This window comes from Dreissena polymorpha, chromosome 1, assembly GCF_020536995.1.
Source record: "Dreissena polymorpha isolate Duluth1 chromosome 1, UMN_Dpol_1.0, whole genome shotgun sequence".
NCBI lineage: Eukaryota > Metazoa > Mollusca > Bivalvia > Myida > Dreissenidae > Dreissena > Dreissena polymorpha.
Genome location: NC_068355.1, coordinates 21,243,221 through 21,300,382, shown reverse-complemented (window position 1 = coordinate 21,300,382; position 57,162 = coordinate 21,243,221). Strand labels below are relative to the sequence as shown.

The 57,162-nt window shown below is 36.1% G+C and overlaps 2 protein-coding genes across 4 annotated transcripts; one reads left to right on the top strand and one right to left on the bottom strand.

The window, feature by feature from the left end:
- Window positions 1-12,283: 12,283 nt before the first annotated feature.
- LOC127873885 (fibrinogen C domain-containing protein 1-A-like) lies at window positions 12,284-23,908 on the top strand. 2 transcript variants are annotated; one of them, XM_052417992.1, is made up of 7 exons: window positions 12,284-12,361; window positions 14,339-14,869; window positions 15,625-15,690; window positions 16,175-16,248; window positions 21,057-21,222; window positions 22,776-22,917; window positions 23,673-23,908. In XM_052417992.1, the coding sequence occupies exons 2-7, from the start codon at window positions 14,809-14,811 to the stop codon at window positions 23,854-23,856; spliced, it is 693 nt and encodes a 230-aa protein (XP_052273952.1). In that variant the 5' UTR covers window positions 12,284-12,361; window positions 14,339-14,808; the 3' UTR covers window positions 23,857-23,908. The 2 variants fall into 2 exon arrangements, 1 of the variants encoding a protein (XP_052273952.1); XR_008046426.1 differs by lacking the exons at window positions 12,284-12,361; window positions 14,339-14,869 and adding an exon at window positions 20,289-20,453 and having other exon boundaries at window positions 15,421-15,690; window positions 22,808-22,917; window positions 23,188-23,908.
- Window positions 23,909-24,302: 394 nt separating this feature from the next.
- Window positions 24,303-37,529, bottom strand: LOC127873848 (integrin beta-like protein C). 2 transcript variants are annotated; one of them, XM_052417902.1, is made up of 15 exons: window positions 37,304-37,529; window positions 36,878-36,996; window positions 36,504-36,653; window positions 35,984-36,157; window positions 35,193-35,298; window positions 34,257-34,528; window positions 32,697-32,855; window positions 32,185-32,225; window positions 31,825-31,919; window positions 31,283-31,469; window positions 29,418-29,495; window positions 28,856-28,876; window positions 26,357-26,425; window positions 25,873-26,015; window positions 24,303-24,783 (listed from the first exon to the last, which is right to left on the bottom strand). In XM_052417902.1, exons 1-15 carry the CDS (start codon window positions 37,418-37,420, stop codon window positions 24,730-24,732), a joined length of 1,785 nt encoding a protein of 594 aa, XP_052273862.1. In that variant the 5' UTR covers window positions 37,421-37,529; the 3' UTR covers window positions 24,303-24,729. The 2 variants fall into 2 exon arrangements, with proteins under 2 accessions (XP_052273862.1, XP_052273871.1); XM_052417911.1 differs by having other exon boundaries at window positions 34,257-34,525.
- Window positions 37,530-57,162: the final 19,633 nt, after the last annotated feature.

Genomic DNA, 57,162 nt, shown 5'->3' with positions numbered 1-57,162 from the left:
GACAACAATTAACATAACAGGAATTAATTTTTTTTTTGTTAAGTTTTTTTATTGATCTGTTGGCGGGTGTGGATATTTGTAGCATTGATTTGTATTAGTTTATTGTATAAATGGCGTCGCTCTGGAGAGCGGCGACTAGTATGTAATGCATATTTTTTCGCTAATGGGAGGAGAAGTTATTTTACGGATCAATGTATATGTTTTTGTTTTATGAATATCTTGCATAGTGGTGTTTTGTGTGTAAATTAGTGCAAATAAGTACTGTATTTGTGCCTATTACATTTTTTTACAACATTTATTGCCAATAATGCAAAGCTAATTGTTAAAATTAAAAACTGATCCACAACTGATCACAGGTGAAAGATCACAGGGACTGGGCAAATAAGCGAAACTTTCTGGTTTTGTATAAAAACAAAACATAATCGAAATATATTTATTTTGTGGTTTTTCTAAATTGCTTATTTAGTGAAGAATCAATGTAGTACGATATTTGACGACCTATCGCGTAAGCAAGTTTATTGGAAGGCGTAGTGGAACGAAAACGTACAATGTACTAAGACGTATAATAACGTTCGCTATACACAATTTTACCAAATAGCAGTACATAAATGATGTCAGCCGGAAAAGCTCAGTTGGGAGAGCGTTAGACTGAAGTTTTTTTACGCAACAATCATCTAAAGGCATCGGTTCAATCCCGGGTTCCGGTACGAACGGAACAGTTCGGCAGCTGACAATTTTTTTCAGTCAGATTAATAAATATAATAAAGCTTTATTTTATGTAGACATTTTATAATCCATTTTACTACAATTGGACATTTTTAATAAAATTTATGGATGACGCGTGGTGACAACGTTAATTAAAATTTCTTACATCACTTAAATATCTTATAAAAATACACGTGTTTTTATATAAACAAATAAATGCAAACAACACATCTATTATCCATGTATTTTTATGGTTGTCTATCATAGGCCCTGAGTACTATCCTACAACATATAGAGCGCGAAGCGCGACACGTATTATTGATTGTAACAAGTTGCGATAAAGGAAGCAGCCGCTTATCAAGGAGGAGCTGTGTCCCAGCAACCCGTTTCCATAGAGTCAAGCACTCCTCGGAGTTGTTTTTTTAAGAACCAAATATAGAGCGCGAAGCGCGACACGTATTACTGGTGGTATGGGCCCTTTAGCATTATCCTACCATTACGTCCATAGTTATCTTCCTTAGAAGTTGAGAAATTTTGAAATCGTTGTTCGAAGTCCAAAATTTTCATCCGATTGTTCCCAAACTTGATCAGGTTTTTTTATCAATGAGGACCAAATCCACTCTATATGAGCAATATCGGACCATAAGTCCAGAATGATGTCTCTTTGAATTTAAAAATAAAATTGAAAAAACTGCTTGGCTAGGTTATTATGTCAACATTTTTCATCAGATTCTTTCCAAACTTACAGTGTCTTCATATCAATGAGCATTTTTACCTCATTTAAAATGAGAAACATCGGGACAATTAGTCCAGATTTTTTTCTATTAAATTTGACAAAATAAACACTTTCCACTTGTTTAAAAGATTTCACAACTTTCGTCTGAATCGTTCCAAACTTTTTAAGTGTTTTCATATCAGTATTACTCTAACCCTCTTGAAAATGATGAATATCAAAGCAATAAATCTATTATGATCTTTTACTGAATTTCAAAGGATTGTGAGTGCAGCTTCTTTATGCAATTTACAGTTTTCATTCAATTATTTTTCAAACTTTTACAGTGTTTTCATTTCAATGAGTACTCAACCCCTATCGTAAATGAGCAACGTAAGAATAAGTTCAGAATCATCTCCCCTTGAAGATGAGAAAAATCTGAAATTACGCTTACAAGATGAAGCAGATATTTTAAAACCTACACAGTTCTGTACCATTAATGAAAACTGCACACGGATGCCAGTAAAAAAGGAAACCAATGTAAATAAAATGAACTATGAAATATTTGGGGGTAACAACACAAAATCATAGATAATGGTTATTTGGGGGTTATAACACAACATCATAAAAAATGGTTATTTGGGGCTTATAACACAAAATTATAGATAATGGTTATACCAGTATCTTTTTCAATTTTGTTTAAAATAATCGGCCAATATATTAATATTTACAGTAGAAAAAAAATCGTTCCATGTAACTTCATTGAGTGCCTTTTACACTGAAATTCCCGACGCCCTTAGATGCTTTGCATCAATGCTTATCTTGTCATTACTGCAACGTAAATACTGTTCAGCGGCACAGTACATATTATACACATGTTTATATTGATGGAAATATTATTCTGTTGGTACTCATGCATTGCAGATACTAATTTCAATTCAGTATAAATTATGGACTTTAAAATATAACTTATTACAGCATAAGAACAAATCAAAATATTAGTTTTGTTGATTAACTACAAGGAACGAATGTTTTTTAATGTTCACCAAAAGGAAGTCGAAGTTTGTTTGCAATCGAAAACGCAAATTTTTTAGCCTTTTAAATAGCTTAGACTTATTACCAGCATATGTTTTGTTGAATTAGTCTGTCTTCTCTAGTGACATTGGTGAAAACTCGCTGAAAGCTGAAGGTCTCTGACATGCATTTATAATTATCAGCTCGATCGATGCAAATAGTATAAGGACAAGGCCAAAATTGATAGTTTGAAATCCAATGTAGTATAGTGAAGCACTTCGAAATTCCTTGGAGATCTAAGAAACCTTGCCTCGCGTCTTGCGAAGACGAACAAGTTTGGTGCCAAATTTCTCCATGAATCTCATTAAATTCGAAAATTTATCTGACGTAAAATTATATGAAATGCATATCTCATATTGTAATATATGTACCAGGGAACGCATTTAAAATCGATATAATCAATGGTAGTTTAATATTATGCATTTAAACTGTGTTCAAAAGACAAATGTTTATATGAAAGAAAAATCGTTTTTTATTGTGTGTTTAAAACGGAATTTTGTTTAAAGAAATGTTATTTCATTATGTTTAAATGCGATTTTGAATCTCTATTAAGACTGATTATCAGAAGCACGATTACATGACCTACTTTCGATTTCACTTTTCACTCGTAAAAGAAGTGCTACCCACAATTCCTTTCGCGTTAGTACACAGGTCAGTCATTCTATACGATGGTGACGCCACTACGTTATTGTCAGTAAGACCGGTGTGTACACAATGCAGGTCAGTAAGACCGGTGTGTACACAATGATATCAACCGCCATTTACCTTACGTCATAATTCAAACTGTGTGACGTAAGCAATGTACCAGGGTTAACAACTAGTGCTTTAAGCTATTTTAGGGGTGGCGAAATCTCAAAAAACTATACTTGTCCACGGACAACCATTTAGGAAATTTAAATTGTCCGTTGCTGAACTACACTTGCCCGTTAATGTTTATATAAATTATAAACGCATTTATTGATTAATGTTAAATAATGTGGAATATATCAAAATTAGTATGATTTGCTTGTTTTGTTTATAATTGTATTTCAATGGTACATTCATTATATCAGTATATTAAAAACAATATAAAGACTTTCTCAAACTTTAAATCTTGCGAAGCTAGTGTTATACATTGTAATCTTAACAAATCAAACTAGTCCAATATGTGGACCTCATCAGACTGAGGCTCCGCTACTGTTAGCAATTTGATTATATAAACTGGCAACCATTGAAAATCTGTTAGCCAAGTTTCTTGAAAAGTTCTGGTGCGTTTACTTAGATCATATTTTTTTATCATCATCCATATTAGTTGTTTGGGAGGTGGGCTGCTCAAAGCTTCCGGTTTCTGCTCCGTTGTTGAAGATTAAAAAAAAAAGTTTCATCTTTACCATTAAAGTCGTCTTAAATAACAAGGTAGACCGTGTTTTGATTATCTTAGATAAATACTTTTTATTTCCTGTATGATTGTAAAAATAAAGAAACCAGTCTGTACACTGTCTAACAGTCGGGCCGAATGTTGAAAATGCGGCATGCTCCCGGTCTTTTTTAGAATAAGGGAGATCACTGCGCAGGAAAGTGCACGTATTTTAGCTTGATTGCTCCGCAAATAGCACTGACAATGTAATCGCGTGTCAACATCCGGTTTTGTAAAACTTAAATACTGCTTTAATACAATGTCTTTTTGTATACCTGGACGCGACTTTTAAAAATCTTGTTGTCCACGGACAACTTAATTGACAAAAATCAGTTGCCCAGACAAGCATATGTACGACTCGAGCAACTCGGACATTTGATTTCGCCACCCCTGTCTGCTTTATTGCATAGAACAAATTATCGATTTTATAACGGAGGTTAATACTGATGGAAGTTAAAACAATTGAGTTAAACAAAGTTTTTTCTCATAAATCGAAATATTTGAGAAGACAAATCTGTCTTTTTATTCAAGAAGACAATCATGTCATTAATAAAACATTAGATAGCAACCGGGATATATGTAAAAACCCATGTTATATCCGGTCACGGCAGTTAATTGACATTGTATCCATATTAAATCTGGTCTAAAAAAGCTGAAATATTATTTTATTTGTAAGAACAATCAAGTTCAAATCTATCTCATAAGTTAAATTGCATCGTGATACTTCAACATACAGTTTTTATTTCGTGTATAAGCCCACTAGTTCGTTCGTGATATTGCTTAGTATTCAGATAACGGAAGTTAAGAGCATTATGGCGACAATCAAACTTGATATCTAAAAAAATAAAATGGTGTGAATAAATCAATTTTAAGTGTTGAAAGTCAAGAAATACTATCCACTGTTATGTTAATTGTTTTATTTTATGATTGATGACAATTCTATTTGTCATAAACTATTCATTCGCGATGTTACTCATCAAAGCAACACACAAATTGCCGAAATATTTGAACACAATATTCAATTAAAAACTTTTTTTCAATTCAAAAGTCCATTAAAAATGATCTGAAATAACGAGAAATAGTACAAACTTTGCACCACATACTAAATAAATACATTTTCTGCATTATTGTTTAAAAAAAATACCAAGACACACGAAGACACTTGGATATATAAATGGTGCATACAATTCTGGAATGGCTGAAATAACTTCTAAGACCAAGTCAGCAACACATTGTGTTTGTGATGTTTAATGCTTTAAGTTTCATGATCGCATTTTAAATCCTATTTATATTATTGGAGCACGTTGTTTACTAAGCTCCCCTTAAATAGCAACATTCTGTTAATTGGTTTTAATAATTGAAATAATCTTTGTTCCTTAGCCGGAAACATTGTCCCGTGACCAAATCCCAGAATTTGGGCCTCTCTGTGGAACCCTTGGTTAACTTTAGTCTTTGGCACAGCTAAATAGTCTAGCACAGCAAGAGCAACAAATCATGCGCAGGGCACTACTAAACAGAGTTCGTGTAATAAAGACTGGCAACACTTAATTGCATAGCCAAACAAACATGCGATTTTTTATGCTCATAAACAGTTATCGAGGTTCGGTTTCACCTTTTCTCGTTAGTACATACTATAGTATTGAAAAAATGCTCCACAGCTTCCAGTCTGCTCATCTTACTCTGGAAGATTTAACCCATTTATGCCTTGTGGACTCTCCCATCCTTCTAAATTGGATCAATTTATTTCCAAAATTAGGGATGTCTAGTTTATTTATTTCTATATTTATAATATTTTTTTTCATAAATTCCTGTAGGCAAACAGCGCAGACCCTGATGAGACGCCTTATCATGCGGCATCTCATCAGGGTCTGCGCTGTTTGCTAAGGCATTTTTTCTAGACGCTATGCATAAATGGGTTAATATAATTCAGCTGTGTTAAACAATTTGATGTTTGAGCTTGGTAAAGAGACCTTAATAGATTATGATGAAAATTTGATTAATGATGACAGAAATAGACTTATTGTCATGTTTCACATGAAATCTGGTATTGTTGTGCAGGAAGCGATATGTTCAGCATATCAAACGAATACACTACAATGCATGTACAATTCAACATGTAGTTATTCATTATTTTTGTCTGATTGCAGCATGGGGCTTGATTTCCAACGGCTTGATGCCGTTTTTCATTATAGCAGAGCAAATGTATTTAGGGATTATATTCACGACACTCGTGGAGCACAGGGCCGGATTAACTTCTAGGCTAACAAGGCTGAAGCCTTGGGCCCCCGATTTTCAAGGGGCCCCGACGGCAGGTCAGTTTCCCAATGTATGACCTTTCTTATTACGACATTTTACGACTTTATCGGGATTGCAGTAGATGTTTTTTGTGTGCTTTTACCAGTTTCCCGATGTATATAGAATTGGTACCGTTTAGTTCGCTTGGATTTACTATGCTATCAATATTCATTCTTTGTTGTATATCCATTCAGAACCATTAGTTTCTCTTTTTATTATACGACTTGCCCGTATGGTCATGACAATATCTGGACACGTTTGACGACATTAAAGAGAAGGCCAAATCGTTTGTTGCAATCAACGTATATAAGGATGCGAATTAACGTAAGAAAAGGCGGCGACTATATTGTGACGAGAGTGCGACACCGAATGCGAATTCGGAGCTAAGTGCACGCGACAAATTTCGAATTCACACATTGTACAGCATAGCTGATTGTCTCACTGTTGAACTTCACAAGCAGTTGAGCGCATACCGGATATTCTGGTCTTTACGAACTGTTTGGTTTCATGACAGAGTTTGAGCCTCTCACCTTGGATGATCTACGGAAATGTACAACACATCTAGTGGAGTTTTATTCAGATGACATTAAGGCGTCTTTTGTTGACGAGTTTGTTCAGTTCAAAGCCATCTTAGAAGCAGCCCAAGACAGAACCATCACCCACATGAGTGCACTGCTGAAGTTAGATGGAGGTCAACTACAGAAAACTTTTCCAAACGTTGCCATCGCTGTAGGAATATACTTCACAATTCCAGCTAATAACTGTCAAGGTAAGATGTCATTTTTTAACATTATCACGCGTGAAATACTATATATGGAACACCATGAGTAAGGAAAGGTTGACAGCATCGGGCTACTGTCTATTTAATGTCAAGTACTCCAAGACCTAAAAATAGTTATAAAGTGGTTAATTTGTTTTGATATATATATCAAACTGTGTAAAAGTGCAAGTTTTCTGATATTTGTAGTATCAAGTTTGACTTTCAATATACAGAAGGGGACGAGAGGAAGGGGTCCCCCATATTTTGTGCAGCCTTGGGCCCCAACACAGCTTAATCCGGCCCTGGTGGAGCAGAGAAAAATCCTGATCAGATATGTTTTGCAGTTTTGATTTAATACAAAGAGGATATTTAGTGGATTTGGTGAAATATCGATATTAATTCACGAGTGATCATATACATATATATTGTCTATGCTAACGAATGTATTAAAAACGATATTTTGCCAATTACAACAAATTTTATTTGTATTTGTTATTTACAAATAATTTTGTATTTTTGCTGGAAAATGACGTCATTTACGTCATGAAAACGACGTCCTTTCACATAATTATCGATAATTTTCACTGTTATTTTTCCCTGTTTGAACCAGTGAATTATACGTTTAAATTTACTGATATTTCTCTAAAAACAGACTGAAAGCATCAAATAAACAAATGAGTACAGGTTAAAACTAAATTGACACCAGCTGTGAATGAATATGTTAATTTTTCATTTTGTATGCGATAACCGAAAATGTACCTAAAGTCACACACTTATAAAAATATCAAGCAAAAGAAAACCTTTATACCCACCAAACAGCTACTTGTAGTATTATAAATTTCTTTGCACACGATGTTACACGGTGTGACGTATTTAATTGATGAGTGCACTTGGCATTTTTAACATCAAATATTATGTATATGATTGGGTGATTCATTCTTCTCTCCAGGAAGCCCCTCAGAATATTAAATGCTCACTTGCGGAAAATATACAAATGAGTTTTGTTAACATTACAATACACATTTTTCAAATAATTTCAATATTATATGTGTCAATATAAAGAGGGATGCTTACATCTTTTGTTTTTTATAATAAAGTTGCGAGTCACCGTCGAAAATACCCTGCATGATGTGCAGAACATGTGCATTGAGTGATCGTTTTGTTCAAAAGTAAACGCAGTTGAACATACTACCATTTTTTGTTTTTGTTTGAAACATTTGTTGCATATCCGTTGAGAATACAAACTGGCAGATGCTGTCAAAATAACATTCCACGAAATGAACGTAATTGTCTATGTTGTAATGATTTTGATTCAAAAGATGAAGGTCATTTTATATGAAGATCTTGCTGTTACACTGATTTAAGAAAAAAACATATATAAGACGTATATTTTATATCAAACCATCTGTATATAAATTCCACAAGTAACTAGTTTCATGTGACAAATCCATAATTTAGTATGTGCGTAAATTTATCAAAGAATTTTTTGGTAAAAGACATACAATTCTTAAAAATACTGTTCAATAAACGTCAGTACCGCTTTGATAAAGCCTCCGTGTTCTTACCATTGATTGTATTTATTTGTATTTGTATTCTTTAATGACTATTATTTGTTATTTAATGATATGTTGTTATGTCTAGTTACATGACATAGATTAATGTGTGTATTTAAGCATAAAGACGGTGTGCATTTGTGTACGTCTGTCTGTCAAAGGCTGTTCTGTAGTAGATAATTGTCTGATCAGTCATGTAAACTTGCAGCATTTCACTGATTTTAAAATTGTACATGTGTCTGATATCCTAAACAGTGTTGGTATTAACAATGTTGTGTCAAGTAATACCCCAGACCACTCTGTAAAAGCATGGAATATGAGTGTCGTGGTCGAAACGTGTTCTGCAGCTCATAGCAATTCAGATTCTGCGCCAAGTTTTGACAAATTTAATGTTAGTAGTGTGCCCGAATCTTTTTTGGCGGATGATGAAACAATCGTATTGTTTATTTTTAGTTTTATTAATTAGTTTTGTTATTGATATACTTAAACAAGGTCTGAGAACACAGTCCGTGCTCGATACTGCATAAAGTGGTTGGTGTACATGTTATATTATTAGATCAGACATGTATGATAAGTTGCCTTATAGAACTGTAAATCTTTTTTTTCTAAAAGATGTAAAACAGGCAAACAACGGTGGAATGACCAACTGACCGAACTGTTCAAAAGTATGTATGCCCGTGAACGAGAGTGGCTGAAATGTTCGAATACTAGTAGATATGACAAATATGATTTTAAACAAAGATATGTGTCTGCTAGAAAAAGATTTGATAAAGAAGTTCAGCGATGTAAGCGTCTTTACTGGTACAAGGTCGAGAATGATTTTTATCAGATTTAGAAAATGATCAAGAAATGTTCTGGAAACGTATTGGAAAAACAGGTATCGGGTTGGATCGTAAGAAATCAATACCAATGCAGGTTGTTTTAGAAGATGGTACAGTGTCTAACTATGTTAAGATTGTTCTTGCTAAATGGCAGCGTGATTTTTGTACACTGCTGAATTCAGATAATTGTGAAATAAATGTAGCAAATGACAGTACAGTAGATGAGAGTTCAGACTCAGATAAAGATATACTTGAGATAGTTAACGCTCTGCGAGATGCTAAGCAAGGGGAAGCATCAGGTATTGACTTAATCCAATCAGAATTGTTAAAAAATGACTCATCACGTCTTTTTCTTCAGAATTTATTTAATGTATGTTTTCAATCTGGAAAAGTGCCAACGCTTTGGTCTAACAGCATTATTAACCCAATACCTAAATCGGGATGTAACGATCCAAGAGAACCAATGCCATATAGAGGCATTACGTTAGCAGCTATCATGTACAAGATGTATAGTGGAATTTTAAATGAGCGAATTTTTAAATGGATAGACTCCAATGGCCTTACTGCTGAAGAGCAAAATGGATTCTGCAAAAAGCGCAGTACTATAGATCATTTGTCAAGTCTAACTAATATCATCGAAACACGTAAAAGTAATAAACAATCTACATTTAGCGCTTTCATAGATTTTCGCAAAGCGTTCGACTCCATTGACATCTGCTTTGGCGTAAATTAGGTGGTATTGGTTTATGCCTACTGACTGGTTTAGTGTAAATTCTGGTTTACGACAAGGTTGTTCTTTGTCAACGGTTATGTTTAACATATTTATAAATGCCTTAGCTGTATCTCTTAAAATCTTAAACAAATGTGTTGATATAGGCAATTGAAAAATATGTATACTTTTGTACGCTGACGATATGGTCCTGTTAGCGGAAAATGAAGGTGATTTAAATCTATGTTATCATTGTTAAACGATTTGTGTATTTCAAACGGCATGTCAGTAAATGCTAGTAAAAGAAATGTTGTGCACTTTCGTACAAAAAACTACACAGTGATCAGAGTACATATTTATATGTGGTCAGATGAAAATATAGTATGCAAATAAATATATGTATCTTGGAATTATGTAAACAAACCATTTAGACTAAAGTATTACTGCTAAATATGTTGCTCCAAGTGCTGGACTTGCCCTTGGACTTCTCATTGCTAGGTGTAAAAATTGTGGTGGTTTACCATATGATGTTTACACAAAAATGTACCATGCATGTGTTGTCCCTGTTAATTCTAATGGGGCTTCAGTTTGGGGTATTAAACAGTTCTCTTTCATAAATGATATCCATCAAATAGCAATAATATTTTTCTTGGGCACCGGAAAGTACACTCCAAATGCAGTGGTTCAAGGTGAAATGGGCTGGAAGCCGCTTATAATTGACCAATGGAATGCTGTTCGTAATCACTGGAACCGTTGTTTGAATTACAGTAGCAGTAGAATAAATAAGTAGATTTTTACATAGGCTCTGAATAAAGGTAAAAGTAGTAAAAAATTGGCCTTTTAGAGTGAAAGAATAGTTATGTGATTTTGGTCTGCAGTAATGTATCCAATTGCCTTTTGATTGTAAACATTTATTATCTGATGTAAGAACTGTACTTTTGAACAGACATGTTGATCATTGACATAATGCTATTCAGAGAGTAAATGGTGTACATAGTAATGGACGTAATAAATTACGAACATACACGCTCTTTAAAGATCATTATCAGGTTGAAAAGTATTGTAGACTTACTCCTCCATTTCCGCATAGATCGGCTTTAGCCAAGTTTAGGTGCGGTGTTGCCCCATTAAGACTGGAAAATGGGCGCTATGAAAATCTACCGGAAAATGAAAGAGTATGTCCATTATGTTTAAGTGCTGTGGAGTCAATATATCATGTGCTCTTAGAATGCCCTACATATTTGTATGAAAGAAACTAATTAATAGTAAAGGCTAATATTGTAAATTGTAGCTTTCATTCACTAAACAATACTGATAAACACAAGTTCTTGTTTGCACATCCAGATATGATTAGAACTAAAGTAAAAACCTGTTGTAACATATTACAAGTCAGAAACAATACCTTGTACAATAGATGATTTTAACAACTGTTAAGATCTTCAGTTATATTTTAACTCGACTTTTTATGTCCCCAGCCACTATAGTGGGGGACATATTGTTTTTGCCCTGTCTGTTGGTTGGTTTGTGTGTTTGGTTGCTCCAACTTTAACATTTTGCCGTAACTTTTGCAATGTTGAAGATAGCAACTTTATATTTGGCATGCATGTGTATCTCATGGAGCTGCATATTTTGAGTGGTAAAAGGTCAAGGTCATCCTTCAAGGTCAAAGGTCAAATATATAGCTTTAAAGCGGCGCAGAAGGGGACATCGTGTTTTTGACAAACACATATCTTTTTTCTTATATTTTTAAGACCTTATGCTAAATGTTCAGTTGGAGAATGTATGCTAATCCCACCACTTTTTCACTTTTAAAATGTGTAACCACCAATAGAGAGTCCTCATGCATGCCGTGTCGTCTTGGTAAATGTTTTAAAATTTCAAAACTCTTTTTAGTTTTTAGAGTAGCAGCATTCTCAACATTTCTTAAGCAAATTTCATTCTGTGAATAAGACGTGTACAGTAAAGTGCAGGTAAACAACTGTTTTTAAAACTATTACTGTATATATATATATAAATGTACATTTAAGTCCCGTATAAGTCTGTTGCAGAATGGTCATATATAATGTAATGTATCTATTGTTAAATCTTAAAATACATTTTTACAATACATTGAATACACTGGGACTTTAACAATGCAATAAACTTGCTTGCTGGAACATTTGAATGAAATTGAAGAAAGGTAACTCTTTAGGGCTTAAAATGGTTGGCAATATTCGAGTTACTTCCCTTCAATTTTATTATTGGCTAGCAATATTACTGTATACATTATGAACACTGACTTTAAGTTTTTATTACATTGGAGATTTATATTATCACCACCATTCATCTTAATCAAGGTATTACCATGGTGATTGGAGGATCTTTTAAGATGTTTAATTGTTTGCGCAATAATGCATTTTGTAATGACGGATTATTATATTGAAACAAGTGTATGGCATTCTTGATAGGATCGGTGGTGGTAATGTAGTTTTTACATGTATAATCATTATAGTCATGTAAAGTACATTGATAAGCGTTGAATAAGTCTCTAATAATTCATTTTATGAATTACCAATGTTTTATCTATAGCTTTATGTTTTATATATGCATTATGAAAATTGTAAACATTGGATGAGACTATAATACACTATCAACTGTATTGTTTTTGAATTACAACTTTTAATTTTAATTGCCTTCTTGCATTTATATGTGCAGTAATAATTTGAAGTATCTCAAAATCGAACATACCTAACACGAGGACATAATTTGATTATTTTTCATTCAAAATGATGTGTTTACTAATTAATATTATAACCACACGCTAACCACCTGTGATCAGGATTTTACGTCATTTTAAATGAAACCTCCTCATTTAAATCGTGACAGAAGTCGAAATCCTCATAATCTGCGTTTATATCTGGATGTGTTATTACGGTCTTTGCGTAAATTAAAATTTGTAGAATTGAAAGTCCAAGATGTTTTTTAAATTTATTACGATGCATTTACACATACATGTATACATGTATATGATCATAAAACAAAGTGATACCACGTAACAGCAATAATGTTCAACGATGCATTTAATAACTTTAAGTTATACAGCGTATTTTATACGTAAATCTAGAGTTGATGCATTTGTGCAATTTTAATGGATGTTGTTACTCATGTAAAGGGGTTTTAAGTTAAAAAAATTAAGCTGTTGATGAACTTTGTGCACCTTCATTTGGCATGTTACACTTCTGACCTTTCAATCAAGAAATATCACGGACATGCCACTTTTACTTGGTTCTAGCAATATCCTATGTAGAACAGAACCAGGGACTAGTACCTGCCTAAGCACGCACTCCTTATACCACAAACCACAATGATATTCATACGCATTACTCAAGGCCATTTTCCATATAACACAACTAAAAATAAGTTCGTATAACACTAGGAAATTTCTTCGCATAACACAAGAAAATTTCTCCCGCATAGTACTTAGATTTGAATAACTCGTATTTAATGTTGTTTGACATAAGATTACTTGACAATTATATGCAGATATAAACCAAAGGGAAAATAGGCGTATATAATTAATAAGTAACTAATTAAACTAAGCATTACTCTAGTTCGCATACTTTATCAATGGTATCATCATTATCGGTCAAGGAAATTTAGAACAAACGTCATTAAAGACTGATTAGGCTAAACCAAAGTCAAGAAATAATTAAACTTCACAATCGTATTCGCCATGGCATTTCCAAAAAAAGTGCTTATTTCTGTCATTATTTCTGTCTGTGGTGCACAATGGACTTTGCCAAACGGCTGCATGTTCGGCATGTTCGGCATGTTCGGACAAACATGTATTGGAATCACTAGGGGATCACGGTGATAGACTGTTTTTACTCGAACAAGTTGTGAAAAACCTGACTCAGGAGATAAGTAACCTGAAATCAGACTTCCGCCATTTGAGCACAGAAAATGATGATTTGAAGAAAACTATGCTTGTAAATAGATTGTTAACATAACCTATTCTCTTTATTTGCGAGCACCTTTTCTCTGTAGAAGGAGGTTTTCGCAGTTAACATATTTTTGACAGGTTGTAGTATTAATGTGTTGAACATGTTTTATGTGTTTATCTCAATATACGAAGGTACTATGCGTTTTTAAAAGAAGAAGTGTAGGTTGTATCCATAGATTGACACACAAAAATATGGATATACAGTATGCGTTCTATTCATGCCATACCAAGGCAAAAGCGAATGCGTAAACGTTAATCATGTTATTGTTCATCGTTATTTTATGTTTGCATTACAGCGTTTTTGTTCTGTCGGACGCTTTTGTTTTCGTAGAATGTGACAATAAAATGTGAAGCACACTGCGGTACATCAAACCATCCTACAACGAAACCAACATCTAACCATCCTACAAAAACACCAACAATGCCTCATACAACGTCAGGAAACAACCAACCTACCTCCGCAATGGTAACCACCCATGGAGGTATCAATGTCACATTAAAGCAAGCGCAGACATCTGCGAATGTGTCAACAGTACCGCCGGTGGTAACATCCGGGAGCCCAACGAATGCCACAGCAACGGCTATGGTATCATCTCCGAACATAACAACGGTAGCTGGGTCCCATCGGCAACGTCCTATGGTCCGGCGAATGCAACAGTAGTAAATACGTGGACATCTGCTATCAAGACGACGGTAGGCACATATGCAAACGCGACGTCAGTCGGCACTTCTGCAGCATCCTCAAACCCAGCCTTGGGTGTAATAACGACCAATCCGAACGTGACGACAAATAGTCCACCAATGACCAATGTCGCAACAACGAGTCCGACAGCGACATATTCTACTACTACATCTGAACCTGGTACATTATGCAATATTTAGTAATAACAGTAAAATATAACTCCAGACATTAATGTAACCAGTTGGTAGTCTTTAATTAGTTGAAACACTCTTCCATTCATTTTTACAATGTTTTGCACATATGTTTCCTTGGCCAACAATGTTAACGACATTCCTCTTGTGTAAATCTCTTGAGCACTATAATTGAATTTAACAAACGGAACAAAAATGTGCATCTAATAGCCTCATGTTCAGGCATAACATACACTAAATTAACCCATGTATGCCTAGTGGACTATCTCATCCTTCTAAGTTGAATCAATTTATTACCAAAATTAGGACTGTCTACTATATTTAGTTCTATATTTAGAATATTTCTTAAAGAAATTCCTTTAAGCAAATAGCGCAGACCCTGGCGAGACGCCGCATCATGTGGCGTCTCATCTAGGTCTACGCTGTTTGCCAAGGCCTTTTTTTCTGGACGCTAGGCATAAATGGGTTAAAATACAGTATACAAGTAAGCAACACAATTCAATTTAGTCCATAGTGTCCGAGTTACCTATTATCACACTAAGATAAGGATGCGTCGGCCCGTGTTACATATAATATTTCAAGCTAGCCTTATGTTTTTATCTTTATCGTTTTTGCTTTATTACACGTCGCAAGTCGGACACGTCGCTTACTACTTTCATTTCTGTTTAGGTGTTTGTATTGCTTAACGCTTATGAAGTGTGCTTAGTACGTATACATAATGCTATGTGCCCATCCTTGTTCCAGAATTCGGCGATTGTGAACATGCATTGGGACATGACGAAGGTGCTAAAGTTGTAAACATCAAACTTGGTACGTACGTATATAAGCATAATATCTTATAATATGTTCATACCGGTGAACAGTGTGGTAAAGTTTACTTTTGACATAATGATCTTTTAGATTATGTTGCACGCAAGTTACCTCTGTAAACATGAGGGACAATCATGTCATTTAGAAATCGTTTGTCCTAAATGCACTTCTTCTTAAGAATAATATTTCAGAATGCGTGTTTGCTGTTAAGTTTATATTATTAATTTTATCTCGATTGCATAGAAAGCCTATGGCTTCATTAACCCATTAATGTCTAGCGCCTAGAAAAAAAGACCTTGGCAAACAGCATAGACCCAGATGAGACGCCGCATGATGCGGCAATGAGACGCCGCATGATGCGGCGTCTCATCAGCGTCAACGCTGTTTGCTTAAAGTAATTTCTGTTAGAAATATTCTAAATATAGAAATTAATATACTAGACATCCCTTATTTTGGAAATAAATTGATCCAATATTCACCCCAGGAAACCCAATACCTTGCGGGTCGTGTAATACCATAGGGGACAGTGCTGTGCATTTTGGCATGAACTTACATAGGGTAAGTAAATTAGAAAAATGAATTGTTTAAAAGTCCAATTTGAAACAACTGTGTATTAACATTGATAACAAAGGTAGTGGCCTACATGTAAAAAAAATCCTGACAAATTTTTTTAAAAAATGAGCGAAATGTGGCTCCCTGAAGTAGAAGATCGGGCAAAACGGGCCATGTTCAGGCATTTAGGGGAGAAAAACTGCTTTAATTTGCAAGCCACTACAATAATTAACGGATTTATACAAACTTGCACATGTCTGCCATATCCTCTCAGCAGGGTTTCTCCAGAAAACTATTTATTGTGGAGAAATTTGCGTTTTTAATGACCATGTTGGGAAAACATTGATACCATCTGGGGAAGACCAGGAAACCATATGTGGGCAGTGACTTTATAATTCTTTTTCAGCCATTATGTTGCAATTTCTTTGCTTTATAGAGGCCTACAGTAAGTGTATGTCGGCAAATATGCATTCAATTGTAATTGTAATGCCTTATATATTATCAATAGTGCCTTTTCAACATTCTCTAGTTTTATTTCTTTTTACCAATACTATTTTGGAAAATATAAAGAAAGACTTGACTGCTTTGTCGCATACATTAATTGGTTAGGTACATAAAAAAATGATGTCTTAAAAAGTGTATATGGGGTTTGTTTGTATACTATTTATATGGCGTGTTCTGAGACTTTTGGTGCTAATTCGGCAAGTGTCATAATGATGAAAAACTCATTTGAAATGAAGTTCTAAACTTGCGCTTAATTTTTGTTTACATTGCCTTAAGTTTTATGTGATTTTACTGTTAAGCGTATTTAAGTTACATAAAAATCGCCACAGACTGGTCTTGGAAAGAATCGTCTATCAAACAAATAGTTGATTTTGACCTTTTAAAGCGGGTATATACGATCTTGTCAAATATTTATTAATTAATATAAAAGGTGTAAAAAACTTATTATACATATATTTCAATATAAACTAACATAAAAGTTAAGAAGAACATGTGTCGAAAAATGCTAAATAAGCCAGATATTTAATTCTGAAATCGAAAAAGGCTGTACAGCCGAATTCGCCAGCATGTATATCATGCATGTACGATGTGAATCTAAATTTAGTTTAACGGTTCATTTGAAATTCCTGCAGCGATATCGATTCATACGACACACGAACACTTACTAAAAAGACGAATGCATCGGTTATTGTAGGAAAATAATTACGAATTATCTTCGTCACAATCGGCTCGGGGCGCTAATTTGTATTTGCTGCATTTTATGAAATTCGTCTTAAATGTATCATTTTTCTTGCATATTGTGTGTTATTATAACATATTTGTATCAATATTTTACAATTCAGCACATATTAAAATCGTATATACCCGCTTTAATTTCAATGAGCTGACTTGCTACTCCCCTTTTAACGAATTCGGTCATTGCTTGTTTATAGCCGCAAACAAGACTTCAACACATGATGTTGATACCGATTTTATACATTTAACCACACAAAGTACAGTTGATTAAAAGAATAACACTTACCTTGTTCACAGGCAAGTTTAATCCTGGAATTATTGAAAGATATTTGCTGGAAGACTTTACAGATAAGTTATTAAATGATTAAACTTTTAGTCATTTGTTTTTGTTATTTTAAGTGTTTCAATTTTAACGTAATTCCCTATGTGTTCGATAACTGGTTCTTCCACCATATTGTCAATAATAAACGCAAGATAGATAGATAGATAGATGGATGGATGGATGGATGGATGGATGGATGGATGGATGGATGGATGGATGGATGGATGGATGGATGGATGGATGGATGGATGAATGGATGGATGGATGGATGGATGGATGGATGGATGGATGGATGGATGGATGGATGGATGGATGGATGGATGGATGGATGGATGGATGGATGGATGGATGGATGGATGGATGGATGGATGGATGGATGGATGGATGGATGGATGGATGGATGGATGGATGGATGGATGGATGGATGGATGGATGGATGGATGGATGGATAGATAGATGACCTTTTTGAGAAGAAGTTTGATAAGTTATTAATACCACACCACCAGAAAACACTAAGCATGTTTGCTAAATGCATGTGAAATATTAATAGGATGAAATGGGACACTGTGCAAAAGCTCCCACTTGCAGATGTAATAATGCAAGTTGCCAACCAAAATGGGACTAATAAAGGCTTATATTACAGCTAGTTGCTGCAACAAATTTACAATCACAAGAAGTCTTTGATTTTGTGCAATGACAATGATAGATTTTAGAGTAACAATAGCTCTCATGTTGATATAATATGTTTGAATGTTGAAGAAATGTTTAACTATTTTAACTATACTGACTTTATTACAGTATGCATTTTTAATAATTTATATTCCATTCCACAATAACGGCTTAAAATAACTGCATGAATTTATTAATTTTAAAATGGTTACCATTGTAACCACAAAGTTTTAATCATAGTAATGTAACTAACTTTGTAATATTTATGATTCCTAAATGTTTTGTTTTTTGATAAGTTTTATGATATTAAATTGTAAAATTAAATTATATGTATATAGCTAATAAGGTTGCATCAACATATGAAGTTTGAATTTTGAATGTTCATTTGTTCAAAACTTATTTCATGAAAATAAATCGGGCGGACAAACGGACAAAAAATCGGGACGGACGTAACATACTGGGACAGGGACGGTCGGGACAAACCGATTCCTAAATAGCCCCCCAAACAGACTTTGTGGCGGTATAATAATGGGGGGGGGGGGGGCAACACTAGCATTGTGATTCAATGTATCTAAAGTGGACATTGAACAACCACATTATATATAAGACAAAGGATTCAAGTTTCTGAAATGATGTTGGATGAAAGCCAAATAATATCATTTAATGTATTAAAAGCATTAAAAGTACATTTGTATGCATATGTGCCCACATACACTTACTATAGACCTTTACAAAGGAAAGAAATTGAATTAAAATGGCTGAAAATAAGTCTTTTTGTCACGAAAAAAGAATTATAAAGTCACTGCCCACATATGGTCTCCTGGTCTTCCACAGATGGTATCAATGTTTTCCCAACATGGTCATTAAAAAAACAACAAATTTCTCCACAATAAATAGTTTTCTGGAGAAACCCTGCTGAGAAGTCATGGCAGACATGTGCAAAATTTTATAAATCCTTAAATTATTGTAGCGGCTTGCAAATTAAAGCAGTTTTTTCTCCCCTAAATGCCTGAACATGGCCCGTTTTGCCCGATCTTCTACTTCAGGGAGTCACATTTCGCTCATTTTTTAAGAAAATTTGTCAGGATTTTTTTCTTCATGTAGACCACTACCTTTGTTATCAATGTTAATACACAGTTGTTTCAAATTGAACTTTGAAAATTTTAATTTTTGCAATTTACTTACCCTAGGTAAGTTCATGCCAAAATGCACAGCACTGTCCCCTATGGTATTACACGACCCGCAAGGTATCGGGTTTCCTGAGGTGATATTGAAGGATGGGAGAGTCCACTAGGCATAAATGGGTTTAACGCTATCGAATCCGTTCCCAAGGTAGAACCAGTACTTGGTGTATTTGGGGGAGATGTTTAACGTGTTATATCGGAACTTTCAATAAAATTTTTAATACGTATGGCATGCAAATGAATAGCGTTCTGAGAAAATTGGGCTTAATGCATGTGCGGAAAGTGTCGTCCCAGATAAGCCTGTGCAGTCCGCACAGGCTAATCAGGAACGACACTTTCCGCTTTAATGACATTTTTCGTTTAAATGAAGTCTCTTATTAGCAAAAATCCAATTTAGGCGGAAAGTGTCGTCCCAGATTAGCCTGTGCGGACTGCACAGGCTAATCTGGGACGACACTTTCCGCACATGCATTATGCCCAGTTTTCTCAAAACGTGACTTAAATATTAAATCATGTATGCTGAGTCGGATTAATATATTTAGCAAGTTTGCAAAGCAATATTGTAATCTGAGTGATTTTTGGTTGAAACCTTTATACTAAGTGTATACAAGTGCCATACATGATCTATACAGCAGGGTCCACTGCAAGGGTAATCAAAGTAGAGTGCACACAGGAAAATGGCACAGTGTGGATGGTCATTTAGAGACGAGTTGACGGTTCCACAAACTTTGACAAAACGTGGCAAATGTACAAAGAGGGTTTTGGAAATGTGGACCCAAATGGAGAGTTTTGGCTAGGTAAGTTTACAATTCAAGTCGCACAATTGGTTCATTACAAAACAAATAGCCATATTGGCCAATTTTAATAAGGTTGTTTACAGTTCCAAAATGTAACATGCCGCTTGTGTCTTACAATATCTGAATACAAATGCATTCATACTTCATTGTATAACAAATTGTTATAATGTTAATACCTTAGTATTAAAATCAGATTTTACATCGAAGACCATTTGTGTTTGCTTAAACAGGCATTTACCATACTTACGCACTAAAAGCATTGTAGGAAAGTACTATGTAGGTAAACTGGATATTCTGTCTTTGGTGTGTTTCTTGTTTTAACAGAAAATTCCAGTCACGAAAAGCACTATTAACTTATTTATGCCTAGCGTCTAGTAAAAATGCCTTGGCAAACAGCGTAGACCCAGATGAGACGCCGCATTTTGCGGCGTCTCATCAGGATCTACGCTGTTTGCTTAAAGGAATTTCTGTAAGAAATGTTCTAAATATAGAATTAAGTATATTAGATATCCCTAATTGTGGAAATAAATTGATCCAATGTAGAAGGATGGGAGAGTCCACTAGGCATTAATGGGTTAAACTTTACATCATCAATCATTTTAGGCAATGAAAACATACATCAAACGACATATACTGCTGACCATCGTTTACGAAAAGACATGCGCGACTGGGATGGAAACTTGGTTAACGCCGAGTACGAACATTTCCGTGTTGGGGGACGAAGCTAGCCGATATACTCTTGTAGTGGGAAGCTATTCGGGCACAGCAGGTATGTGATAGTTCAGACAGGTTTGTAGTTGGTATTTTGTTAAAGCGGAAGTACATTACATGCCACTCAAGCAAAAAATTAGTTTTTTTTGTACGAGAACAAGACATAGTTCATAAAAATTAGATATCTGGAAAACCGTTAATAAATGTCACATTGAACTATTATACATTTGTCACAACACTTCTTGATTGAAAGAATCTGTTAATTGTGTTTTAAATGCATGCAGAAATACATCCGTATCAATGTCACGAACTTTTTCAAAAGCGTATGCACAACCATACTTTGTTAGGAGCCTTCGGACATTAGATACCATATTCGATTGGCCGTTTAAAATTAGTAATAACGAATTGAGTATAACTGGTTTTATTAATGAAATGTTCTGACGTGATATATCTTAAAACAGTATTTTGAATGTGTATATGAATATTTATACACATTCGGAAACTTCCTAGTTTACTATATTGTTCACTAAACTTGTGATGAAAACTTTTGATTTTTTTTATTAAAACAAGCCCTTACTTACTTGCTTACTTAAATATTGATTCTGATTTGTTTATCTTTCAAACTGTGAACCATTTGAATTGGCACAGACACTGAACTTTGTTATTTTAAAGTACGAGTATTAGTAAGTCACGAAAATCGTGTCTTAATCAAGTTTAATACTATTTTCTATAGTATTATGACGCTCTCGAGATTTCCTTATGAACACGAATTGAACATCTCGAACACTTAATCACACACTTAAAGGGATCTTTTCACGCTTTGGTAAATTGACAAAATTGAAAAAAGTTGTTTCAGATTCGCACATTTTCGTTTTAGTTATGATATTTGTGAGGAAACAGTAATACTGAACATTTACCATGGTCTAATATAGCCATTATATGCATCTTTTGACGATTTTAAAACCTAAAAATTATAAAGCGTTGCAACGCGAAACGATTGAATTATTTGGAGAGTTCTGTTTTTGTCGTTAAATTTTGTGAAACTACGAAGATTGCTTATATAACGTATAAAATACGTTACGTGTATTCGGCGGAATAGCTCAGTAGGCTAAAGCGTTTTTACTTAAGGACTCTGGCAGGACTCCAGGGGTCACTAGTTCGAAACCTGCTCCGGGCAATGTTCTTTTCCTTTTTTAATTTTATTCTTGATTTTTTACTGGAGCTTTTACGATCCAATGTTTACATTTATCAATATAAATCATTTAATGAATAAGTTAAAAAATGCCAAAATCTGTGAAAAGGCCCCTTTAATGAAATATCATGGTTATAGAACTTTGCGACTCCCAATCTTATTCATATACATTTGTGTCAACAATGTATAAATAAATACAATTTACACTGAATATGATATATGTGATGAATATTTTAAATATTTCACAGAAAAGAAGTGTTGCTTATAGTTATGCTTACCGGTATTTTATAAAAATCACTGGTTAATTGCTGTTGTATAAACAATAATATCTGTTAATTGAAAATGTTGTTGGAAGCATGCCCATCGGCTGCAAAATATTAACCCGATATCCATAAATCGTTTACGACTCTTTGATCAAGGGGACTCTTTCCACTACCCTCTGTCCTACCAGCTACAGCACCACCAGGTGGCGTTCTCCACGCGTGACCATGACAACGACAACAGCCCTGCCAACTGCGCACGTGAGCTGAGAGGCGGTTGGTGGTTCAACGACTGCTACAGGTGCGGATACTTTTATGTTGCTTGTGTCGTATTTGCGTTTGGTTGAGTTTCATTCAAACGTTTTATTTTTATTTATTTTTTATTTCTTGCGTAAACCCCGTTCTGTGTGTCTTATATGGTGTTCTTGACAACTTGTGGCTGGCATTAGATCACTATTTATGTGAACAATGCGAAAATGTAGTTTAATGGCTATTATAACACGACACGGTGTTGTTTCTGTTTGTGTATTTGCCTTTTTTTATTCTGTTTAAATTTGTGTTTTTCTTTTAGTGCGGGGTCTTGTATCATTCTTGTAAGCGACTGATGAGAAATGGTGTGTTTGTTTTATATTTATTTCTCGTTTTCATATGGTGATTTGTTGGAACACCTAAAGAGATTTAACAGTTATCATCGGTAATTCGTTGCTTTTGCTTTTGTTGTGTTTCTTTATATACTGAATATTCTAATAACGTCAAAGTTCGAGGAGTTAAACAAATTCTTTTACACCATATATTTATTTTTATTAAAATTTACTCCCACTTAGAACATGCTTTGTGCTTTGAAATATATTTCGAAATACTTTTGCAATAAGATGTACGCTTATAATAGTGACGTGCGTTTGGTTACGAAAACTGTATTTGCAAGTGTAACGCACTTTGGTGTTGACGAAAGAACGTACGCATTATGGAATTAAACTCCAAAGTCGGGTTGAAACCGAATAGCGGTGATACAAAGTAATAACAAAATAACAGTATTAACTACTTTTGATATTGCAGTTCCAATCTTAACGGTGTCTTCATCGACCATCCTTTCGGTGCGCGCACGATCGGCGAGTCGTACCCACAACACCCCCTCGAGGGCACGGGCTTAGAGTGGTGCCCGTACAAACGCCGACAGTACTCCATGCGAAGCGTGGAAATGAAAATCACAAAATCAAGGGTCGCGTCCATTTTGGGATGATTTTTTGTTGGGGGCTTTGGTATTTCATGAAAATAAAGCGGCTTATTCTCTGTGTATGTATTTGCTCTGGACAATAACGACATATATGGCCGTCTGTAGTATTTAATTAACTGGTTTATTATATTCATTGGTTTAATATACACGCGCATTTAAACCATGTGCGCATGTTTGCTAGTTCAGTTTATTGTTTAAGAAGTGCGTTTTAAGTGTTTGCATTTATGATTATTTTTCACAAATCTTTTTGTTTTCGATTTAAATTAATAATAAATGATCACAAAATCCTTTACATTGAACTGTTATAAATAAATGTCATTTTTTCATGAATCGCCTAAAACGAATATAATCAGTTGTTTAGAACACTTAAAACATGTTAAAATAACGTTTTTATCCGATAGTCATTTAACACACACATGGCGTGGGGCTTCATGAGAAAAATAATAAAGAGAAATGTTTCAAAGTAACTGTTTTTGCTGGAGTACATTCGAATATATGGCCCGGGTCATAAAAAAAAGGGTCTTATGCTTCATGCGGTCAGCATTGCTCCAGACAAGCCTACGCAGCTGCAGTCTTGTCAAGAGCTTCCCTGTCCTCAAGTTTACGTGACCTCATAAGCTTCTCTGTCCTCAAGTTTACGTGGCCTCATAAGCTTCACTGTCCTCAAGTTTACGTGGCTATAAGCATCTTGTTAAGAGCTTACTTGTCCTCAAGTTTACGTGGCCCCATAAGCGTACGCTGGCCGCATATGGCATAAGACCCCTTTCCGTATAACTTGATTCACGTATATGTACGAAAGCAATAAAACATGATAATCGTGGACACCTATTGGCAATTTAAACTCAATTGAGTAAAAAAAACAACTAAATACATATTGAATTAACACGGTGTGATGCCAATGGCGTTACACGTGGAACACTGTTCGTAGAATATCTGAAAAATAACGTAAGAAACAGCTTACTTTCAGGACATGTATAATATTATCTACATGTACACAACGTTTCACCAGTCATCTCGTTCTTTTGTTTATGTTCAATGCATAAATGTAATGTTCGGCGTTTTAAATTTATTGAATGAGACGAAAATTACGCTCCCTTCAGTATGTGTTTGCCACTAAGGGGCACAGCAGAAGCACGAGGATATTCGTGCATGAGTGAACAGTGGTCAGTTTTGTCATTCAGCCTTGGGACCTCGCATGGTGTACATGTTTATTTTATACAAATCAAATCAAATCAATATTTATTTATTGTCGGTATGATAAACAAACATTATAACATAAGCTATGAACAGCTTTTGACCGACGTGTTTATACAGTAATTTGTGAATATTTCATATTATTGAAATAATACATGACATTGAATAGTTGATACATGTATCGAAATAAATAGACATATGATTATACTACATGTATATGATGACTGAGGAAAGATTGTATTATCATGCGCGCTATTATGTGATGTATATTTTATGATGGTGGTTAGGATGTTAGGTTTAATAATAAACGGACAGCCGGTATGCGAGTCCCAACGGCTAGACCTACCCCCCCCACACAAAAAAAGAGAAAACAACAGAGATGTGTTTGTTTGTTTTAAAGCAAAGAAGGGATTTAAGGGGAAATTCAGTGACTGCTTTGCCAATTTCATGATTTTATGAACATCGTTCTTCAATGCACGTACTTTATTTAGTTCAATGCAAGCGTTTACTGACGGATTATTGGTATCAGTGCTGTATACTAGTATCAGATAACGTAAAGAAACGTGTTTAATCCATTTATGCCTAGCGTCTAGAAAAAAAGGCCTTGGCAAACAGCGAAGACCCAGATGAGACGCCGCATGGTGCGGCGTCTCATCTGGGTCTACGCTGTTTGCTAAAAGGAATTTCTGTAATAAATATTCTAAATATAGAAATAAATAAACTGGAAATCCCTAATTTTGGAAATAAATTGATCCAATTTATAAAGATGGGAGGGTCCACTGTGCATAAATGGGTTAATGACACAAAGGTATATGAGCCCGCTCTTACCTCGTATGGAGGACAGTGTCCCACATATGTTTTCCCGGCCAAGTCACACAGAATGAACTTGTTCTGAGCCCCTGGGTACGGGAATTTCAGCTGATTGTGCAGTTTGTTCAACTGGGTACAGGGGCTGGTGAATGACCAGGATTCTGAAACAAGTAAGGTTTGGTTTAAGTTTCCTTTGTTTATGATAGATAGTGCGTAAAGAATTGTTTTAAAGGTTTAAACTATTGGTAACTCACACAAAACGTTTTTTTCTGTAATAAATGTTCTCCTATTTATCGTGCACTTGTTAACTTTACTCATTGATGCATTACGTCTGTTTAATAACAGTATGTTTAGAAACGATTATATGATAATTGCCATTTATTATAAACATATCGTTTAATTATTTAAAAGTTCTTTGTTGTTGTTTTTTATTTAACGCAAACTGAACCAATAAAAAGCTCTTGCATTAAGACGTATGTACATTGGTTACTGTTATCCTTACCCGTGCAATTGAAAAGTCCTTCTTTGCATGCTATAGGAGTTTGTCCTTCAAAACAGCTCACATGTTCAACTTTAAAGAGAAAAACAATTTACTATTGTATTGCTATATGATACGCACATCACTATGTATCGATTAATGCTAACATATACACATACATAAACAATCTATGTAAACGAATCGTTCTATTGTATATATATATATATATATATATATATATATATATATATATATATATATATGTATATATATATATATATATATATATATATATATATATATATATATATATATATATATATATATATATATATATATATATATATATATATATATATATATATAGCATTAATCGATACATAGTGATGTGCGTATCATATAGTAATACAATAGTAAATTGTTCATCATTCATATTTCTAAAGCAGTACAATGTGCAGACATTATGCATTTTAACATGGATAATCAGCAAGTTGGCTATTGCAATACCGTCAGAGAAACTCAAATATGAAACCACAAATGACATGTGTACTGTAATATGACCATTAGTATGGTAAAATGACAACTGTACGATAATATGAACATTGAACGGTAATATGAACATTGTAGGGTAATATGAATATTGAACGGTAATATGAACATTGAACGGTCATATAAACATTGAACGGTAATATGAAGATTGAACGGTTGTATAAGCATTGTACGGAAATATGAACATTGAACGGTAATATGAACATTGAAAGGTAATACAAGATAAGTATTGATGCAAAGCATCAAAGGGCGTCGGGAATTTCAGTGTAAAAGGCACTCAATGAAGTTACATGTAACGATTTTTTTCTACTGTAAATATTAATATATTGGCCGATAATTTTAAACAAAGTTGAAAAAAGATACTGGTATAACCATTATCTATGGTTTTGTGTTATAACTCATAAATAACCATTATCTATGATGTTGTGTTATAACCCCCAAATTTCCATTATCTATGATTTTGTGTTGTAACCCCCAAATATTTCATAGTTCATTTTATTTACATTGGTTTCCTTTTTTTACTGGCATCCGTGTGCAGTTTTCATAAATGGAACAGAACTGTGTAGGTTTTAAAAAATCTGCTTCATCTTGTAAGCGTAATTTCATATTTTTCTCAACTTCAAGGGAAGATGATTCTGAACTTATTCTTACGTTGCTCATTTACGATAGGGGTAGAGTACTCATTGATATGAAAACACTGTAAAAGTTTTAATGTGTCTACGACCCCCCCCCCCTCCCCAACCCTCTCACACATATATTTCATGGGCATAATAAAAACAAAAAGTGGTTACAATAAAACAGCATATTTATTTAAACCAAAATGTCTACATCAAAACAAAAAATTAACATAGAACACAAATAAAATAATTTGATTCTACTGGGGCTCGAACCTTGGGCCTCTCACATGATGTGAAGCGAGCGTGTAACCACTACACTACGGAACCACTTGAAAAATCACCTTCTAACTAAGATATTAATATTAATAAGTGACTGTAGTGTAACGGTTATCAATAAAGCAATACACCGTGTAATCGCTGTCGTCTTGTAAAATTGAAGAAAATACGCGTTAATCAAAATTCGAACAGCAAAAGTCTGCGCTATTGTTAGAAAAACCACAAAATAAATATATTTTGATTATGTTTTGTTTTTATTAAAAAAAAACAAAGAAAGTTTCACCGGTTCGCGTATTTGCCCAGTCCCTGTGATCTTTTATTATTGCCCAGTCCTTGTGATCAGTTATTTATTAAAAGAATTAGCTTTGCATTATTGGCAATAAATGTTGTAGTAAATGTAATAGGCACAAATGCAGTACTTATTTACACTAGTTTACACAAAAAATCACCACTATGCAAGATATTCTGACAACAAAAATATATACATTGATCCGTAAAATAACTTCTCCTCCCATAAGCGAAAAAAAACGTATTGCATACTAGTCTCCGCACTTCAGTGCGTCGCTAATGAACATTAAACGGTAATATTAACATTGAACGTTAAAATGAACATTGGATGGTAATATGAACATTGCACGGTAATATGAACATTGCACGGTAATATGAACATTGCACGGTAATATGAACATTGAACGGTAATAAAAACATTGAACGGTAATGTGAACATTGAACGGTAATGTGAACATCGTACGGTAATTTTATCATTGTTCTAAACGGAAATATGACCATTGTACGGTACTATAAACATTCTACGAAACGGTATGGCCATTGTACCATAATGTGAACGTTGATCGGTGAACATTTTACGGCAATGTGAACATTGAACGGTAATATGAACATTGAACGGTAATGTGAATATGGTACGGTAATATGAACATTGGTCGGAAATATGACAATTGTACGGTTATATGGCCATTACACGGTCATGTGAACATGATACGGTAATATGACAATGATGTGAAGCAAAGAATCTATCCCGTTGTTCATGTAAATAGTGTGGGAAAAGGATCTGTGTACTTACTAGGAATTGTTGCTTCTGGATCTAAAAGGAAAATACATGTGCCCGTTTAAACATTGCAAACAAGATTACTGAACATTTCCTTTTCAGACTCAGGTTTTTAAATACTGTAAAACCATTGAATAATGAAAAGATTTAACTGAAATGTGTAGTAATTGTTCGATTTGACATGGTGTGTGTGTGTGTGTGTGTGTGTGTGTGTGTGTGTGTGTGTGTGTGTGTGTGTGTGTGTGTGTGTGTGTGTGTGTGTGTGTGTGTGTGTGTGTGTGTGTGTGTGTGTGTGTGTGTGTGTGTGTGTGTGTGTGTGTGTGTGTGTGTGTGTGTGTGTGTGTGTGTGTGTGTGTGTGTGTGTGTGTGTGTGTGTGTGTGTGTGTGTGTGTGTGTGTGTGTGTGTGTGTGTGTGTGTGTGTGTGTGTGTGTGTGTGTGTGTGTGTGTGTGTGTGTGTGTGTGTGTGTGTGTGTGTGTGTGTGTGTGTGTGTGTGTGTGTGTGTGTGTGTGTGTGTGTGTGTGTGTGTGTGTGTGTGTGTGTGTGTGTGTGTGTGTGTGTGTGTGTGTGTTACTTACTGACAGTAAAACGCCAGAAGAACGGATCCAGCACAGGCTTTGACTCAGCACCGCAGTATTCTGTGCCCTGCACTAGACCTATGTGAAGATATATTGAGTTAATTATTGTAACTCACATATATGTTGCGATTGAACATCATGATGATTTTCTACCTAAACTATCAGTTACTCTGACCCAACCTTAACCACATTCTATATAATCTCAGATCTTTATAGAAGTTTACTCTGTATAAAGTTCATCGAGCCTATTTATAATGAGAAACACTGTCTCATTTTAGAAACATTAGTATCGACCGTGTTCATATAAGACAATTATATCCAAATATTTAGATAATATTTAAATATTAATTTAGTATTAAGCTGCATTAAACACTTCGCAAGACACATCCGATGCGGACGAAAACCCAGAGGCATTTTTGTGTTAGCGGCACACTGGTTAACCATGCTCAAGTGCGCTCGGTTATTTAACATTTCTTCCTGGACGGATTTAAAAAGCTGCGGACATTACCTATTTCTTAAACTCTTACATTCGGCATTTTACATTCAAGATTGACCTTTGGATGAAGGGCGCGGCTAAAGTTTACATAACGCTTAACATTTGTGCATAGTAATCCTTTAATGCCTGATAAAGGTATTGTCTCCTCATGAAGCCAAACACACAAACAGGTAGAGCGTTGTACGGTTCCCATTAACCCATTTATGTCTAGTGGACTCTCCCATCCTTCAAAATTGGATCAATCTATTTTCAAAATTAGGGATGTCTAGTATATTTATATCTACGTTTAGAATATTTTTTTACAGAAATTCCTTTAAGCAAACAGCGTAGATCATGATGAGACGCCGCATCATGCGGCCTCTCACCTGGGTCTACGCTGTTTGCCGAGTCATTTTTTCTAGACGCTAGGCATAAATGGGTTAATAACGGTGTTTTTTTAGGCAAATAATAGAACGCCATCTGGTGTTGCGCACCAAAGTTGGGTTTTCGCCAAAAATACACAACAAAAACGATTGATGTCGGGGCATTGATTAAAATGGAAAAAATACAACAATATGCAACCGACATTAAGTACAAAGCACTGGATGTTTCACGCATAAGAAAACGCATATGAATATAGTATTATCGTTACTAAATACATAATCCATTAAAGGGATCTTTTCACGCTTTGGTAAATTGACAAAATTGAAAAAAGTTGTTTCAGAATCGTAAGTTTTCGTTTTAGTTATGATATTTGTGAAGAAACAGTAATACTGAACATTAACCATGCTCTAATATAGCCATTATATGCATCTTGACGATTTTAAAACCTAAAAATTATAAAGCGTTGCAACGCGAAACGATTGAATACTTTGGAGAGTTCTGTTTTTGTCGTTAAAGTTTGTGAAACTACGAAGATTGCTTATATAAGGTATAAAATACGTCATGATTGTGTAATCGGCGGAATAGCTCAGTAGGCTAAAGCGTTTTTACTTCAGGACTCTGGCAGGACTCCAGGGGTCACTGGTTCGAAACCTGCTCCGGGCAATGTTCTTTTCCTTTTTTTAAATTTTTTCTTGATTTTTTACTGGAGCTTTTACGATCCAATGTTTACATTTATCAATATAAAGCATTTAATGAATAAGTTAAAAAAATGCCAAAATCTGTGAAAAGGCCCCTTTAAAATGTGTGTTTGGATTGTGTAATTTGTCCTTGGTTATTAATCACTTGTTAAATATTATTCCCATAGACCTATGCGTATTTTTTTTATTTTACATGAATTAATTACTACAATGTCCTACACATGGTTGATGTGGATGGTTTGTATTCACGTAAAATTTACGAACCTTTATTGCATTTACTTGCCTCCAATTCATTAGTTATAACTTACCTTGTCCGAATAGAAAATAATACCCTTGGCCGGGTAGAAGTGATGATGACGTTGTGAAGTGAATGCGCGTGCGGTTGTTAAGGTAGGTGTATGTCACGCCAGGTGACGTCAGAACATTGATTGCCTCAACTAAGGTCCCATTGGATAAGTAAAGGTAGATGTATGCAGACCGGGCGGCGGGCTTATCCTTGAGTTGACATTTGTTTGTATTAATATAGGTTAAATCATACATTTAAATCATTTATTATTTAAACTGTACTATAGAGAACAATACAATAATTGATGCCACTTAGAGTTCCCTTGCGATTACATCTTAAAAGACTCGTTTTTGGGACATCATTTATTACGATGTGTTTATAATTGTGAATTATATTCAAATTAAACGTGTAAGTAACATGAAAGAAATTATCATGTAATACATGCATTTGTTAATTTTATGTAGTAAAAACACGCAATATTTACAGAAGTGCCAGAAGTCATGTTTTCGTCCCAATTGTATTTATTTTAGTATACGGATTTTGTTAACGAAATTCAATACTTACTGGTCTGTTAAATTCCACAGACCAAACGGTCTGCGTCTTTGTAACTTGTGTTATTGCAGGCATCTGTGAACCGCGTATAATTTCGGCGGCTGGAACTGGAACCGATGTTAGTCATGTTAATATAATTTTGAATATACTTTCCACCAAACAGATTGCCTTTGACTTTGATAAGTTTCTTTTCGCAGTATATCGGTATATTGTGTTGATATTAATATATATACTGTAAAACATAGGTACATAAATTAAAACAAAACAAAACATTACAAAGTAAAACAGTGTCCTCATATATAAGAAATTGTAAAGCTTTACCATGAAATACTGAATATATTGTTCCCATTAAAAAACACGTTATATATGTACCTCCAGCAAGCAGAGTTATGCACCTTTGGTCACTGGACAACCTGAAGGTAAGGGTACGAGAACATTATTAACATTCAATTGGCATTTTAAAACTACATATATGCTGTTTTCAAACTTGGTAGCAATTATTGAGCATCCCCCACAACCACCAAACAATTCTTATAATAGTGCAACACATACACGGAAAATCTAACAACGTGCCAAAAAAGCTTGCAAATCCGTTTCGGCTAGTATGCGCAACAATAACTCAGCCACAATTGTATGTCGGTAAAACATAATCACCTCGTGATAAACAATACGTGACTCGGTTCATGTGAATCGCGCAGTCTGGTCGGGAGCTACGTTGTCCGCTATAGAGTCGCGGGTAGCTACAGACCAGACTGAATGAGAGAATTCAGAAAATGTATGAAACAGATAATACCAATAAAGTAGAAAATGTCGTCACATATAAACCTTTTTAAACGTGCATTAATAGCAATTTGATATAATAGCATTTAGTTTTTCGTGACTACCCGTTGTCGTCCACGGCGGTGAAACAGAACACGTTGTTGATGGAGTTGGATGAGTTCGGATTCCACTGGACACTGATATGCCAGTGTCCGGTCTGGTTTGACCGCTGGAGACTAGACTTGACCAGTCCGATCGGGGACACCGTATTCACTTCCGATATGCTACATATACAATATAATTGATCAAATCTACGTTAATAATAAATTGTATAATATTAGGGCAATAAGCAAAAAAAGTCATGTGCGTTTAACAGTAGTGTTCACTTCAAAAATGATAGGACGCTTATGTTAATGGAAAGCATGTCTCGGTATGTTGCTTATTTGAACGATGTGTTTGATTTGAAATTTTGAAATACAGAGTATTTGAAATATTGAGATAAATGTCAGTACGGTGTTTTCTTTCTAAATGTTAAATACGTATTCATCTAAGTATGAAAATCTTGAAATGCGTGCAAATCGGCATGATTTCTAAAATTTCGATCCACGTTAATACAAAACAAGCGGTCATTGCATATATTAATCGAACATATAGTTTTTAGCCAAAGAACATGATAAATATTGAAGAACTATAGTTATATGGTCTTTTCAGAACGTCGAAAGTCCTTGAATCTTTAAATCATACTAAGAGGAATCATCTAAATAAATAAGCCACGCTCTGTGAAAAGGGGGTTTAATGCATGTGTCGTCCCATATTAGCCTGTCAGTCCGCACAGGCTAATCAATGACGACACTTTCGTCGTTGGATTTGTATTAAGAAGAGACTATCTTTAAACGAAAAATACAATAAAAGCGGAAAGTGTCGTCCCTGTTTAGCCTGTTCGGACTGCACAGCCTAATATGGAACGACATATTACGCACATGCATTAAACCCGCTTTTCACAGAGCACGGCTCAAATGTTTAGAGATATGTTTAAAAAAAATACTTCCGAAAAGTATATTTGAATACGCTAAAAAAATAAGCTATAATTATAGTTGTACTATATCATATATCATAATATATACTTAAAAGTAATTCAATATCAGGCAATTAAGTTAATTCAATATTTTTGGAGTTCTTTCGTGGATAAGAAACGTAAACAACGAGCTATAACTTAGGGAGTAATGTCTAGAAAAACAGTTTTGAGTGAGCTCTAGTTCTATAACAAACTCTGCATTGCGCAGTCTTATCTGGAGTGAGACATTATAGCGGAAAGAGAATTCCTCAGTTACGAAAGCCGCATATGGCACAAGTCTCATTCACACGACGCTGCTATCATCTTGAATGAATTTTGAATTGACCTTAACTCAATGATAAAAGAACTTGAATATTTTAGTTACAACATGTTCTTTATTTAAAGCGGATTATTATTCAAATCGACCTTCTTTAAGTTCCTTAACTGACATATATTTATGTAAGACAAAAAAATCTTTGGGAAATCAAGCCCTTGAACGCGATTACTGGTTGGTGCTTTATAAAAGTTTGCGTTTACATATGATTGTATTATCTCAAAATTGCAATAAAGTTGCAGATTTCAAACTCTCTTTAAGATAAAAGTTGTCTCAAGAGGATGAAAAATATCCTACCTGCTGTTGGACCCACTTTGAATGTAGATATCGGACAAGAAATCAGTATCCGTCATGACCCCGATGCACGCCTTATCGGGAAGGGTGAAATTTACGAACTTAGGGCGCTCATTGTTGCAACTTGCGTTCAGTTTTTCCACGGACACTAGAAACTGTAGAGGAATGCTACTCAAGGGGCTGTTTGAAGTGGTGTTTGCAAAATCTTCTATCTGTATGGCGACCGGGTACCAGCCCAGCTGATAATTTGCCGCGTATGTTATGCTGCAGTTCTGCTTGAAAAAGCAAGACATATGTTGCAAGTTACCCATTGTCACACTGTTTATGCATATTACACAAAGGGGCTTTCGAATTGATTTCTACACAATAAAAATAAAATCACAATTCATACCTTAACGTTAACGTCGCGTTGTCACACATACTCGAAGCGCTACATTTACACGCTGTTTAAGAAGGGAGGAAAAGCGTATATATACCGCTTCCCCCGTACCCTTAATTTTCCATGGATCGACATTTGTTCAAACACAAGTCATAAGTTTTACGTTAAAATCTTCTTTTCTTTAAGCAACGTTTCCCTTCGTTACAAATACAATAATAAATGAAAGAGGAATGTCGTCTGTCGGGAAAACACGTGCTTCTTAAATAAACAATCAACCGACAAGTTTTTTACTCATACACAAGAAACTGAAAACGTATATCGTACGGACGAATACAGACATATAATTTACTAGTAAATGTGTATCTGTTTCAATAATCAGAGTTTGAACGGTTGGTAAAGATAACAAATCCGCCAACTTAACAAACGCCCCCCCCCCCCCTCCTGAACACAAAAAAACGCGCCTGGAATCCTATTTGTCTTGATAAATTATGATTTAAAAAATACTAAATGATGTGACACATACATTTCGTGATAATAACATAATACTATTGAATAATTACATGGTGTAAAACAGCGTTCGGGAATGACCTGTACACCCCCGCACTCTCCTCCTGAGTCGCCCATCTACAGCGGACTATGTCGTTGTCTTCGTCCCCCACCGGTATACTGAAAACACATCGGGGATTAATTGACTTTTAAACATATTTAATTGAGCTCGATTGCATCGAAAGCATAAGACTTATTGAAATGCTCTCGAGTCCGTTTCCTGGTACTAAGAACCAGTACTTGGTGTCTTTAAGGAAAATCGAAAAACACTCCCAAAATGGGGATCGAACCTGTGACCTCCCGGTCGCTAGGCGGACACATATCCACTAAACCACGACGACCTTATTACTTGACTTAATTGCCATATTGCCACTTTGCGCCGGACGCCGCTTTCTTCAATAATATCAGCAAATAATGCGATTAATGGTCATTTATTTTTATCAAATCATCAACATTTACTTGTCCAAAATCAAAATAACAGAGCGCATTATTAAACGTAAACCTGCAATAGGTGTCGGGCAAATAAACTTCATTTCTTCAATAGGATCTTTTACCCGTTAAAATTCGAAGGGCGCATTTTGTTGGACTGTATCTTTAATATAAAGGGAGAACGCCTATTCAAGCAGTAAAAAAGCTTCGACACTTTAACCTGACACTGACTTTTATGAATGTAGGTTTTAGATAAATTAATTAACACTGTAACCATATGAATGATGATTGAAAGTAATGAGGGTAGTTTAAGAATTGCAATTAGTAGAGTTGAAGTTGCGATGGACAGAGTGAATCATAATGATCCAACACTTACTTAATGGTATGGTTACAACCATACTGAACTCGGATAATGGGCGGGAAATCGACGCGTGGTGACGCGTTCATCCTCCCGGTGTCCGAACGCACCCTGGTATCCATGGTAATTTGCAATTTCCAATGGGAGTCACCGCCGTAGACCAAAGATCCAATCCAACAGCAACCAGTGAATCTACAAATATGTATTGAATTCTTGTGTACAAGGCATACGCATGTTGTACTTGCTAATAAATAAGAATCAATTCCGAGACATTAAATATGAAGAAGGCGTCAAAGTGCTAGCATGAACGTTAATGTAAAAACATGCAGAACATAATCAGTAATAGTAACTTAAGTAAAATTACGGGCGCATGAACATCCTTTTGATATACAATCAGCGATTAGTTGAAAGGCATAGGCTCAATGCGGAGTAATTCATCTTAAATATATTGTGAATGAAATGTGTATTCCATCCACTCATTTCGTCGTATATGTTCAACCAGCTCCATCTTAACATTCAAATACGACTATTGACTTACTGAAGAGTGTAGGACGTTTTTCTACTTGATATGTTGAGAGGGAAATCGATGTGACCGCGACCGCTTTGCCAATCCTCCAGTAGGCTGTAGTCAGTACAGACGTACGCAAAGGCGTCCGAGAACAGAGGGCGATAGCCGTCATAATACATGCTTGAATAAAATAAAAACAGCACTGTAGTACCGAATTTTACTGGAAACCCAAGATATGTGCTGTCAAAATTATATATATATATTCTTGATATTATTATTTATAAAGTTTATTTATTTTCTATCTTTTTCTTGGAGGGGCGAGGGTCGAAAGGTGTGAAAAGGGGCGGATCCGTTCATGATTTGAATGATCATTGCCTTAAATGAAGAATTCGTCGAATGCGCACCTGGGTACTTCCGCGAGCTGACCCTCTGACGAGCTATTAATGCGGTCCGAGATCACGGTCTCGTTACACATCGGAGTCTGGGAGGTCCGCCGCCACGACTCCCGATAATCGATATCGATCTGCAAGCAAGTGAGTGAACGTGTAGGGGCGTTAGGTTGTCGGATAATCAAAGAAATTGGGGAAAAAAATTTACTTAAATATTGCCCCTTATTTGGCCAAACAAACATCTTCGTGTATGTGCGCTCATGCGCGTGTACGTTGTATATACCGGCAGAAAAATCGAGTTCAGTCACCAGCCGAAAGACGATCTACCGAAATTGGAATTTTAGAGAGAAAAATGCACATTGCTTAATTCAGCGTTCTATTGTTCAGAAAAAATGCAATTATTTTACATTTTACCCCTGTGCCATTATGAAAAACACTCACCGTATCACCACTCTTGCTTTGCTTCCAGAAAATACTCCCTCCCCTGAAATGCGAGGCGTCACAGCCCAACACACCGATCAATATAACCACAATAGTGGCTTTAATACGTTGCTCCATTTTCAGCGTACTCGATTTTAAATTGATAGTCTAACGTTGACCATTTATATATGTTCAATGCAATGCTCGAAATTGCTTCACTGTTTTTACTATAAATATCTACGAATACGTACGGCGTTAGTTACGGAATACCGTTAGAACCATCGTGGTTACACATTAAAATCCATAGGGCGACAATCCGATAGTGCGATAGTACGATGGCGACAATGCGATAGTGCGATTGCGACAACGCGATAGCACGATGGCGACAATGCGATAGTACGATGGCGACAGTGCGACAATACGATGGCGACAGTGCGATAGTACGATGGCGACAATGCGATAATACGATGACGACAGTGCGACAATGGGATGGCGACCGTGCGATAGTACGATGGCGACAATGCGATGGCGACAGTACGATATGACTAACGCATTGTCGCCATCGTACTATCGCGTTGTCGCATTGTCGTCATCGTACTATCATATTGTCGCACTATCGCATTAACGCTCTCTGGATTTTAATGTGTAACCACGATGGCTTTAACGGTATTCCGTAGTTAGGAGCTATTTTAAAGGTGTATTTACGTGTAGTACATGTTTTACTTTTATGATAGAGATTGCTACGATGAAGCCCACTAAACGTACGTTGAGCAGCGCGTTACCTTTAATTGTAATAAACATGCATTACTTGTATATGTTTAATATTTTTATTTCGTGTTATTAAATATGTCGTTGGAGTGCTCAATCTCGCAAGCAGTATTTAATCACACATGTAATCTTACGTACAGTATAGAAATGTTTAGTTTCCAAATCCATTAATACATTTGTTTAAATTGAGCGGTTCAAATAAACTTATAAAAATAGCTATAACATAAACTCTAGAACTGAACATACTCTTTAGAACCGAAAATATTTTTGCATTTCATTAAATAAAAAGAATGCAATACGCGTTCATATCATGCAATAATTATTTATATTGCCTTTATATTAGAGATATATCAATTATAATGCTGAAGAAGGGCTAAAATCGAACTTATCTTTAATTTCTTAGTGAGGTGAGCTAACAAGTGCCTGTCATTGGTATACAACTTGAATTTTTTGTCAATTACACAATCTTAAGTGGCACAACTGTATTGATAACAAATAGACGTAAATATCATAGCAAATTTCATGGAGCTTATATAAACCTTTATTGAATCATTGTGTACCGGTATATTATATACTAGCATATATATACGAAGGAGATGCATTGAATTACATGTAATGAACTTTTTATAACGTTAGCGTTGTTTTTACCCGATGCTTTTTTACATGCATTAAAGCGGCCTTTTCACGTTTTGGTAAATTAACAAAATAAAAAAAAATGTTTCCGATGCGCAAGTGTTCGTTATATTTAGGCTATTTGTGAGGAAATAGTAATACTGAACATTTACCAATCTCTAAAATATCCGTTATATGCATCTTTTGACGATTTAAAAACCTTAAAATTATAAAGCGTTGCAACGATAAAAGATTGAATAATTTGGAGAGTTCTGTTGTTGTCGTTATATTTTGGGATAATACGAGGATTGCTTATATTAAGTATAAAATCACCCATTGTATGAGTACGATTGGTCTAAGCGATAGACTTTTAATATATGGGTCAGTGGTTGGAGCTCAGTTGATGGTTACTTTTTTTTTATTAACTTTTATTCTTCTTTTTTTGACTGGAGATTTTTAGATCCAATGTGTACATTTATCAATATAAAGCATTTAATGACAAACTTCAATACATGTCAAAGTCTTGAAAAGGCCCCTGACATAGGCACAGATCGAATTAAATATCTTTAAAGTTCATTAAAATTGTTTTTATGTATTAACTCACAGTTAATAATTTTCTATATCAGACGTGTTTAAGCATTAAATTAAGTTATTGGTATTATTGCTACCTTCTATCGTATTCGACATCTCCAAGATATGCTAAAAATGTTGTTTGACATCTTTATGCATGCAAAATATTGAGTAGGAAAAGTCGAAAATGTATTCACGTTATTTTCTTCATTTGAGTACTGTAGTGTTTCCTCTACATAATACTTTATTACCATTAAAGGAACACAATTTAAGAAACAAACACCAGCTAGTTCTACTCGTTTTATTCGCAACCTTACTCGTCAAGCATATATTCTTTAATTTCTCCGATATCGAAGATTCGAACATCATAACTATACAATAATCACAAAGCATGTCCAACATAGGAAGAGTGGCATAATTTACAAAATATATAATCATGAATAAATACAAACACACACACACACACACACACACGCACGCACGTACGCACGCGCGCGCGCGCGCACGCACGCACGCACGCACGCACGCACGCACGCACACACTCACACACAATTCTTAATATTATTTCAGCTGTTGTTATACATGTATCTATAATATCACATACCAAAGTCGAAAGCGAAAGTTGGTGTAATATTTGTAAACATATAAAGTATTCAATAACCACACTATTTAGCTATTATCGATAACTTAATTTACTTTACCTTAAAGGGGCCTTTTCACAGATTTTGGCATTTTTTAACTTATTCATTAAATGCTTTATATCGATAAATGTAAACATTGGATCGTAAAAGCTCCAGTAAAAAATCAAGAATAAAATTAAAAAAAGGAAAAGAACATTGCCCGGACCAGGTTACGAACCAGTGACCCCTGGAGTCCTGCCAGAGTCCTGAAGTAAAAACGCTTTAGCCTACTGAGCTATTCAGCCGGGTACACGTAATTGACGTATTTTATACCTTATATAAGCAATCTTCGTAGTTTCAAAAAATTTAACGACAAAAACAGAACTGTCCAAATAATTCAATCGTTTCGCGTTGCAGCGCTTTATAATTTTTAGGTTTTAAAATCGTCAAAAGATGCATATAAAGGCTATATAAGACCATGGTAAATGTTCAGTATTACTGTTTCCTCACAAATATCATAACTAAAACGAAAATTTGCGAATCTGAAACAACTTTTTTCAATTTTGTCAATTTACCAAAGCGTGAAAAGATCCCTTTAAACGAAAACGAAAATTTAAGCTAAATTTAGGTTATCTATAATATACTGACAATATCATCCTGTAAGTTATTACAAAGAAACATTATAGTCGATTTGAGCGAATATAATATAAACAAGTTAAAACAGATCACATATGAATTTTAGTATAACGAAATTGCTAAAAAGGCCATGTCGGACCGTATTTGGTACAAAAACGAATATGGTACATTTGTACCATATTCGGCCGAATATGGTACAAATGTACCATACTCGGACCGAAGATGGTACAATTTTCGACCGAATATGGTACAAACATTGTACCATATTCGGTTGGAATAAGTTTTTCTATGCTCGCCAAAACGTATTTGGTACATACCAAAAAAACTCATAAAAATGAAAATGGCCTACGTATATGGTACATAAATTATGTATTTCTTAATAAATGAAATAGTCTGCCGATGTGTAAACTTTTTTTCAAACTCAAATACATTGTATTAACCTAATATTGGAAGTGACAAAAGTATCATCATCATCATCATCATCATCATCATCATCATCATCATCATCATCATCATCATCATCATCATCGTCGTCGTCGTCGTCGTCGTCGTCGTCGTAACTAGCAGTAACAGAAACAGCTAACCTAACCACACTTTACATGGATTTTGCTGGTTGTGCAACTGTTTCGCCGGCTAGCTCAGTCGGTTGCGCGTCAGATTGGCACGCAGGCGGCCTGGGTTCGATTCCCGGGCGGGCCAGATACTTTCGTGGAGATCATTAATAGCAATTTTCAAATTTTTAAAACTTTTTTTTTCGTGTATTTTCACCAAAATCCGATTTAAGAGATTTTGAGCTCTTTTAAATGAATATATCTCTCCAAAAATAAGGATGTTTGACTGGCTGCTTTAGACAGGTGTGACTGTATTCCTAAACATTACTTTGTAAAGTTGATTTGTCGTTCCGACGTCATATTGCTGAGAAGCCGACAAAGCTTTGAAGTTTCCGATTTTTTCTTTGATAACGTGCCGCTTTAAAAAGGCGGGAATTTTGCACACGAGTCTTACTCAGAAGTCAGTAACCATATTTGACTTGGCGGTCGGCAAGAAAAGTTGTGATTTTCGACTAGAAAGAATTGAAATCCAAACTTTCTTCAAACTTCAAAAGAATTCTTGACAGTAAGTACTGTACATAATTTTAATTTTCAGTTGTCTTAATATGCATTGATGTTTTAACATGCATTGATTTTTATGTTTTATGCCCCCCCCCCCCCCCTCAGAGTGCATTTGCAGTTGTCCGTCCGTCTATCCAATTGTCCGTGGCATTCCTTCCGGGTGCGTAACTCCTAAACTGCTAAAATATTTAAGCTACAGTCATTTTTTCGAAAGTGTATTTTCCACCAAAATCAGATCGAGCTCCTGTAATCTGTAGATTTGAACATTTTAAATTTTATGGAGTTTATAGGTCTTTGACCTTCGAACCCTGCCTAGTCGTGACTTCTGGTGAGCGACCTAGGCCCCCAGGGCCCCTTCTTTATATCCCTTCCATCCACGTAGCATTGGTTTCTACAGACCGTTTGTCCGTTGACCGCCATAAGTTTGCCCGCTATTTTTCCCCTGAATTTGAATTCGGTTGGATTTCAATGAAACTTTACATGAAGTACTTGCTACTTTCATTGCGCATATTGCCCGGAAGTTCGGATTGTAAATTTTAGCGGAGCTATCAGACGAGTGATTTTAGCTCAGCTCATGTCGTGAGACATTCGTTTTCGACACGCGGTGTTCAATACAAGCTCTATTAACTAATGAAGTATAAATGTATAATAACTAATTATATTATTTCAGATGAAGGAAGCAATTAGGAGAAAAAGGAAGCAATTAGGGTGCTTGCCCAGGTCGAAGTACGACATTATTGTCAGATGTTTAAACGGATCGTTCGATGTCCCTGTGAAGAAACGGACACCTGAAGAGAATAATTGTTTGGCCATGATTAGAAAACGTAAGGACTTCGAGCTTGGTGACCGGGGTTCTTTATTGTATGGCGGAAAGCAAGTCCTTGTGAAAGAAGATCTTCCTAGATTTGTTGAGAAGATGTTCATGGAAAACAAAGGATGTGGAGCAAGGGTTATTTACAACAAACTGAAAGTAAATTACACGGGGTTCTCGGAACAAGCTATCCTTGAAATACTGTACAATAGCAAGTATTACCATGAGAAGTATCCGAGATTTACAAACAAGCCAAAGCCAAAGACAATTACAGAAGAGGAACCAGGCAAAAGATGGCAGATTGACATAATTAACATGAAAAATCAAAGTGTTAGCTACAAGGGGTCCACATACAGTTATATTCTACAAGTCGTGGACGTTTATTCTAGGTACGTTATGCCAAAACCCCTGAAAACGAAGAGTTCGCGTGAAGTTGCAAAGGCATTAGAGGACGTGTTGATGGTTAACCTTGCCCCTGACATCATCCAATGTGACAACGGACTGGAATTTAAAGGCCCTAGTATGAAACTTTTGTTGAACAAGTACAACATCAAAATGATCAATAGTAGGCCGTATCATCCTCAATCACAGGGCAAGTGTGAAAGGTCAAACAGTGTTATAAAGGCCAAGATTCTATTTGCAACAAAAAGTAAACGTGGATTTAACTGGGTCGAAGGGCTTCAAGATTTAGCCTATGCTATAAACACAAGTTTCAAACGAGTTCTTGGGGGTCTCACGCCCTTTGAAGCCTACTACGGAAGAAGTCATGTTTTTACCAAAGAACGTCATAGTTCTCGTGAAATAAAGAAAACCATACGGCGAGCAAATAAAAAGGCTTACAGGTCGCTGTTGAAAAACGCAACTTCCCCAAGCAAGTACAAAGTAGGAGAGACAGTATTAATTCGCTATCCCTTTCGAAAATCCAGGGTGCCAACCAAAAGATATGTTATCGAAAGCAAGGTAGAAAAAGTAAAACGAAATGGTGTTTATATCGTGTCATTTCAAGTACCGAACAAACCCGAACTTGGATTCGTAAGCAAATCGGTTGGGGTCGAAAACATGACTAGCCTAACTGTTGCGTTAGAGAAACAACGAAAAATTAAAAAACATTCATTAAAACAGAACCGCTCAGAGAAACAAAATCACAGAACTAAGTACTATCATGTTTTAACACACCATGAAAATCTGCAGTTGTTGGATGGGGTGAATATTGCCATGGACCCAAATCCGGATGGAAATTGTCAATTTGCTGCTATATCGCATCAACTTGGTAAAATTGGTATATACAAAGACGTAGATGCTTTACGTAAGGAAGCAGTCCATCACATTGTAGAAAACAGATATTTCTATGAAACTTTTGTCTATGATGAAACATTTGATGAATACGTTAAGAATATGTCTAAGAATGGGACATACGGCGACAACCTCACGCTCATTGCACTTATGAGAGAATATAATTTGCAGTGCCTGGTAGTTTCTACCCGAGGACTAGAACACTCATCAATTGTGTCAGCAGATGGAAAGTTCGATGGTGATGTTGGAACAATTGCATTGGGGTAATTCCCAGAAGGATTTGGCATGCATTACGTTAGTATCCGTATCAATCAACGCGTGTACAAGGACATAATATCACGCTTAGAACAGTCGTATGACAACGGTGACTCTGGCGACACCGCTGCGTCTGGCGACAACACTGCATCTGGCGACAACGCTGCGTCTGGCGACAACGGTGACTCTTGCGACAACGGTGACTCCGGCGACAACGGTGACTCCAGCGACAACGGTGACTCTGGCGACAACGGTGACTCCGGCGACACCGCTGCGTCTGGCGACAACACTGCATCTGGCGACAACGCTGCGTCTGGCGACAACGGTGACTCTTGCGACAACGGTGACTCCGGCGACAACGGTGACTCCAGCGACAACGGTGACTCCGGCGACAACGGTGACTCCGGCGACAACGCTGCGTCTGGCGACAACGGTGACTCCGGCGACAACGCTGCGTCTGGCGACAACACTGCATCTGGCGACAACGCTGCGTCTGGCGACAACGGTGACTTTTGCGACAACGGTGACTCCGGCGACAACGATGACTCCAGCGACAACGGTGACTCCGGCGACAACGGTGACTCCGGCGACAACGCTGCGTCTGGCGACAACGGTGACTCCGGCGACAACGGTGACTCTGGCGACAACGGTGACGTCTCTGTGTGTTCAGCCCTGAAAGAGCTTCAAGATATGATAAACAATAGGAGGGCACAGAAGCGAACGACTTTTCCATTTCTGATGTTACCACTTCACATTCAAGTTGAAATTTTTAAGTTTTGCATACAATCAAACCCGTCAATCCAGTTTGTGTTGGCGAAGGTCGGCAAACCCTTTAGAGATTTAATAAGGTCAATGAGTTTGCAAACACCTAGAATTTACATTCGGCCGGATATTGGACTAGATACTAGTAACAGAAATCCTGTTAGCGTTCGTTTCCTATTAACAAGAGCGGGCAGAAACAGCGGTCTTATTTCGGCAATAAAAGAAATCATCAAGGGGCCAAAATGGGCAAACGCATGGCTGCGTTTGCGTGTTAGTGGAATCGGTTGGTATGATATCATAGATGTCATGTACAGACATTACAGGTGAAATATACATGTATATCGGTGTTTGGAAACCTGTTATGTTATTTTTGTGATTGATGATTATGTTCTTCTACCGGAAATTTGTTGTCATTTGCTCATTTACTGGTAACTTTTTACGAAGCACATTTGGGATATTTTGGCTGCTACTAAAATGAATGTATATATGTATATTATGTCTTGTCAAAATGCTACAGTTGGATTAAAATTTAAATGCTGTTCTATGTTCTTCAATATTACTTTGAAAAATCCTGTCAGTATACCAATAAATGAAAAAAGTACAAGTTTGTTGAATCTCTTGAATGAAACAAATTATAAAATACAAAATGTAAAATGAATATGTGATGATGATGATGACAAAACATTTGTGATGATGATGATGGTAAAAAAATTGTGATGATGATGGTGGTGGTGATGATGATGACAGTGGTTATGATGATTGGGGTTTGATGATTGTGGTGATGATGATGATGATGATGATAATGATGATGATGATGATGATAACAAACGTTTTGGGATGATGATGACAGCGATGTTTATCGGACGATGATGATGGTTATAATGATGATGATAAGTTTTTAGATGATGATGACGGCGATGTTTATCGGCCGACGATGATGTTAATGATGATGATGATAACAAAATATTTGTGATGATGATGATGGCGATGTTTATTGGCCGATGATGATGATGATATTCTCATCGTCGTCATCATCATCACAACATCCTCATTATCGACCGAAAACATCGCTGTCATTATCATCACAAAAAAACTTTTGTGATCACCATTACGATCATGATAATGGATATGATGATGTTGGTTTTGATGGTGATGATGATGGTGGTGTTGGTAAAGATAACAACGATGATGATCATTGGGGTGTTGATAATTGATGTGATGATGATGATGATGATGATGATGAGATAACGATGATGATGATGATGATGATGAGATAACGATGATGATGATGATGATGATTACGATGATGAGTGTGTATCATATTCGGAACGAATGTGGTACATTTTTCATCCGAATATGGTACAAGTTTGTACCATATTCGGTCAGGCATTTTACCCCAAAACTGCAGATACGTATATGGTACAATTAGACAGTTGTACCATATTCGGCCGAATATGGTACAAACTTGTACATATTCGTTTTTGTACCAAATACGGTCCGACAAGGCCATCTTCAGTTACTGTTAATGCAAGACACACAAGATGTCTACCCATTGTCAATACGGGAAGAGCCATAAATTGCATAAATTTGCAGTGCCCGATCACTCTGTACAGTTCAACAATAAGCTTATTCCCTTTGGATTCTGTTTTTTCACAAAACCAAAGAGTATGGTTCACAATAGTATACTGTCGGTGAACTTGTAACAGATTGCACATTTACTTGCAAATTGCCCTCGACATCGCCATACTTAGGTCTTCGTTAACTTGTGATTCACAGAGAGTGACCGGTGAAGTAATATAAAGAATTATAATATATATAGATATATATATATATATATATATATATATATATATGATATATATATATATATATATATATATATATATATAGATAGTTATAATAATATATAAGATTACTATATATATATATCATATATATATATATATATATATATATATATATAATAGTTATATATATATATATATATATATATAGTTATATATATATACATGAACTGCACAATTTCCACGACGATAACGAGTACACATTACGGACCGATTATAATATTTAAAAAATGTACAATGCGGTAAGTGAATATGAAGTAAATATCATATTTTAACATAAAATATGTTTGTTAAAAAAGAAAATAGATAAAACTTCAACAGGTGGATACAGTAAACTTTCTTATAAACAAAGAAGACAATCTGATATTCTGCAATAATTAAAATTATACACTGAGAGCATGCGCTGTAACTTTACAAAACATGCCGATACATTTTCCACCAGCGTAATAATCCGGCAATAAATGTGAAAGTCGCGGATCTGATCGACAGAACAGCCGAAAGTTATTTTTATGGGCGGAACTTGTCTTCACATAAAATAGTACACAAGAAACATAATATAAATTGTATAAATCTTTAGTAAAAATCGTGTAAGAATCGAAATAATTCGTGTACTTTATTGTTTGTTGTTGAATAACCCACGACCGGAAGTTTAGATGCGTGGTTTCAAATCACTCGTGCTTCGCACTCGTGATTTAATCCTTACGCATCTTAACTATCGGCCGTGTGTTATTCGACAACAAACTATATAACGTACACGAATTATTTCTTAACTATTTGGTTTTGTTATTGTCAGTAGCCAACATACGCACAGACATTTGTTTGGTTCAGTGCATGTTTGTAAGCTATTATCGAGTCGACAACGATTTAAAACATCGGTATTGACTAACACAGATTACTAATAATGACAACGATGAAAAAGTCAGATCAAACAGCACACGAAACAACAATGAAATAGCAAATGATAAAACCAATTGAGAAAACTCGTATGTTCCGTTTAAAAAAATGGGGACGATTGAACTTTACCGGTACGCAACACTTAACATCAAACAGCGTACCCTAACCCTGACCCTTAACACCTAACACATAACAACTAACGCAACACCTTATAATCCTTTTTGACGATGCTGGCACAGCAGCGTCCAAGGTTTAATAACCAGTAAAAAAAATCTTAAAAATGGCGACCTATGTAAAAGACCGAGCCAGTCCGATTGAGATAACTCGATTTTTCAGTTACTTCCCATGGCATTCGCCACTGCGTAGGAGATTGCTCGTTGATTTTCATTGATAACATTCTCCTAGCAGAGTTGTCGTTCGTGTTGATAAAGGTAAATGTTGCCGTTTGGGCGTTTAGGGTTCTTTCTTCGAACAACACGTTTGGGTTTCTAAATATATTATATTTATGATTTAATATCATAAACATACAGGTTGACAGCATGAATGATATGCAAAGAATCACATTCTTATAATAAGTATACATTTCAATTATATATAAAATGATGTGTTCCGACGGTAAGATACCAACTGAATTAATACACAAATACAACTATTAAAACAAAATAATTACAATAATACAACCGACCGACATGAATATAAAAGATGTATAAAATGCATATTTACCTAAATATATTATATTTATGATTTAATATCATAAACATACAGGTTGACAGCATGAATGATATGCAAAGAATGACATTCGAAATAGTCATTCATGCACACGGATGTGGTTGAGTGAATAAACTCATGCTTGACAAGCCAATTAACGTATTAAAATGTTAGTAAAAACAGTTCACCTTTCTACCCAGTCTCTACATACTGAAAACTAATCAACTACTACAAAAGAACGCTACTAATTCTGTTTACAGTTAAAATCTACTCTGTCCAACCATTGAACAATCAGAGCAATGTTTCCTTTAAACAATAATTTACTTCAATATCATTCAGAATAAATATATTTATGAACTAAATATATTTACAACAATGAAATACGTCTACAACACATTTCCCCTCTCTAAGAAAATGTCGTCCTCGACATTATTAAAATTCAAACATCGCTTGTAAAGCGAGGTTTGATTAATCTCGTGATCAAAATATTTATGAAAGCATCGTTGTTAAAAAAATAATGACAACCACAATATTAACGTTTTCGTTTGCAACTGTTTATTTTCAATTTGAAAACAATGACAATTTGACAAATAAAAACATAATACACTAATTTGTATTTAAATACTCAATCGTGAATGTTAACAGCTGTGTATCTTTCCAATACAAATCCACACATGTTAAATTTATGCTGTCACTGTACTTAATCATTATTGCAAATACATAACAACACCAATCACAATTTATACTCCCCGGATGTAAACCAAGCCGGCCGACGGGTCTGACGTTGGCTGCAGCGCCGTGGTATCTCCTTCCGTTTGGAGCGTCGTGTATCTGTTTCAACTTCCGACTGATGGCTGTCGGAACTCGTGTTCTCTGCGCGTTCATCCACGTCCGTGGAGGACTCGTCGGAAACCTCAGGCGACGAAACACGCTGCACTTCCTGTATCGGTAAGAAGGAACACGGCAGCAGATGATTCCGGTGGACGGTTTTAATGCCCACATCGCCGTTTTCCTTTTGAATGCGAAATACGGGAAAACTTAAATTGGGCTGATCTAAAATAACGTAAACGTCAGAAGACCATATATCACTCAGCTTGTGTTTTCCCTTTATTCCGTTATTCCGAAGTAGACACCTGTCACCCGGAAGTAATTTCGCCTCCTGTACCCTGATGTCGTAACGTTGTTTAGCCTTATCAGCATTTACGAGAGCGCATCGGTTGGCATATTTGTATGCGTTGGCTAAATGTAGCTCAAGTTGTCTCATATATTCTGATGGCGAGGCTCCACCAACACGTTGACCTAGAATGCCCAGTACAGCGTCAATGGCGAGCCGTGGTGTTCTGCCAAACATAAGGTGGTAAGGAGAGTATCCCGTAACCTCACATTTGGTTACATTATATGCGTGTACCAAGGCCGAAATTGCTGATTTCCAGTCGGACTTTCGCTCTGACTCTAGTGTTCGCAACATTTTGATGAGAGTTTGATTGAAGCGCTCACATTGGCCATTTCCTTGGGGATGATATGGGGTGGTACGCGTGCGTTTAACACCAGCAATCTTACATAGTCTCTGGATTACTTTTGATAGAAAGTTCTGTCCACGGTCACTGTGTAGTTTTTCGGGGAACCCATAGTGCACGAAGAAATTTTCAAATAACACTTTTGCGGTGGTCCGAGCGGTCTGGTTTTTCGTCGGAAAGGCTTGAGCGTACCGCGTAAAATGGTCGGTAATTACCAGTACGTTCTCGTAGCCGCCTTTAGATACTTCCAGTGACAAGTAGTCAATGCATAAGAGTTCCATCGGATAGCTTGATTCAATATTGACAAGCCCTGTTGCTATGATCGGCGGGCTTTTACTTCGAAGGCATCTCCCACACCTGCTAACCCACAAAGCAACGTCTGTCGCCATCCCTGGCCAATAAAAGCGTTCTTTAAACAGAGACAGAGTTCTATCACGCCCCAGGTGACCTAAGTCATCGTGTAACGCACGGAAAATTTCTTGTCGAGCTGACTCTGGCAAAACAATCTGATAACTGCGATCTTCTTCTGATGTAGTGCGATGGTATAAAACACCATTGGATATATGTAACTGTTTAAAATGCCGTAAGTACTTTTTCACTGCTTCCGGCTGACATTTATAGTCAACGATGTCGGGAAAACGTCCGCCTTCTACGAACGATTTAACGCGGGAAATAACATCATCCGCATTTTGACCGTGTGCCCAGTCATGCGTGCTTAATGTCTGGCACTTTGTTTGATTGTGTCGTGTGTCTGTGAACGTCGCGGCAATCGGTGTATCGTCAACAACATGTGCCGCGAGAACAGCGCGTATGACATTATTTCCCACCGAAACGGTATCGACATGTGGTTGTCTTGACAACACATCGGCGTCAATATTTGATTTTCCACTTCTGTATTTTATACAGAAATCATAATTTGATAGTGCCGCTTCCCATCGGAGACCACACGCATCCAGTTTTGCGGTAGTTTTTACATATGTTAGGGGGTTATTATCTGTAAGAACTTCAAAGGACACTCCATACAGATAGTCATGGAATTTTTCCGTGACTGACCACTTGAGAGCGAGAAATTCCAGTTTGCTCGAGTGATAATTTTTCTCCGACGGTTTTAAACTTCTACTCGCATATGCGACAACCCGTTTTGTATTGTCGTCCTGCATCTGATACAAGACGGCCCCGAGACCATTCAAAGATGCGTCCGTGTGTAAGATGAACGGCTTATTGTAATTGGCATAGGCCAAAACAGGCGTCGTACATAATTTGTCTATGAGCGTTTCAAACGCTTTTTGTTGTTGTTGACCCCAAACAAATGGACGTTTTTTCGATTTGTTTTCGTACCCAGCCAACAGGTCGTTTAATGGTCGAGCTATTGTAGCAAAATTTTCCACAAATTTGCGATAATAGCTCGCAAAGCCTAAGAAACTTCTCACTTCTTTGATGGTGGTTGGTACTTTCCAGTTGCGGATGGCTTCCGTTTTGGATGGGTCAGTTTTGATCCCTTCTTCGCTCACCACGTGACCAAGGTAGGTAACTTCCTTTTTCAGGAAGTCACATTTGGATGCCTTTAATTTAAGGTTATGTTCTCTTAGCCGTTCAAAACAGGCTCTGAGACGCGACATGTGGGACCGGAAGTCGACGGAGAATATGATGACGTCATCGAGGTATATGAGGCATTCTCGCAGGTTCATCTCACCCATGCATGCCTCCATTAGCCTCTGAAACGTAGCGGGGGCATTGCAGCACCCAAACGGCATCCGGTTGCATTCGTAGAACCCTAGGTTTCCCACCTGGAACGCCGTTTTCTCCTTATCCTGTTCCTCGATTTCCACTTGCCAATATCCGGCTTTTAAATCAAGTTTACTGAAATACCGGGAACCAGCTAACAGGTGTAAGGTATCGTCGATCCTTGGAAGGGCGTATGCATCTTTATGTGTCCGGCTGTTTAGTTTCCGGAAATCGAGACAAAATCGTATCGACCCGTCTTTCTTTCGCACTGTGACGACATTCGATGAAAATGGGCTGTTCGACGGTCGTATGGCTCCCATGTCTAGCATTTCCTGTACATGTTCTCTTACCTCGCTGACTAGGCCTGGAGGCACTCTACGGTATGGTTCCTTAAACGGTTCTGGATTGTCAAGATGTATTTTATGTTTTACTATGTCGGTGCTTCCTAAATCTAGGGGCCCTTTTGAAAATACATCTCGAAATTCAAAAACTAAATCTTTCAATGGTTCTTGCATTTCAGGTTCTAAATGGCTTAAATCTAGTTTCAGTTCTGTGATTACATCATCTTTTTCTTTCTGTGATGGTCCAGTTTTACTTGTTATTTCTGTCTTGCATCCTGAATCCGGTGACCAGTTGCGCAGCACTTTCGCCTCTTGTAGTTCGCATAGAACTGATTTAGGCGCTATTTGAATCGTCTTGGCTGAAATGTTAAAAACACGAACATGCACTCTGGCTGTCGTACCAACACTTCCCAGACTTACTACCCGTGGACAGACGCCTAACCCTTTGCAACCAGATTCGGACGGTTCGGTGATAGCAATGCACTCATTGTCCGATTTCCGTACCATTCCCGATAATGTCAATGTCTGATAAGGCTGAATCTCAATTGGTCGATTATTCGTCGATACAACATTTCCTAAAGGCGAGCATGACGACAAGGCGGATATTGCCGATTGCCAAATGGGAGACATGTCTTCGCACTCCAACGATTTTAAGAAGCGAAGAACATTGGTTCCTACTATCATTGGTACCGCCAAATTAAAATCTGTATCGCTCACGACAAGAACTGGAACATAATGAAATATTTGTTCAAGTATGTCGGGAATGGTAATGCTCACTTCTATGTAACCAATATATGGTATTTCAATACCATTGGCCCCTGTAACCGATAGCTCTTCAATGCTATGAAGTGTTGGCTTTGGCCGTAAACTTTCGTAGAAAGACTGACTTATGGTCGTTACCATTGCACCGGTATCAATTAGTGCTTTAGTGCATAAGCCATTTACACACACCTCTGCTTCATTTGACGCACCAATCAAGCGTTCAAATAATGTGAATCTCTTTGCTTTCGGGTCACTACTCTCAACACCGTCCGTTTGACCCCCAACAGCGCGTCTAAACATTTAAATGGTTGTTATTTTCGAATGTGCCTGTTGACCTTTCTGTCATTTGCCTAATGCTCGCTTCGTTTTTACTGCGGTTATATGGAACATAGTGATTTCCACGTCCATGACCTCGAGAACCCCCTCTGTGTCTGGAAGTATCTCTGTTTCTATGGTCTCCGCTTTCTAGGTTTCGCTCGTTTTTAAAGTCATCAACCTTTTTCTCTAAATCCTCTATCTTTCTGATAAGTTGCTTCAGTAACTCATCGCCTTCGTCTTTGGCGTTCAGAGCGCTCTGATGAACTCTACTACACTTCTGCTTCCCTCTGTCCTTTGAGATTTGTATCTCGAATTCTTCTTCTCGTAGCTTAATCTTTAGTTCTTCGTATGTCAATTTACTTTCAAAATGCACTCGGGTAGCATTTTTCAATTCTTCATTCCGTAATCCTCGCCAAAACCGTTTTCGCAACATATCCTTCTTTTCATGTTCGTCTAGCCTTGTCTTTCTCGTAACATGCAGCAACAACTCTTCTATACGCAAACCCCATTCGGATATGGTCTCATTTTGTTCTTGTTCCGCCATAAGAAATTTTGAAAGCATGGTGTCGATACTTGCGACGTTTCCAAAATTATCATCAAGTTCGGACATTATTTCTTCTACTGTAGCTTCCGGTTTCATGTGAAGCATTTTGCGTTTAGCTTGGCCCCTCAATGCCTTTCTAAGACTCTGTTTTACTGTGTTTTGAGAATATATCACTTTGACATTGTCAACTTCCAGTTTCAGATCTTCGAACGAGACTTCATTTTTAGGCACTGGTACTGCCCCGGAAAATGCGCTCAAGTTCAATTTCTCGTAAGCGTTATCCTGATAGCTACGTTGCCTATGTAGTACAAAATTGTCGCTATCTTCGAATTCCATACTATGTTTCTCCCTTTCGAGCATTTCTATTCGCCTTTCAATATCAGCTAAATATTTGTTTTCCTCAAGTGGCGTCTTTGTTTGTGGGCTTTCACTTTCTCTTTCTTTTTGACTCAAAAAGCGTTCTCTACAGATCAAATCATCTTCTTTCAACTCTAACTTCCTTTCAATTCTACTTATTCTTTCAAGTAAGGAAGTTTCTTTTTCTCGTAGTCTTAACTCCTGTTCGGCAATCCTGTCAGTTTGTTCGATGCACTTCCGTTTGAATTCAGCTTCTTTTATTTTCAACTCGAATTCCTTTCCCTCAAAATATTGTTTTAAACGGGACTCTTCCTGTTTATTTTTGCGTTCGCGTTCCACAAGTGCTAATTCTTTTATTTTCAATTCTCTCGCTTTTACGTCAGTATCCTTGGTTTGATTTTCCGTTTCTATTTGCGTTCTCAGAATACTCATTTCAGACAGCTCTCTGTTTATCAACGACTCAGAAAGTCTGGTTGCAACTGGAGTTTTAACCCCATTTTCCTGTATTTGCTCATTTCCACTGGGATTAGCTCTGCCAGGAGTTTTAGACTGATCTCTTTCCTCCTCGGGCCTAATGTCGTGTGAAGGTGTGCTTTGGTTCTCAACATGTAAGCCCCGTCTGCCCATTTCAATAAACATTTGCCTGGCATTTTGTAATTCTAACAGTTCATCATCAATATTTCTACGCCTCCCCCTTGATTCGCGGTCGCTACCCGTAGCCATGCTTTTAAATGCGGTTACATTAATAAAAATGTGTATGCACAATTGTTAACTAGGGATTTATTCTAAAAAAAATCCCGTATGTTAAATTCTTAGGCTATATTACTTATTGTATGAATATAATTTTTAGTTCATTGTCCTCTAATGAACAGAAAAGTGAAAAATAATTCACACGAATCGTATTTATTTCTCTCTTTCTTAATTTACATTTACGTTCAATTATCTCCCCTTTTTACCGAAGTCAAATTTCGTTTAATCAAGCTATAATAATAACGACTCACTTTTTCCCTTTTTCCAATAAAGGTACCGAAACAGTTATCTCAACACACCTGTATTACCTCCCTTGGGCTTATTTTAAACCAACAGCCTGACTATCACAAATATCTATTCAAAGCTCTTTTATTTTGTACCAGGTGTTTACTAAGTTCGATTTTATTTCGATTCGAACTCGCAACTGGTTTACTATCGCGTGTTTACCACACTGCCGAAATAGCGTTCTTCTTGCGCTACGATATCGCGAGCACGTGCATTTACCGGTAAGACGCCAGTCGCACATACACGCATTAAACTACATAATGCAGTTTAAATCGTATATGTACATTTTAACATTATCAATTTTTAGAAAAAAAAACAGTAATTATTTTCCGGTATTTATAAAGAGAGTTTTCTCTTTAAAAATACGCAAAAAGCGTTTTCAATTCAACCATACGTAAAGTATGACAAATTAACAAATTTACGCATTGAAACCTCTTGATACTTATTATAACCCTTGGGCAAAATCTACTGCTTCTAAATAAACCAGTTACTCAAACCTATCTACTACTTAACGTCATGTAAGTGGTGAGTAGATTTAACTTCGCCATGCAATAAACTTTGTGCTCGTGAAGGGACTATAATTTCCTTAAAATAACTTCATATGACACTAAGTTACCAATGAGCTGACAAAAGGTCGTTTCATTTATCTCGACCAATTCGCAAAATGCATGACCACATAAACTTAAATTAGCTATATATGTTGTTGTTGTTTTTGTAAGTCAACTGATTGGTATTTCAAATCATTCATTTACGACAATGAAACTACAATAAATAGATATATGTACATTGCACAATAATTATAAAAATATTTACACTCACCGAACTCCGTCGGAACACTTACAAAATACAAGCAAAACACAATAATGACACGATACACAATGTCCACAACGATTTAAGTGTCCATCACTCTCCGTCCTGATTGAACGTGAATCCTTCCTTGCGTAGCAGAACGTGAAATCCTGTACGTACGTTTTAACGGTTTTGACGTCAAAGTTTTGTGCACAAGAAATACGTAGTTGTACTCACATCGTTGTGCTCGAGCTCGATGCCGCGCAAAAATGTGGACTCCTACTCCCCGGGAAAAATCAAAAACCGGTTTCCAAGGAATCGCTGTGTTAAATTCCTGGACTCTACCCTCCTCGCTACCGGTCTGAGGCTCCTGTCTGTTCAGGGATTTTCGCCGTAGTAACGTGTCCGCTACTTCCGTTTTTCTGCTCCAAACGCTGTTGTTGCCGAAGACTCGTTGTTGGGCGCCAGTGTTGCCGTTTGGGCGTTTAGGGTTCTTTCTTCGAACAACACGTTTGGGTTTCTAAATATATTATATTTATGATTTAATATCATAAACATACAGGTTGACAGCATGAATGATATGCAAAGAATCACATTCTTATAATAAGTATACATTTCAATTATATATAAAATGATGTGTTCCGACGGTAAGATACCAACTGAATTAATACACAAATACAACTATTAAAACAAAATAATTACAATAATACAACCGACCGACATGAATATAAAAGATGTATAAAATGCATATTTACCTAAATATATTATATTTATGATTTAATATCATAAACATACAGGTTGACAGCATGAATGATATGCAAAGAATGACATTCGAAATAGTCATTCATGCACACGGATGTGGTTGAGTGAATAAACTCATGCTTGACAAGCCAATTAACGTATTAAAATGTTAGTAAAAACAGTTCACCTTTCTACCCAGTCTCTACATACTGAAAACTAATCAACTACTACAAAAGAACGCTACTAATTCTGTTTACAGTTAAAATCTACTCTGTCCAACCATTGAACAATCAGAGCAATGTTTCCTTTAAACAATAATTTACTTCAATATCATTCAGAATAAATATATTTATGAACTAAATATATTTACAACAATGAAATACGTCTACAACACATTTCCCCTCTCTAAGAAAATGTCGTCCTCGACATTATTAAAATTCAAACATCGCTTGTAAAGCGAGGTTTGATTAATCTCGTGATCAAAATATTTATGAAAGCATCGTTGTTAAAAAAATAATGACAACCACAATATTAACGTTTTCGTTTGCAACTGTTTATTTTCAATTTGAAAACAATGACAATTTGACAAATAAAAACATAATACACTAATTTGTATTTAAATACTCAATCGTGAATGTTAACAGCTGTGTATCTTTCCAATACAAATCCACACATGTTAAATTTATGCTGTCACTGTACTTAATCATTATTGCAAATACATAACAACACCAATCACAATTTATACTCCCCGGATGTAAACCAAGCCGGCCGACGGGTCTGACGTTGGCTGCAGCGCCGTGGTATCTCCTTCCGTTTGGAGCGTCGTGTATCTGTTTCAACTTCCGACTGATGGCTGTCGGAACTCG

Bases quoted from the DNA above. Each gene is read 5' to 3' on its own strand.
- LOC127873885 (XM_052417992.1), top strand. From the start codon at position 14,809: ATGACCAATGTCGCAACAACGAGTCCGACAGCGACATATTCTACTACT. The intron at 14,870-15,624 runs GTACATTATGCA...TCCTTGTTCCAG, and splicing joins TACTACTACATCTGAACCTG to AATTCGGCGATTGTGAACAT. The intron at 15,691-16,174 runs GTACGTACGTAT...TATTCACCCCAG, and splicing joins AGTTGTAAACATCAAACTTG to GAAACCCAATACCTTGCGGG.
- LOC127873848 (XM_052417902.1), bottom strand. From the start codon at position 37,420: ATGGAGCAACGTATTAAAGCCACTATTGTGGTTATATTGATCGGTGTG. The intron at 36,654-36,877 runs GTGCGCATTCGA...ATTTTATTCAAG, and splicing joins CAGCTCGCGGAAGTACCCAG to CATGTATTATGACGGCTATC. The intron at 32,226-32,696 runs GTAGTCACGAAA...CCTTACCTTCAG, and splicing joins ACCGCCGTGGACGACAACGG to GTTGTCCAGTGACCAAAGGT.